This window comes from Chenopodium quinoa, unplaced genomic scaffold (assembly GCF_001683475.1).
Source record: "Chenopodium quinoa cultivar QQ74 unplaced genomic scaffold, ASM168347v1, whole genome shotgun sequence".
Classification (NCBI taxonomy): domain Eukaryota; kingdom Viridiplantae; phylum Streptophyta; class Magnoliopsida; order Caryophyllales; family Amaranthaceae; genus Chenopodium; species Chenopodium quinoa.
The window spans coordinates 382,354-454,442 of record NW_018742823.1 but is presented as its reverse complement, the minus strand read 5'-3'; the positions used below and the strand labels follow the sequence as shown (position 1 = coordinate 454,442).

The window sequence follows — 72,089 nt, the reverse complement described above, 5'->3', positions numbered from 1 at the left end:
AAAAAGAATAGAGAGAGAATAAGTTTCTAGCTTTTAGAGAGAGAATAGAGATTAGATGGTGATTGTGAATGAATAAAAACGGGGAGATACGACCCCTATTTATAAGAAAATAGTCCGGAATTGATAGAAACATTTTAGAATTTGTATCGGATTAAAAATGATTCCCGTCACTTAACAGAGCATGTCTCCATATGACAGAGCTTGTCTCCATGCGACAGGAATCACATATGGCAACAAGCCCTATCGTTTGGCCACAAGCCCTGTTGTTTGGCGACAAGTTTGTCGTTATGTGACAATTAAAAGATAAACGCGCTTTTGTACGAAATATTTTTCTTAATATAATTAAGCAATTATAACTCTATTTAATCAATTTAAAATTAGATTTTATCATAATAAAATACTTGTTTTATTTCAAACTAAATTCATTATTTTCCTAAAAATATTAATTATAATCCTAATCCTATTAGAACTTAAAATAACCTTCTAGACTATTCTAGAAGACTATAGTCAATCCTAATGATATTAGGAATAATAATTAATAGGCGCTGCACTAGATCATTGGGCCATAAAACCATTTCAGACTCAAATTAGTATTTGGACCATAGCTTCTTCATTATTCATCGGAATTGGGCTTATAATATATCACTGGAAATCTCTTCACGAGCCCGACCCAACTACGCTATTAATGGACACTTATCATGGACCTAGCTAAATTGGACTTGCTATTTTAATTAAATAGAGTTGTTTTTGAAAACAGAAAGAAAGATTTATTAAACATTACAAGACTTATCACACTTTCACCTCATCCGATAATCAAGTAACGTGGAAAGTATTCATCACTAGGTTTAATTTTTGGGGAGACACAATTGGGTGTCTACACAAATTCCAGAAACGAGGGGGTATTTATAGAGAAAATGAGTCGAGGGAACACACGAACCCTAAAAAGATAAAAACCCTAATTCTGGGGCATCATGACACGGCTGTGGTTGCCACGACACGGGTGCATAACAGAAGGTTGCAAAGAGAGTAGGTTTTTACATTGCCTTCCAATATAATTTTGAGATAGTTGATGCAAACTATGATACCACAGCAAAAGTATGTGATGAATGCTCTTTGATTCAAAACAAGTATTTCCTTGTAAGAGAACTTCTAGATTCTCTACCAGAACAATCTAGACAATGTGAACCATTCGGTGTTGCTGCTAATGCTAAGTATGTCACTCAAACAGATGATGCAACAAGGTTTCTTGTTAGTGAAATACCTCCTCCTTGTCCAATGAAGAGTACCAACATTGGAAATATTTATCGCCCAACAAAGTTAAGGATTGCAACACCTGAAGGCTTTGTGGATGACACTCCTGAATTAAAAACACTTTTAAAAAGCCTAAGTTAAATTAGCTCTATGTTGTCGTGGTATGTCTAGGGCTGGCAAAAGTTGACCTAACTCAAAAACACGACCTGAATTCGACCTTTAAATAGCAGGTTAAGGTTGAGATTTTCGACCAGAAATTCTTAAATTGGTCGATACAAACCCGGCCTAAAATTAAATGGGTTAGGTTAAGGTTGAAATATCCAAACCGAAAATGACCCACATACCCGAAAAAAATATAAAAATAAAAAGATAATAAAATAAAATAAAATGAAACCCTTAGTATACCAACCCAAGCCCAAATTAGTGATCATGTAAAAAGTAAAACCCTATGTTATTAAACCGTTGCATACTAATTCTTTCCTCTTAATTTTCTCTCTCTTTAACTCTAAAGGTTTAAAAGTCACTCATCTTTACATATCAACTACCTCCACCTCCAACACATCAAGATCTAAGATAATTTCAAGAACTTAATCTTTAATTCATTTATTTTTTTATTCTTTGTAATTCCCTCTTTTATATTAATCGTCTATGGAAAAAAATTTCTACCTCTCTTTCTCTTAATTTGAACATTTGTTTTAATTATTTTCAAATCTCAAGTTTGTTTTCCAATTTTATTTTGTATTTGTTAAAGCAGCTTAATTATTTTCTTTCTCCTACCTTTCAATCTGAACATATTTTTTTTTCCACTTTTTAATACTTTTGGTTTTTGTTTCATTCTTTTGCAGCAAGCAGACGACAAGTAGAGGAAATTGGTGTCTTTACCATCTGCAAATCAATGAACTTGGAAAATTTATTTTAGACCTATATGATGTAATTTATTTTGGTTGTAATATACCTTAAATATTTATGATGTACTACACTTTTGATGGAATTAATTTGATGAAAGTACCGTTGATTCCTTTAAATTTACAATCTAAATATCTAAAAAAATAAAAGATTTTTTTTTTTTGACAAAGAACATAAAAGGATGTTAATCGTATAGAAATAAAGTTTAAATAGATTCGAAAAATAAAGATACAAAAAATTCGGGTTAAATGAGTCATTTCAGGTTGACCCGAAAACTAAACAGATCAGGTCAGGTCACAATTTTCAACCCGAAAAACTAAAATGGTCAGGTTCGGATTGGGGGTTTTTGACCCAAACCTGAAATGACCCGAACACGAAAGTGACCCCACCTGATCTGATTGCCAGCCCTAGGTATGTTACTGCTAAACTTCAAAAGCTTTAGAAAAGGCGTTAGCTCTTTTTAGCTTCCCTTTTGATAATAGATTTATTGGTAATCCGACAGCTTGCCTATGGTTGTTAGTTTTAATTTACTTTGTTTTCTTGTTTTTAAAGGTTGGGGAACTTAATGTAGCATTACCTTTTGTAAAGAGAAGTCTATTTTACTTAGGAAGTTGTACGCAGAGCATGCTCTGAAATTATGTAATCAGCTCCTTAATTATATAAAGAAAAAAAAAATTATTCACTATGTTTTATACTTGTCCCCTTGATGTTTAAAGATTGTTTTCATGATCATTGAGGTCAAAGATTCATGCCCAAATGACATTATACAAGCAAGACAGGGTACCTCCTGTTCAATGTACTAAAAATGAGCAAACATGATTAATAATAAAGAATTTGAAAGAAAAACCTTCTTAAATTACATATAAAAATGTATTCATAATTCTAACTCCCTCTATTATATATCTTCTAATCAGAGTCACTATGTAAATTGAACACGAGCAAGAAATGCATTACTAGATGAAGGCCATTGGATATAGGCAGCCATACCTTATCCTATTTAACAACAACTGATTGCAGGCTTAGGATGTCCAGAAAGAACCACTTTTTCCTGTGAAAAATGATATGCTACCAAGACGATATCTTCCTTAAGGTTTGTATTGTTTGCATATGCTCATGTCACATAAAGATATTGTTATACATTACTAAAATTACTATTGTCTATTATACCACTTGATGCAGGGTTTTTTTTAATTGGATGTTGAGAACATGTCTATGAGTATAACACTGAAGTACTAAAAAAATTCAAAGGAAGGCTAATCAACTTTATGATATTAAACAACAATAACTATTCTATATTATGAGATGAATATATCTTAGCCTTTTAACCGCACTGCCTATCAACAAGTTTAAACATACTGCCTATGATATGCAATATTCGAATATAGTTCAACCAAGGCTTCTATATACCTATATAATCATATTACATGAAACATAGTTCAGATCAGTGAACCATAAATTATTAAAAAGTTTAATTATATATGAAAACCTTTTTTTTTTTTTTTTTGCATGTTTAACAGTATAACACATTTATAACCGTCCAATTTATATACTAACCTCCTGTAAGTCATATAAAAAAAAGTACTATATCGAGAATCATTGATAGAAAGTATATTGATTAAATAATATTGAAATTACACCACACACAAGTCTACATATACACAATAAATTCAGTTCACCTAAAATCATCAATAACCAAGACTAAAAACAACATATTAATTACGCAAAACATTCAAGGTTAACCACATTATGGCCTAATCTATACCCATATATAAAATAAATATCAATACACGGCCTTCAAGGATTAAAGAACCACAACAAATAAGTGAGCAAATCTTCAAATTTCTGCATAGAATCTTTAAGTACTGAAAGACCACTTCAAAACAAAGCAAACACGTACTTAAAGCTAAACAGATTCTCTTCAGCTATCAACTAATAATTGATAAACTACAAATGAAATTTTAAAATTTAGTATTGATATATCAGCTTTTAAGAACAACTCACTAAGTGTGATCACAACAATCTCCTCTTTAAATCTATGCCTTACACTAATACTGACAATAGCAAAGACCGTTTTAAAAAATCTTCAGCAACATCTATCCTTCAAGAATCTTTACCATAATATAATTGAAGCCATACTCCTTCTATAAATACACAACTTCATATCCAACCTATGCACTTAAACACTTCAAGAAAAATAGGGAAAAATATCTCTGAAAATAATCAAAACACAAGGAAATATCCTTCTCATTACCTAAGTTTAAAATATCTCCAAATTCTTATCGACACAATAATACCTTTGACTTTCAACTTATCAACCAAAAAAAATACCTACTGACCTAAAAATTCCATTAGTTATAACGCTTAACCTTACATACAATAGCATAGTTCCTACTAATATATGGAATCGATAGCATTATTTCTACTAACGCTTTCCAACAATGAAAAATTTAGTATGAATATGCTACTTTCCATATTCTTTATTTAGGTGCAATGTCAACAAACATTACTATAAAATTGTTAACATTTAGACAACTAAATGACACCATGTCTGCAAATTAGAGAAGTGGTGCTCACGTTTACATGAAACAAACGGAAAAAATTTATACACAGCATCACAATCTACCAAAGGACTTGGGGAAATATGCAATATTTTCCTCTGCCAAGGCATCATGGCCCATGGCAGATGAAATTGCTTGTGGGAATTACCACCTTTAACAACAATAAAGAGTATTTTTACTACTTATATTTTAGGACCTAAAGAAAATCATGCTCACATACTTTTGCTATCAATCATTCAATTTAAATTATGATTCATGATTTTGTACAAATCAACTTGGTTTATTGTTTTTCTTCAAATAATTTTATGCAATTTCCAATTATATAGAAAAAACACAGTTAATAAATTTGCCCCTTCTTCATTGCCAATAACTGCGACAGTGAATGGAGTAGCACGAGTAGCAGCATACTCAAAAGAAAGAGATATATGTTGAGTATATGTTCCTCCTTCTACTGGTATGACTTTTCTCATATAAATAAATCTATGTGTAATGTGGGTAAACTACTAACTTCTGTTAGTAATTACTGCCATGTTATTATTGTCGTGTAAACCTTGTAAAGGAAAAATTCCCCCTGCTAACTATTTTGCTATTATTAGTATTTTCACAACGATGTCATCCAAATGGAAATCTTTGATAACTATTTTATATTATTTTATAACTGATTAAGTATTTGGTGATAAACAAATGTGTCAACTAGTATGATTTTTTTTTCTAGAGCCATTAGTTGGTTTTTTTGTTCCTAATCAGAATGCTAAGGACCATTAGTTTGAATAAAGTATTACACAAATCAATTTTACTCAGCAAACTCTGCCTGATCAGAATATTTACAATAAACCTACATCTAAAGTATTGTTGCGTATATATATATATACACACATCATTATCCCTTTCTATAATTTGAAATTTTACATTTATACAAAAGTGTTAGTCTTACTATACTTGTGTAATGCACTTTAAAAGAGATTTCAGTAGTGCAATAATTGTTTATTGTTCTGGTGGTTAAGTATACGGAACAGAGTGCAACATCTCTGTAGATACATCAACCTATCCCATTGCAGCTTTATCTACTTGTCATTGAACAAGCTAAAATTTTTAAAAGAGCAAAGCCAAGCCACTTAAATTTGTCGTCTAAATTAGAGCAACCAACAACCGAATCACTTATAAAATTGAATAATATCACTAATATCTTATTGAAAAAATGTCTACTACACCATTATACATAGCAACTACTAATATGTACTTAATTTTCTTTCTTTTAATCTTAAAAAAAAAAAAAAAAGCAAAAATCATCTCCCTTAGATTCTAAGAAAGAAGAAACATTCATATACTGCACAATATCTAAGCAAAGACATCTCCCTTAGACTCCGAGAAAGAAGAAACATTTTCGTTGAATTTTTAAACATCGTGCAATGTCTTTAACATGCATTTCTACCCCTCTTTGATCCTCTTCTGTGCTTCTTCATAACGTCGTTCAATTTGACCATTTGGAAGATGTTTTTTAGACCCAATTTCAAAACCGAACAAACCTTGGAATAACATTAGGTGCTTGCACAATTGCATTTTTGACCCCTTCCGATATGTTTTTTTAAGCGGCCTTTTCTTTAGAAGTTTCTTCATCAATCTCTATCTTTAACACATGTGAGCACCGACCTAAATGAATTCCATGATACGGTTACGCACAGAGAAAAAATCCTCATATTCACGGATAACACATCAACTTCTTCTGGATTTCCCATCCCACTATATGAAATACTCAACTTTTTGAGAAATATACTAAAAAAAAAAGAATTAATATTTATGAATTCACTACTTAATACTAAGAAAAAAGCTTAAAATACAAACCTAGCACTTGTACAAGTATTTTTGTTGTAAAGAGTCGCTTACTTGGAGTTGATCTTCTAAATATGCCCTTCATTTATCTTTGTTTAACTAAATCTATTAAGCAGCCTTAAATATTAAATTTTTTAACTAAAGTCTTAGTAATAACAGTATCAAATACTACAACAAATTCACACTAATTTTACAAGAATATTTTTCCCAACTCATTCCAATTCTTCAATCCTTTATAGCCATATGAATAGCAAATTTACTGCTCAAACACGGGTGTTGTAGCTTAGAAACAATAACTTGTTGAAAATCATCTTATGTCCTTTCTCCTTGAGTTTTACAAATTTTCCACTTTCTTAAGGTGTACTTCTGTTCTTTTTTTTTCTTTTGCGCATGATCAATCTTTCTCTTTTACTAATGCGCCATTTTTTCCTTTTTACCCTTGCTCGTAGATTTATTGTAAGAAATTCCCACTTTCCCATGACATATTTCACTCTTTTTCAAAATTTCGGCTACAACAGGACTGAAATTTTGCTATTGCAAAATAATCATCTACGTTTCTAAGATTTCAATTTTCCAACAAAATTTCCAACCCAATTTACCGTAAAATCTTTAAAACCAAATGAGTTCTAACAATATTGTTCATTTGCATACACTTACTTCTGAAATACATGCTTAAAAAATCAATTTCCATCCAAAAACCAAAATTAATCACTTTCTCTTATTCACCACTACTTTTACAAGACTCTTTTTTTACATTCTAATTTCTTTAAGCCAACATTTTCAGCAAACAAATTAACTACTACATTCCAATTTCTTCAACCCGATATGAGGTTTACATATTTAAAAGTTTAGGTAAATATGCAAAACAATCCTCTAATTACCAAGCGCAAGAATCTCCTACGGGTTTTGAGAACAAGTATTTGTAAAAATAATTAAAATTGCAAGAAATATAATTTGTTCCAAAGAATTTTAAAATTAATTTTCACCCCTATTCTTTTTTACAAAATAGGTAAGGTTTTAAAATCAATTTTTGCCACATATTTATTGTTTAATAGCACCTAACATTGAAACATGTGGACATTCACTAATAGTCAAGTTTCTAAAAACCATTAGTTGGTAGAATAATATTGCAAATTCAGAGCATGATTGCTAAGACAATATGATTTTCTGATAAAGGAAACGTAGCTAGCCTACCATAATACTTGTATAATACCCTAAAATTTTTAAATTACTTTATTGCTCTCGAATATCTTAGAATTCCAACAATAATACTTCTATGCAAACACATTTCTCTTAGACTTTAACTATGTGAAATATTACTAATCACAATGAAGAACCTTTTTACTTAAAATTACAAATCGCAATACTAAGAGGGCACCCGGGTTGCGGGAGCACTCTTAACTAACAAACATAAATAAATAAAAATTAGTAAAAGTACATTGAAAAGATAAATTTACATTTGGTATTGTAGACACCTAAAAATGTCTCCCCAAAACCAAACCCGATTAAGAAAATCCTTTCACTGCCATTATTTGTCTGGTTGAGTATTTAATCTTGGAGTGCTTAATTCCATATTCAATCCCAATACATTTCATAAATCAACCCAATTCCTAGCCTATTTCCCCAAACCATAACGTATTTTCCTTTTTTCGTGCCTTTAAACCAAAAATAATTCATTTCGTGTCCCTTAAAATCATTCATTTTGCATCCCTTAAAATCATTATTTACGTGTCATTTTTATAAAATATCAGTTTATTTTTGTCCATAATATGGGTCCAATGATTGAACAGTTGTATGGGGATTGAAAATAGTTTTCTAATGATATAATATAAGCCTAAATCTAAGTTATAACGAATAAGTTATGACCAAAATACTAAACTGAGCCCAAGCCAAACCTAAGCCCACCATACTTACGACTCAATGAGCATGTGGAGAGTCCAAAAGATTTAATCCCATTACTAAACCAATTAGGATTAATTAGAAGCTTTTGTAATTTTCCAAAAGATATTAATTATTCTTTTGGAAAAGATAAAATTAAAGAGCTTAAAATTGAATAAAACTCCTCTTTTTGAATGTCCTAAATTTATTCGAATTGAAAAATGTTCAAAGATAGTCGGATATGATTTTCGTGACTTGTATACAAATATTATAAGGTTTTACAGCCCTTGAACTTATCTTTTCAATGGTAGCTTATAATATTAATTCCGATCTATAATGAAAAAGATATAAAAGAAATACGAAACTCTATCCAAAACTAACACCGTCCCATTATTTTGGCCATATCTTTTATTCTACAAATGCATATTTTAATCTGATTCTAATTGGGTTAGAAATTAGACTTCAAGAGCTTTTTATATATATATTATTTATCTTATTCCAATTTCTGGATCAAAAGATCTAATAAAAACAAAAATCGCAAAAACAGCTGCCTATCGCAAGAGTTTTATTCCGATGTGAATTCGGATCTTTTCTTGATTCTTTGTCCCTTATTTTTTCTTCATAAATAGAGGTCATATCACCCCCATTTTCGATCATCAACAAGCTTGATCACAGATCATTCTCTCTTCCTCTCTTATGCACAAAAAATCATTCTCTTTCGCTCTTATACACCAAAATCATTCTCTCTTTTATCTTTCCCTCTTTATCCTGAATACTAGCCTCCATATTTTTCCACAATACTTCCTTTAGGCACTCTAAGGACTCTATACAATACTCGAATTTCTATACTTAAACCAAGGCGTGAAAGAAAGAATTAACTTAGGGTTTGGACCAAATAAACTCTTCTTTTATTTAATTTAATTGTTTCAATTTAATTTATTATTTATTGAAGTTACTACAGTTTATTAATGATGCTATAATTTAAGGAAAAGCATCAAGTGAGTAATTAATCCACTTAATCACTCTTATTCTTATTCTTATTGCTAGTGTCATGATTAGATTTATTCATATTTGATTTGACTAATAATTTATTGTTGAATTGCTTCCAATATTAATGTTGGTTTTATTTTATTTTATTGATCACCATATTGCTTGTTTAAAAAGAATATGTAATTGAAAATTACACCTAATAAGATAATTTGGACGACCAATTTAGGTTCCTTTTTAATCTGGTTATTTAATTAAAGTGATCACAATATTTTAGAATTATATGTTGCATTAATATTCAACCAATTTAGCCTAACAATAGTTTGGAGCAAATTGAATCTTTGTTTGCATGCCTTTTAGATCGCAGGAATACTTTTCACTATAAGAATCAAGTAGAGCCAATACATGCGAATGTGACTCTATGACTCACTTCGTACCATCATCCCTGATCCTTCTTTCGTGGTTTCAAACCATATGGAGTTAATAATCTCATGGATTATGAATTGGGTGTAACCTTCACGGGTCAATCGTTATTGCCTTTCGTTGTCCCTTTATCGTTGTTGTCTTTTATGGTCCGTGAACGGTTTACATACTCTTAAAATCTTGTTGGTGGCTCCCTACTTTCCTTGTCCTTTATTGTTGTCCCTATTCGTATATGTTAATTCCCACTTCCAAAGAGTGCCAAGCATATTCACACATACTTAACGTAGGCGCACTTCAAACGACGCCAACAATTTGGTGACTCCACTAGGGAGGATTCTTGGTTATTTATCAAATTGAGTGAGCAGTATTTAATTGAAATGAGTGGATAAGACTTGAAATATTCTTGAATCGTATTTCTGCGATTTAATTGGCACTGTCACATATGCATATACATTTTACCTTTCCTATTTTTTCCACTATAGTACGTGTTCTACGTATGTGACCCGAACATACTTGACCCGAAATTGAACCGACCCAAACACAACCAACCTGAAATTGACCTGACCCAAACTAGACCCCATTCTTGACCCGAAACCTGAATCGACCCCCTAGAGTCGAGTCATAGATTTTCTTTTTTCTTGAGTCATTTTGGATTTTTATTCTTGTATACTACACAAGCGTTAACTTGATTGGGTCATAGTCGGAGTTTTAAAAAGAGTTACGTGTTGTGCCACCTATGGATCTATAGCCCCAAGTTTTACCTTTCATTTTGGAATTGTTTCATCCTAATCAGAGTTACAGATAAAAATTTATTACCGAAATACTACAGCATGTCTAGTTTAGGTGTCTTATTACCGAAATATTATTATTTTTTTATGTATCTTTTCATGTCAAGCTAGTATTAGCCAATTCATTTAATCCATTTCAACTCATATAACATAGGATTATATATTTTTATATTAATTATTTTTTATTTATTCCCATAAGTCATAACTCTTCTATAACTCTATAGTCAATCTTCCTATTCTTTTGTAATTATTGTTCTAATCTTGACATGTGTTCTTTGTCTTTTATTGTGATTTATTTTATTTTGTTTTATTTATGACTATGATTGTCAATGGACCATTTCCACCTAGTAAATAGCACAATCATTAATTTGGACAAAATTAATCAAGTTAGTTTGTCTTTTAGTCTTCCGTTCTATTTAGTCCTTTGGTCCTTCGTTTTTTCACACCGTCTTCATGTCTAGCCATAAGATCATATCACAAATCTTAATAAACTCACCTAATCAAACCTGTTGTGTCATTCTTCGAGTAATGCACTATATTGTTTATGATCGTATAGCAGGACCATGCATGCATCGTTTTTCGTCGTATAAGAATGAGTGGAGTATTTCCCATTGGTTTAAAAAATTCTTTCATACACTCTTCCTTTCCAATCCGAGTATTAAGTCAATGCATTATGAGAGATCATTTTGTTCCATAGTACTTGAGTTCAAGAATCACTAGGTAAGAGTTAGAAGAATAAGGGGAACGTCATTCCTTCCTTCTTTTCTTCCAATCAAAGCATCAACACTAGAAAATTTCTTATCCCCCCTTGAAGTAACAAGTAATTCATAAGAAACCATGAAGACAAAGCACAAGACAAGTTTTCCATACAAGATATCATGCTTTTTTCTTCTTTTGTTTCAACCCTTTCCCCCTAATAAGTATAGCATAGGTTCTCCTTGTCCTTAGGTCTATGTACCATGTTCCATCAATGAGAATTTCTTTCCTTTGCATTTGATCATGTCATTCGCAACAAATGAAAATAGATAATAAAAAAACAATTTCCAAACTAAAAACAAGGTACACCAATGAGTTGAGGCACCTTTGCAACCCTGTAATTCCCCTTAAACCATTTTCAAACACTAATTCCACTTCTTCATTAACCACTTTAAGCCTCGTCTAAGTTTTTGCCTCATTTATTCAACTCGCATTCACCTAACCATGGGATAGGAAGGTGTGTAATTTGTATAACATTCAAACGCAGGAAATAAAAAAAGCAGCACAGCAACATTAAAACAATGTCTAAGGGCAAGTATTCCAATGTCTTTGATATGAACACATCTCAAATTGCGTCTCTCATCGAGTGCTTGATATCGTGCCTGAGAAACATGAATGCTAAGTGAGTGATGGACCGCATGATCTGAGAGCCCACATTGATTCAAAAGAATGAAAAAACAAATTCAAAGCAAAAGAAAAAAAATGTTGAAAATAAACTTGCAAAATTAAAAATTTTCAAATTCACAATTACACATCTTGGGGAATTATCTCGGGTCTTGAGCCATTTACCCTTTCTTCTTAACCTATAAACTTAACCACGTTACCACCCTCATTAGACCTCTTTGAGGTGTACATACACTTGTTTAAATTTTGGTTAGAGCTACGTTCGGCCTAATTCCTAACGGATACGTTGGCAACCTCACAACGAGGTGCAATCACATTCATACTCACATTGATGTCCACATTCATTTCCACATATCGAGTCATTTCCCATGCCTATCCCTACCCATATAGAGCTAGACTTGGGGGCTTGAACCCATGTCACTTAGCTTACCTAGCCTAAAGAGTCACCATCTCAACTCTTCTCACATCTTTATCCATCACCATAGCCTTTGCAGCCTCACCTTTGCGCATAAACATTCATTAGAACAAATATTGTATACTTGCTTAGCTTCCTCACCTGAGTAATGTTCATTGTTTCACGCATCGCATAATTTTCTTAGCAACATTTATATATCAATGATTTTTAATCATATAAACCATATCGTGCTTAGCTCCTTGACCTAAGAAACGTTCATTATGCAATAATCACTTCGTCTAGATACGTGCTTAGCTTCCATACCTAAAAAATGTTCAAGATTATTTCTTTGCACCATATATGATGCGTAGCTCCATGACCTAAGTTTATTAATCTATTGTGTCACATGACGTAATTGTCCTTAGCCTCCTAGCCTAAGAACATTCATCATGCATACATTGTCTTCAATAAAAGCAATTTAATTCGACAAATCGAATATTCATGCGATATACCTTACTTTTCTCTATTTTCTCGACAAGGAAGTTTAAAACTTCTTCCCTTTTTCATGTCTTTTCTTTTGGGGAAATTCAAAAACTTTTTCAAAATTTTTCATCGAGGGAAGTTTGAAAATAACACTTCATTTTTTCAGGTATTTTGTTTTCTAGAAAAGTCGATACCCTCCACTCATGACAAAAATGACGGAAAATTTTTGCTTTTTTCATCGTCTGTTGCTTATGTCTGCACACATACACTCAAATCATACACATACACACACAATCACAAGTCATACACATTTCATGTCATGTCAAGTCAATCGTGATTTATACGGGTTCTTTGGAAAATTTTATTTTTCTAATCTCATCTACAACCCACGATTGGGGATAAGCGAACCATTTATATCCCACATTCGGGGACAAGCGAACCATCAACATCCCACGTTCGGGGACAATCAAACCAACTACATCCCATGTTCGGGGATAAGAAAACCATCTACAGCCCATGTTAGGGGATAAGTGAACCAATTATAGCTCACGTTCAGGGAAAAACAAACCATTTACAACCCACGTTCAGGGATAAGCAAACCATCTATAGCCCACGTTCAGGAAGAAGCGAACCATCTACCGCCCACGTTTAGGGACAAGCAAACCATCTACAGTGTTCGGGGACAAGCGAACCATCTACAGCCCACGTTTGGGGATATGCAAACCATCACCCATGTTCGGGGACAAGCAAACAATTTACGGCCCACGTTCGGGGACCATCAAACCATCATCATTTTTCAAACATTAGCAATCATCTCCCAAGAGAAGACAATTCATGGCTCAAGTTTCTTGATGCACAGAGACTTGCAATCTCATCATCAGATAAGTTTTTCCTCAAGCATGGAAAATTGTCGGTCGTTGCCACCTCTCAAGGTGAAGAAGTCAGCGATTATATCATCTATCAACATTCCTCAAGCATGGAAAATATCACAAATCCCGTGGATTTCTTCAATCATAGAAAACTACTAAACTCATTTGCCACCAATACACTAGTGTTAGATACTATCAAACATATTCGTCACCGATACACTGGTGTCAAATAAGTATTTTATACTCTTCACTCTTTTATCTGTGGAACCAACATTTTTTATAGGTATTGGTGTAAAGAGTGATTTAGGATTGTAGAACGTCTTATATCATTCTATGTCCCTATCAACTATCTTGACTATTGTTTTCGGAACTAATGTTTCCATAAACTTAGTCAAAGTGGGGGCTTTTGTAGACACCTAAAAATGTCTCCCCAATACAAAACCTGAAGATAAACAACCTTTCACCGCCATTATTGGTTGGGTTGAGTATTTAATTTTGGAGTGCTTAAATTTATATTCAATCCCAATACAATTCATAAACCAACGCAATTCCTAACCCATTTCCTAAAACCATAACTTATTTTCCTCTTTTTGTGCCTTTAAACCCAAAATAATTCATTTCGTTTCCCTTAAAATCATTCATTTCGTATCCCTTAAAATCATTCATTTCGTGTCCTTTTTATAAAAACATTTAGAATAGTTTATTTTGGTCCATAATATGTGTTTGATGATTGAATAGTAGGGTGGGGCTGGAAAAAAGCTTTCAAACGATATATTATATGTCCAAATCCGAGTTATAACGAATAGTTCCTGGCTGGTCTCGAGACTAGGTAAATATTTATAGTCCCTTGTTCAGAAATAAACATTTACGATAACAAAAATGAACATTTTCTAACTGAACATGTTTTACAATAAATTTGTATTTTTCAATAATTAAATGTTTATTTTCATGCAGTATGATGTTCATCCTTAATAAATAAATGTTCATTTATATAATATTATATGTATATTTTATTTTTCAGTGTCATAGTCCCTTTATTTTATCTAGGCAAATACAAGTTTATCTCCCAGATAAATTAATTTTTGTTAATCTGGTGGCATTAACGTAAATATATTGAAAAGCGTGGTCATTATTCAGTACTTTTGGTGAGCTGTCCAATTACTATTTACAACAAGCATTTAATTTTATGTAAGGAAATTACACATGTAACCCTCAAATATTACATGAAAAAACGCATGTACCCCTCCACTGGTACTTGAATAAACGATTATACCCCCCCAGATAAACAAGTTTTTGTTTATCTGGGAAATTAACTGGGTATAGATCATTTTATCTTATATAATAAATGTTTATTTTTATATGTTGCAATGTTCAATTACTAAATGAACATTTATTTACACAAAGGTGTACAAAATAACATGTGCACTTTTATTGCATAGATGTTAAACAATAACATTAAAGATACTATGAAATTGTATGTTTATTTTTTACAACTGAACTGTTTAGTTATAAAACATTAAATGTACAATTTATTTTTTCAGTTTTATAGTCTCTTTATTTTATTCTTATATTATAAATGTTCATTTTGATATATTGCAATATTCAATTACTAAATGTTCATTTTGATATATTGCAATATTCAATTACTAAATGTTCATTTTTTCTAATAAATGTTCATAATTTTTCAAGTAAATGTTCAATTTTTTCTAGTAAATAAACTTAAACAAGGAATATAGTCACAATCAACCGTAAAGAAGGGATAAAAAAACACACAAAATTATTCAATAAAAAAAATTATATTGAATCAAAAAAGCAATAAATAAACTTACATACATCCTATAAAGAAGGAAAAATTGCAGATGAACAATCAATTGATAGGGATAGTGTCCTTCGAACAAGTGTATTATTTCGGTAGAGGGTTCGATATTATTAGAAAGCTAATTATTCAGTGAGGCCAAGTGATCGGAATGCCTAGATGGAGGCCGCTTCCGATCAGTAATATTAATGTATAATTAATATTAAAGCTTAATCCTGACTGAACTCTTCGGGTCATGATATGTCCAATTTATATAGTGTTTTACCCCCGTCCCGTGGTCATAATTAGTAGTGTTTTTGGCTCTTTAGGGCCACTTTTATTACTAATTTGTGTTTTCTAGTGTTTTCGTAGTTTTGATTGAGTTTTATAGGAGATTGCACTTTTAGAGCATTTTCCCGGGTTTTCATGGATCAACTACGGAAGCTAGAAAGACACGACCATACTTGAAGCCCAGGATCGGTGAGAGCCGGTGATTAAGGGCTCGGTATGTGATATCGGGGCTATTGGATCAAGTAATCAAGACCCGATGAGGAAATCCGGATTGGGTCCAGGAATCGAGCCCAATCGAAATCCAAGCCTCGAAGAAGAAGCCGGGCTCGATCGGGAAAGCATACACCCGATCGGGCGAGCGCGCGCAATGCAGCCTCAAGGGAGAAGCCGTGCCCGATCAGGTGAGCGTAGGCTCAATCGGGCGCGACATACTAGCAAGGGGCATAGTAAAAAGGCGAGCCCGATCGGGCGGCCCTTCGCCCAATCGAGCGCGTGTTTTTCTAAGTAGCTGATTAGTTTTGTTTTAGTTTTTGTTTTAGGAGTGTTTAAGTACGAGTATGTACTTAATTTTTGTTTACCTTCTCTTTTCGATTTTCTCTCTCTACTTAGGATATTTTCTTTTGGTAACAATTTCTTCTCTTCTAATTTCAGTTATTTTATTTAATTCTTTGATTATGTCTTGCTTTATTTATTTAATTAGTTTAGATATGTTGATGCTTGAGTAGTTTTATTTCTAGGGTTTATGGGGATCTAATAAATAATATGAAGGGGTAAATTTGTGATTGTTGATTATCAATGCTTGGTTAATTTCCTATTGATTGATTCAATGTGCAATTAGGTTTGGCTAGATTTAATTGTATGAGTTTTGCAATATTAATTCGAGATTCGACAGATGATAATTGATGTTTAGGCTTAGTAATAATAGGCGGACTAATTTATAAATGGTTAAGTCGAGATTCGACAGATGAGATTTAATACCGGTAAATTAACTCTGTGATTATAATACGTAGTGAAAGCCCTTGATAATCTAATTGATCAATGCTTGACGATTGTTTATTATGATTTTCCCTGGATTATTGTTTATTAGTGAACCTATGCCCTAGGTCTTTTAATATTTAATTTCTCCTTACTTTATTTCCTCCGATCTTATTCTTCGTATTATAGTCGTTAATTACAACAATATTGGTTACCTTGATAATTAAGATTATAATAATTAATTAGGAGTAGAAAGACTTGTTTCCCTGTGGATTCGACCCTACTTCCCTATCTGCATTAGTTAGAGGACTTAAGTAATACTTTTAATTAGGGGATACGATTTTACCCTGTCAGGTCACACCAAAGAAAATAACGATCCGACACGAAGAATTAATTCGGAAGGAATTAATGGGTCGATCAAGTAATTACTATTTAGACGTTGGAATTAAAGCTTGGAGCGTCAAAACCGAGCGTCGCCAGTCAAGTTGAATTAATAAAAGACGATACGGTAATATTACTAATTAATCAACAATTTACCAAAATACCCCTAGCATCAGAATGCCCCGAGCAAACCGGGTGCTAGGGGCATTTGGTATAACCAAGGTGGCTAGCATGCGCACCAAGTCGAGCCAAGGTCGGCTGGTGCATACTAGCGCACCATTGCTAGCACTATTGCTGGCACATGGCTAGTAAGCATAGCTAGTATGCGCAAGCAGCAGTAGCATGAAGCTAGCAGTTCTAACTAGCTAGCAACGTGCTTCCGTGCTAGCACAGCTACCAGCAAATGCGTGCTGGTGCGCAGGGCCAGCGTGTGAGAGTTGCGGCATGGCGCGCCACGCCCAGCATCAAGCAAGCTTTTTGGGCTGGCGCGCAAGCGTGGCTGTTGTTAGGCCAAGGCAGCACGCCCAGCCGCAAGTACCAAGCGCAACAAGGCAGCTTGCGTGCCACGGCTTGGGATGCTACTTGGTGCAGTTATATAATAGAAGCTTTTTGGCATCTAATTTTTAAAACCTTGGTAAATAGAAACAAAAATAATTTTTTCATTGCCTAATTAAAAGCGACATTTTATGCTATACTTTTTAACAACAAATGGCTACGTGTTTTTGATTTATTGTTGTTTAAAACAATTTGTTTTACTAGTTGTTACTAGATGGAATCATATTTTTGTTTTGTGGCCATATATCAACAAACTATGAAAATTGATATTTTATTTGTATTGATTTAGAAACAAAAAAAAAGACAATGAATTTGTAAATTGTTGCCATTAGAAACAAGTCGTCTAAACTATTGTTGTTAGATGATAACATATTTTTTATTTGTTGCCGTTGGAGATACTCTTCTTATTTTTTGTTTCTATAATGACATCAAATTCTAGTTTATTGCCATTAGAAACAAGTTGTGTTGCAGTTTGTTATCAATCGATATGTGGGAAACTTTTATATTTGTTGCCATTAGAGATGCTCTTCTTATGATTTTTTACTATAAAAACATCAAATAGAGACGGATTTCAATTCCGTCTCTAAGTTAGAGACGGATTTCAATTCCGTCTCTAAGTTAGAGACGGATATTTTATTTCTCCCTAATTTAGAGACAAATTTTTCAATTCTTTCTCTAATCTTATGTTTACTTATTATCAATTTTGTGCATAGAAGTAAACAAATAGTATTTTGTATAGTTGGTAAGAGTTTCACTATGTGACTTTTAGGTGACAAATTTGACTCCTACCAACTACGATTCTTGAGACTGGAAATTCAAAGAGCCTTACATGCAAAGCCTTGTGAGTTGACCCAAGTGAGGTTTCCAATTGGTAAACAGATCGGGTTGAACCGAATAGCTAATAAAGATCAGGTTTATGTCTTGTAGTGTTGATAACAACCAATATTAATGATTTGTTGCTATTTTATATTAGGAACCAACATGAATAATTTGTTGCTATTTTTATAAATCAACATGAATAATTTGTTGCTATTTTTAAGAACCAACATTAATAATTTGTTACTACTTTTAGTAACAGCCAATGGTAATGTGTTGCCAAAATTGGCAACAAATGCACCAAGAAAAACAATCATCATGGAAATTATATTAAAATGCATGCAATATTGCAACAAAATTATTTTGCAACTAGTAAACAAAATCCCATGGCTTAGCAACAACAAATTTTGGTTTCCAACTCGTTGCTAACTAAAGTTAGCAACATAATCTTTGTGAATAACAACAAATTTTAGTTGTTGCTATATTGACTTAATTTTGTAGTAGTTGATTGGGGCAAGTGGTGCAAAGGGCCGGTTTAGAATAATAATTTTACCAACTCTCCCACATTGATGGGAGAGAAGATTTCACTCATGAGTTTCCCTATAAATACCCAACTTGGGGTATGGGAAAACTCACTTGAGTAAGAGTTAGAAAAGGCATCTCCATTGAGAAAAGCTTTAAACTCATAATTACTCGAGTAGTTTTGTCGGACTTGGATAACCTCCAAGTAATAGACCTAGTCAAGGTCGTGTTGCGGGTGGATACCGTAGGAGGTTTTCGCCCATTGCGAGACATAAGCTTTCTCAAGTAAGAGCTCGATGAACGAGCAAAGAACGCTTCAAAGGTATTTTCGTCTTTCCTTAATTCTTGTTAATTATGTCTTTTGATTATGTTAATTGTGAGTGTGATCTTGGCTCGGGTTTTATTTTCCGCGATGAGTCGGACTCAACAAAACCCAACAGCGGTATTAAAGACTTGCTCATTTATTTTTATAATCATAATTTTCAAGATGTTTTCATGGCTTTATTTTTCTGGTTTTATGTTGCTAATTAGATTAGTAGCTTGGTTTTATTTATTTTAATCCCGTTTTAAAGCTGTTTTTCGCCCTAAACCCATATTTTCGTCCGTAATAGTTAATTTTTTGTGGAAAAGGCATTCTAGAAATATTTTCACTCTTTTAGGACTATGTTTTAGGCCAAAATCTGACCAGAAATATTAAAAGACCTAGGACTATGTCTTTCTAACCTTGAATCTTAATGGCATATTTATGGTGATTATGTATATGGTTCTTTCCTTCATGTTTCTACATTTTTGAACTTCTATAATCATGGTTACTTGGTAGTAATTAGTGCTTGAAAGATTGGTTAAAATTTTTATATAATTGCAAATACATTGCATTTAGTGTGAAAATTTATTCTTTGAGGCTTCTAAGTACTAAAGATCTAGTCTTTAATTGTTTTAAGTGGTTGGAACTTTGAGTTGCTAATATCCTTGAATTTTGGTTGAACTTTTGATTTAATCATGTGTTAAGTTGATTTGAATCATAAAATTTGAATCTAGTGATAGAAATTTCATTTATCTTCATATTGGAAGATATAATTTTTCAAGGATTAACAAGTTAAAGTTGGAATCTTTATTTGAATATTTGCGTTCATAATTCCAACTCACCTTTATTTTGTCAAAATCTCATTATTAATTTAAATTAATTAAATTAATAGTCAGTAATTGCCCTTGTTTATTTTATTGCACCAAGTTGAACAAATTTTATTAAAGAATGGTACTTGGGAATAATTTCGGTTTTGTGCATTTTGATGATTTTTTTTTATTTAAGTTGGACTTGTAATAATTTTTCATTTTTTCTCATTAAATTAATTCTAAAAATCGATTTGGAATTAATAATTGAGTCACGCAAAATTTTGAGTTAAAACCCGAGAGTGTGGCACGCAAACCAAGGACCAACACCCTCGGCAAGTCGGGCTACCTAGCAACTCACATGAATTTTGGTTGAACTTTTGATTGAATCATGTGTTAAGTTGATTTGAATCATAAAATTTGAATCTAGTGATAGAAATTTCATTTATCTTCATATTGGAAGATATAATTTTTCAAGGATTCACAAGTTAAAGTTGGAATCTTTATTTGAATATTTGCGTTCATAATTCCAACTCACCTTTATTTTGTCAAAATCTCATTATTAATTTAAATTAATTAAATTAATAGTCAGTAATTGCCCTTGTTTATTTTATTGCACCAAGTTGAACAAATTTTATTAAAGAATGGTACTTGGGAATAATTTCGGTTTTGTGCATTTTGACGATTTTTTTATTTAAGTTGGACTTGTAATAATTTTTCATTTTTTCTCATTAAATTAATTCTAAAAATCAATTTGGAATTAATAATTGAGTCACACAAAATTTCGAGTTAAAACCCGAGAGTGTGGCACGCAAACCAAGGACCAACACTCTCGGCAAGTCGGGCTGCCTAGCAACTCACATGTGGCTGCCAAGAGGGTTGGTGTGCTTGGTGAGCGCCACACACTCCTAGTGTGGCTATTGTCTGCTAGCAACATGGCACACCCAGCTAGCCAGCAAGCCGTAGCCAGTGCACCGCAGAAGCAACAAGTTGCTAGCTGTGAGTGCAGCTTGTGCGTGGCCTTGGCTGAGCGTGCATGCGTGTTGCAGAGAGTGTATGGGATGTGTGTGTGTGTGTGCATTTTGGTGCGTTGCGAAGGGGCAAGCAGCCTTGTGCGTGTTGCCTTGCACCTTGCAACCCGCAGCAAACGCTACTAGGCTCGGCCTAGCTAGTGTTATGTGGGGTGGTGCGGGAGCACGCACCAAGCCGCATTCCCCTAGGGGTGCTAGGCCCCCTTGGCTAGCAATGGTGCGCCTTATCTTGTCTAGGTGTGCGAGCCACTTGCGTACAGTTGGCTACGTGTTTTCTTATTTTGCCGTTTTTTATTATTCTAATTAACTTAATTATTTTGGTTTTAATTATTTTAATTAAATTTTGAGGCTAGGCCTCGGTTTTGAGCGGCATTGGCAAAAATATTTTACCGACTTAATTAATTGGATTAATTAAGATGGATGCGGAATTTAGTGGAAGTTTCATTTTTAATAGCGCTAAATTACATAATGGGTTAAACAACTTTGACTAGTTTTAATTAGGCGTGTTAATTGGATTAATGACCTAAATTAGATACTAGTTTACGCGTGTTTGTGCATTGTTACTTGTTTTTAGTTGTAAAATGCATGGGCCATTAACAAATAGTGAATGGATGAATGGAATGTTTATTCTCCTACGGGTTTTATAAAAATGACAACTAGTGGGGCCCTATTAGTATAGAAAATATAGACTGCGTTCCGTGACGTATTTTTGTAAATCTAAGTACTGTTTGCAAACCGTTGAGTATTTTTGTACCTTAATATTTAAAATAGTTCTAATCGTAGATACTAGTGTTTGCATAATTTTTGTTGTGGCTTGAAGACGGAGGTTCTTGGAGGACGAAGCCATGAAGTTGCAAAAGACGTCCCATGAAGACTTGAAGACTCAAAGGGTCATGCTAGTTCCCAAATGCATCATTGTTTATATTTTCGATATATATATGTATTCATGATTATATATATGTGAATTATATGTTAGATGCATGTTTAGGATTTCAAATGTTGCGATGATTAATTAAGTTCACTTAAATCAACCAACACAGAAACCCTAAGTCCATAAAATATTGAGTAAAACTTCCATTCCAAAACAACATTTATCGACCTATTGAGAGTAGTGATGGGCTACGCCAAAGTGAGGCATCACTATTACTCCCTATGATACGTAAGGCATACCGGGTATGCAAGTTGGTTTTGGTTATACTCAACGATATGAGTGATGGAGTCCTAACATGTCGTGGCAAAGTGGATAAGATGTTGAGAGAGAATTAGATGCAACGATTTATCCTACCAAGAGTGGCTTGGAGCCATTAGCAAAGAGTTGTGTACCTTAGAATATTGAGTGTTAAGACAAGCTAAAGCATGCTTAACTACTCATTGTTTCTTTGGATCTTGGAATCAAATTATTCTCACCAAATGGGGACAATTTAATGTGTGAATAAGACGTTTAAATAAATTTGATTAAAAATGCATGATTTCAATCTTATTTAAGTATTATGAATGGTTTTTCATTTTAAATTCTTTCAATTGTAGTGATGTAGGGAATATTTCAAGCATCCCACACTTGAGCCCCACTGTGATCATACACTTAAGTATGGTGGCGTCCAAAGGGAAGGAAGCTAAAGCAAAAGAGTCGCAAACAAGTTTTAGGAACTTGTAAACCGTTCACAGGGTGAAAGTTATACCCCTTCACGATCCATGAGAATGCTAACTCCATAGTGGTCTGGAACCATGACCGGATATTCGGGGATGAAGCTACAAATCCAACCTAAAAGAGATTGAACTTGCCCTAAAAACAGGCCTCTACTTTATGGGAAATTCTCTATGGTAACCCCCAATTTGTGTAACACTGAAATGGTGACCTCCTTTTTTCATAAAATGACCCTACTTATAAAATTAATCATAGTTATAACATTAATCATCATATTAGATATAATATGATTAACTATGGTTAAGTTTTTCCCTCCAAAGGGACTTACCACCTGTTATAAAACATCGAATCCTCTCTCCTTCCCTATTCTCCCTCTTTAAACCCTTATTTCCCTATTCTAGAGATTTGCCACACACCACCCAGACATCTTTGTTCACTAAGACTTACAGTGAGGATGGACTTACCATCTTGGATCTCATATCCATCATCACTAGGGTATTCCTTACATGCCCAAGATTCTTGTGTCATTTCTTGCAGCCTCTTCAAAATGTTAGGACATATGTCATTGTCATTCCAATTTGCTGCCTTTTGTTTCCTATTGCACACTCTCACCATTATTGCTCTCCTTATACCTAAAATAAGACAATTGCAGTATAAATAAGTCACAACTGAAGCATTTGCAAGTGTATATGTGATGAATGTTTACAAAGTTACCTTCTAACAAAGTCAGTACAGGTCTTGCTCTATCAATTCCTAGAGTTGCATTAAACTTTCAACAAAATTACTTTTGTTAACATCACACTTGATTTCCTCATTAAACTTATGTTTAGTCCAGGTGGACTGTTCCCCAGCCTTTGAAAGCCATATCAATGCAGCAGGGTTGCCTTTTTGTTGTTGCTCCATGGCTTTTCTGAAAGTGAAATCAGAATATGCATCACAAGCTTTCCAAAACGAACTGAACATTAGTGGCCCAGGAAAGACCTTTTTCTAATTTTTTACCAAATGCATACAACAATACCTCCTTCCAACTTTGGGACACAACTCTTTCAGAGCTGCTTCTATACCCTATGAAATAGTTTAAAGCAAAGTATTAGGTTCAAAGCAAAGCGAAAACATAAAAAAAAACATTAAGTGAAGGGAATTATACCTTCTATCTATCAGAAATAATGCACCATTGATCACCTCTTCCACTATCCTTCAACAGATTCTTTAAGTGCCACACAAAAAATTTCCAGTTGTCTGTATCCTCTGTAGACACAATTGCCCATGCAAAAGGGAATAACTCATTATTTGCATTAAGTGCAACTGCTGATAAAAAACTCCCCCATAATTTCCTTTCAAGTGTGCCCTATCCACACATATAAAGCTCATACAACCATTAACAAGTCCACCAATGCAGCCTTTGAATGAGATAAATATGCTGATAAATTGCAGTGGCCTGTCAACATGATCAATTGGAGTCCATGCACAGAAAGTAGTTAAATCCTGGGTTTGTTGCTCTGACCATCTCACAGTAAGCTGGTAGATGATTGTATGAGGTGTCATGACCTCCATGTATCTCTCTTAGAGTGATAGGTCCTATTTTGCACATGTTTTAGGTGGGTATCTAAGCTCATTTGATTACAAAATTAGAGATCTTTAGTGCAAATTTGCATTATTTGCTTAAGTTATGCTCTACTACTCTTCGTTTGTGTGTTTTGATGAATTTCAGGTGATTTATATGCAAATGGAGTATGGTTGGCTAATATTGAGTATAATAATCATGGAGTATGAAAACATATTGCTTAAGAATATCAAAACATGTGTTCAAGACGAACTTGAGTGAAAATGAAGCAAAACGTTGATGAAATACTTGACAAATATGACACCTGTTCACTTTTATGCTCATAACTTTTGATATACAAATTATAATGGAGTGATTCAAATTGCATTGGAAAGTAGACTTGAAGACCTTTCCAACGATATATTACACGCCTCAAACGGGCTCCGGATATGAAGTTATGACTTATTTAAGATGAGTTAAATACAAACTATTTGCTGCAGCCTCTACGTGCCCGATCGGGCATGGTCCGCCCGGTTGGACCGGGCACATAGGAGTTAGATGATTTTTGGTATTTTCGAAGGTAGCAAGCAATTTATGAAGACCGCCCCACGCGCCCGATCGGGCAAGGTCCGCCCGGTTGGACCGGGCATGTGGTGGAAGAAGTGCTACGAAGGAAAGCAACTCCGTACTCTCACCGCCCGATCAGGAGGTGCTTGCCCGGTTGGACCGGGCACAGTTATGCGACACTCTGTATTATTATTTTCTTATTTTTAGGTCATTAAGGGTATAAATACCCCTTGTAATCTTCATTAGAAAGAAGTTTTTTTTTTCCTTTAGTCCTCTTTCTCTCTCTAGAGTTCTAGTTTATTACTTTGAAGCAATTTTAATTCTTTCCATTAGATTTGAGCATTGTTCTTCAACAATTTAATTCCTTTCAATTGAAGAATCCTTGGTATTCACTTCTACTTCATTCTCTTTCAATTATAATTGCTTTTCAATTATGTTTTCCATATTTATGATTGTTATTGTTTCTTTCAATATGTGTGAGTAGATTTTCTATTCCAAGATCTAGGGTAGCCCAATTATGATTGATGCATGAATTAAAACTTTAAATTCTCTAATGACTTTTACAATTGCTATGCTAATTTGATTGTGATTATGTCAATACTAGGTTAGACGTAATCTTAGTATTGTGATTATTCCATTGTTTCTATCACAACGAGAGTTGGATTTAAACGGATTTGAGTAGATCAATTTAGGGTTTGATTTTCAACATGAGAATAGTTGGGTTGATGATTGGGAAGTGAGAGTAATGTGTTTAATGTCTCTAATATGCATGATACCATGAGAATAGGCTTGATTGTATGTTAGGGAAGCCATTGATACTCGAGAGAGGTCCTTGGTATTGATTAAGGTTTACTTTTCCCCGTTCAATTGGAATTGTATGTTAGGGGTAGAAATATAATCGCATCATTCGTAATTGTGGTGATACTTGATCTTGGATGTTTTAATTATTTAATTTCTTCATATTCTTTAGTTTATTTTCGAATTTTCCATACATTAGTTCTTTAGTTAATCGATCATTGTTGAATTCTGCTTAGTAATTACTTGAGTCTAAATAGTTATTGGTGAACCATAGTCTCTTGGGATTCGACCCTTACTTGCCAGTCTACATAGTAGTGGTTAGTTAGGTTATTTTTGCTAGGTGTGCGACACGCCTATCATAGAGCCATGCTTCTCATCCTATGTAATGAACATGCTGACATTTGCACACCATACCTTTGCCACAACAACTGATTAAGTGACTTTGCTGGAATATCATTATGTTCTCTGATATCCTCCATTAATACCCTAGCTGCCCATTTGGTTGTAACCATTGGATTCCTTACCTCCAACCCAGAACAAGTGTGCTCCATACTTTTTATGCTCTTAATAGCCCAAGATACCCCATCTGGAAGCATGCAACCTCCACTCACAAATATTAGAAGAACACCTCATAGTCCACCTAAAGTTACTTCCTTTATCCAGAACCACAAAAAATCCACTTTGGATACAATAGTCTACACCACATCCCTTAAATGTTTCTTGTCTATAAAAATCTGCCAAGGTTTGATGACTATTTTCCCAAATTCTTCATCATTGTAAATCTCCCCATTGTTATAAAGCCTAGCAAAATAGTCCTCAGCCTCTTTTTCATTTTCCCAAATCGGGCCTTCCCATGGATCAAACTCATCATTTATAGCACCATCATCTTCTACTTCCATTTCATCAAAGTCATCATCATCTCCATCATCAATGCTATCATCATCATCAAAACCATCATTGCCACCCAAATCAGCATTCTCCTCAACATCATCTTCACTGTCTACATTCAAGGTATAACCTTCTCCCAAACTAACAGTGTTCTGGATTGAAAGATTAGTCTGTGAATCAGAGCTGGACCAATCACAAGACCCTTTCTCTTTGCTGTGGTCCTAGGAACTCTTCTACCTATGGATGCAGCTGTGTAAAAAGACCTTGAAGACCCCCCTTATCTTCGAAATTCCCACCTCTGATCATATGCACTTCTGACATAGGTGGGACCATGACACTTTGGTTATCAACTCTTATTGTTTTGGTTAGCTCACCATGGGTTTGAGCCCTCTTTTTAGGGCTTCTTCTCAGTATTTGTACAGGTTGCAGTACTAGTTGCTCAACTACCATAGGTGCCTTTCCCTTTTGATTTTTTCTTGCTGAACTTTCTACCTTAAACTCTTCAATTTGCTTGTTGTACATAGCCACCAAATCTGGATCCTGCAAATCCAAATATCGCTCACCTCTTCCCCTCCCTTTTCCTCTCCCTCTTCCCCTACCTCTCCCCCTACCACTCCCTCTACCTGCCCCCTCATCAATCTTTTCCCTACCATCACTCTCTTCCCTATCCCTGAGAATATCAGCAAATGTGATTTCATTATGTGGACTATATGGGTCATCATCCTCATTCACTAGGTTATTAACTTGAATGTGGGTTTCTCTTCTTCTAGATGTGAGTTTCTTAGCCATAATTGTTTATTCAACAACTACAGGTTTCTTGAAACTTCCCTCCTGCCCTATCAAACTTCTTCTAGGTGGCACAACACTACTGTCAGCAACTATGTGGCCCATATCTCCCACATTCTGGTTCCCCTCACTAGCTAGTTTAGAGTCTCTCAAAGTTCTAGCAGTCTTTATTAACTGACTAGGTTCTACTGCATCACCAACCCATATGTAAATAAACTCTTTTCCTGGTAAGTTACTGAACATTTTCATCAAATCCCTATCATTATTCAATACCACATGCTTCATTTTGTAAACATATTGAAAACTAGGATGTTTAGGTTGGGGTTTACTACTTTCTGTAGCCTTATCCCAATACTCAATTACTAAGTCAATTAAGTTCACTTTGTCAATGTCCTCAACAACCAAATCAACATCATCCCCCCTATATTGAAACCTTAAAACCACAGCATCACTCATTCTGTGTTTTTCCCCAAAAAAAAAAAAAAAAAAACAAAATCAATTTTAGAAGCATTTCAAATTATCAGCAACATCAACAACCACAATCATAGTCAAACCAAGAAACATCGCAATACCCAGAGTACATAAATAGCAAAATTCAGGCTGAAATAACAGGGTACATAATACGCATAAATAAAAAAAAGAGAGAAATCAAGATTAAAGCTAAATAACCATACCTGATCGTATTAAAGTTTCAAAGTTGCATAAAAATTGAGTCTTTCGCCAAGCCCTCACACCCACAGCACCTATTTCGCAAGCAATTTCACCACTAACAACTACCCACAATTTTTCCTTTTCCCTTTCGGAGTTCTCACATTCAATTTCTCATAATTTAATGGCCTTCAACCGTCGAATTTTAATGGGATGAATTAAACACTTCTGGGGTTTTTTGTGTCTCGATGTTTTGATGGGACTGCTTATGGTTATCGAGGGCAGAAGATGAAAGGAATTAAAGAGGGGATGGAGGGAATTGTATGTTGTTGGTTGAAATAAAAAAAAGGGTACTTCTGTCTTTTAGTCTGTTTGTTAACCATAGTTAATCATATTAACTCTAATATGATGATTAATGTTATAACTAGGATTAATTTTATAAGTAGGGTTATTTTATGAAACAAAAAACAAGGAGGTCACCATTTCAGTGTTACACAAATTGGGGGTTACCATTGAGAATTTCCCCTACTTTATTCTTCTCATATTCATGTGCGCTTTTTCACTAACATACAATCAATATATTAATCCTAAACCTGCTTAATCTATTTTGGCTGAATATTAATGCACAAACAAATCCATTATAGGCGATCACTTGAATTATAATCACATTAGCCTATAAAAGATTATTAATTATCTTATTAAGCGTGATTTCAAATACAAATTCCCTTTAATCCTGCAAGAGAGGACGTGCTCAAGCAACAACAGTAATAATATAAAGCAACATAATAATAATGAATCATAATACAACAATCATCATCATCAAAATAATAATCTCAAAGTATGATAATAGCAAGACCCTAAGCATGATACTAACAAGATAGAAGAAAATAGGAAGCAACCTAAACATGATACTAGAAAGCAATAAATAACATCCTAATATGATACTAGGATTTAAAATACGGAAATTTCACCAAATGCCCCTGAGTTATTTTTTTATTCACCAAATACCCATCAAAACTTTCAAATTCACCAAATACTCCTGAGTTTAAGAAAAATGTCACCAAATGCCCTTAATGACTAATGGCGGTTAACACCGTTAGTCATTAAAGACTAATATGCCATGCGGCAGCCTCTAATTAGTTGTTGTAATATTAGTTAATTAATTATTAAAAAAAATTTAAAATTTAAAAAAAAAACATTACAAAAATTAATTTTTTTTTTTAAAAAAAAACCTCACCACCCCCAACGGCCCACCACCAGCCACCACCCCTCCCCCTGCGCCGGTGGTCCATTTTCGCTGGCGAGGGCAACCCCCCACCCTCCGACACCCCCTCCCCTACCCCATTCCCTTCTCCCTGCGTTTTCCCCTCACCTTAAACCCTTCCCCTACCTCGAAAAACCCCCCATCCTTCACGGCCGGCGCCTAAACACCCTCCCCGGCGCCAGTAAACCACTTTCGCCCCACCCCCCGCCATCCCCACCCCCTTTCCCCCCTAAACCACCACCCTAAAAACTAGAAACCCCCCAAATCGAAAAAACCCCAAATCAAAATCTAGGGTTTCGATTTGGGGGGTTTTCGGTTTTTTTAGGTGGTGGTTTAGGGGGGAAAGGGGGTGGGGATGGCAAGGGTGGGGAAAAATTGGTTTGTCGGCGCCGCGGAGGGGGTTTGGGCACCGGCCGTGAAGGAGGGGGGGTTTTCGAGGTGGGGGAAGGGTTTAAGGGGAGGGGAAACGGAGGAGAAGGGGCTGGGGGTAGGGAGAGGGTGGGGGGTTGGCCTCACCGGCGATTATGGACCCTCGGCGCAGTGGGGAGGGTGGGATCTGGAGGTGGTGGCTGGTGGTGGGGTTTTTTTTTAAAAAAAATTAATTTTTTTTATTTTTTTTCAATTTTTAAAGTATTTTTTAATAATTAATTAACTAATATTATAACAACAAATTAGAGGCTTCCACTTGGCATATTAGTCATTAATGACTAACGGTGTTAACCGTTGTTAGTCATTAAGGGCATTTGGTGACATTTTTCTTAAACTCGGGAGTATTTGGTGAATTTAAAATTTTTTATGGATATTTGGTGAATAAAAAAATAACTCGGGGCATTTGGTGAAATTTTCGTTTAAAATAATCTAAACATGATTTCTATAGAAATATAGCAATAAAAATAACTTACTTTGTTGCCTTGTATCTCTTTCTAATAACAAAATACACATGTTAGTAACTTCAAGGAAAATATTAAATCAAACAATTAATTTAAATAATTGAAATAGAGATTTGGGACCAAACCCTCAGAAATTATCAACCTTTCACATCTAGGTCAAAGGCAACTTTGAACTTGGCTAGGTGTGTCTATAACTCGTGAATGCTTTATTTTTATTTGATAAGAGAAGACTTAGAAAGAGGCAGAAAGAATAAGCTTCTAGCTTGAGAAAGAGAAGAGAAAGATGATTGTTGATGATCAAGCTTATTGATACTTGAAAAGTCCGGGGTGATAGGCCCTCTAGTTATAAGGAAAAAAGAGGGTCGAAGGAATAGAAGAGAATCCGAATTCGAATCGAAATAAAACTCGACTGTCAGCAGTTTTTACAAATTTTGTTTTTATCATAACTTTTGATCCAAAAGTCTAAATAAGGCATATAATATGTCGTTGGAAAGCTCTTTATGTTGACTTTCCAATATAATTAAAATCATATTAAAATCTTTAATATTTTGTAGAATAAAAGATATGGCCGAAATAGTGGGACGGTGTCAATTTTGAATAGACTTTCGTATTTGTTTCATATATTTTTCGTTATATATTGGAATTAATATTATAATATATCATTTGAAAGAAAATATCAATATTAATCCAACCATATAAGATTCGGATAAAAATAATTAGGCACGAAAATAATATCTTATCATCTTTGAACATCTTTCATTTCGAATAAAATTAGGACTTAAAAAAGGAAAGTTTTATCCAATTTCAATCTCTTTAATCTTATCTTTTTTAAAAAGGATAATTAAAATATTTTAAAAACTTATAGAATCTTATAATAAATCCTTATTAGTTTAGGGTTGGGATTTAACCTTTGAACCCCCCACATGATCATTGAGTCGTACGTAAAATCCAATTTGGGCCTAGTTTAGTATTTTAGCCATAACTTCCTTATTATTCGTCGGAATTGGGCTTATAATATATCATTGGAAAGCTCTTTTCAAACGCAATCCAACCACATTATTGGACCAAATCAAATTGGACTGAACATTTTCAATAAATAGAAAAGTATTTTTATTAAAACAGCCGCATCACAAGACTTTTCACACTTTCACTTCGTTCGATAATCAATGACGTGAAAGGTATTCATCACTGGGTTTTGTTTTTGGGGAGACACAATTATTTTTCTACAAGAACGATGTCTGCAAATAACTCAAACAACCAATTCTCGTTACGCTGAATTCTCAACAAGGAGAAGTTGAGTCGGCTAAATTTTCTTGATTGACAAAGGAACTTGCGTATAGTTCTCATGTAAGAGCAAAAGGAATATATCCTTGATGAGGAAATGCCCGAAACTTCGAATGAGGAGGTTACTCAGGCTGCCCTAAACCAATGGCACATTGCCAATCGGGATGTCAAATGCATTAATGTGGCCACAATGTCTCCCGAGCTTCAAAAGAATTTCTTTGAGAAGGAGACAGCTTTTGAGATCATTTCTGAGCTGCAGAACATGTTCCAAGAGCAGGCCTGAACTAACAAGTTTGAAACTCATAGGCATATGCTTGAGAGAAAGCTCAAGAAAGGAGAGTCTGTCAGCCCACATGTACTCAATATGATAAGATTATTTGAAACCATGGGAAGGCTTGACGCGGGGTATTCAATCGAGATGGCAATTGACATCATTCTCCACTCGCTGCACAAAGGCTATGATCAGTTCAAGATGAACTATAAACATGCATAGCATGGAGAAAACCCTCACCGAGCTTCATGGTATGTTGAAGGAAGTCGAGCAAACGCTCAAGGATGAGGGGAAGCATGATATGCTCATGATAAAAAAGGGAAAGCCTTTTAAATTCTCAGGCAAGAAGAAGAAAGGCTTTAAGAGGAAGGGTAAGAAGAAGACCTTTCCGCCAAAGCGTAAGGCTACCAAGGATAACAAGGAGAAGAAGGTAGAATCTTCTAAATCTAATTCTGAATGCTTCCATTGCAAGAAGAAGAAACATTGGAAGAGATATTGCCTCAAATTCAAGGAAGATAAGAAGAACGGAACCGTTACTTCTAGATCAGGTATATTCGTTATAGACTTAAAGTTCGCTAGCTCAACATCATGGGTATTAGATACCAAATGTGGCTCACACCTTTGTTCCAATCCTCAGGGACTAAAGAACATTAACAAGCTAGGGAAGGGAGAGGTTGAAATCCGGGTTGGCAATGCAGCCAGAATTGCAGTCGTATCCGTAGGAACTCTGATTTTGTCTTTGCCTTTGGGGATAGTTTTGGAACTTTAAAACTATTTTTATGTTCCCAACATTACCAAAAACATTATTTCAATTTCGGCGTTGGACGCCAAAGGTTTTAAGTTTCGGGTAAAGGACAATGAATGTTCGTTTTTATCTCGATAATGTTTTATATGGTATTGCACATTATGAATATGGTCTTTATATGCTTTCTTTAGACAAACAAGTTTATAATGTGAATAATACCACCAAGAAATCTACGACTATGGAGTCAAATCAAACGTACTTGTGGCATTTTCGTCTTGGCCACATTAACATTAAATTCATCAAGAAACTTGTACATGAAGGTGTTCTTGACTCATTCGATTTGCAATCGTTTGAGAATTGCAAAGGATGTTTATTAGGCAAGATGATTAAGCAGCCATTCTCCAAGTTTGGAGAAAGGGCAGGTGACTTGTTGGGCCTGATACACACCGATGTAAGTGGACAAATGAGCTCCACCACAAGAAACGGACACTGATATTTTATCACCTTCACAGATGACTATAGTAGATATGGCTATGTCTACCTTATGTCGCATAAATATGAATCGTTTAAAAAGTTTAAAGAATTTCAGAGTGAAGTTGAAAATCAGCTTGGCAAGAAAATAAAAGCCCTTCGATCGGATTGAGGTAGTGAATACTTAAGCCAAGAATTTGATGATCATCTGAAAGATAAAGGTATACATTTTGAATTAACACCTCCAGGAGCTCCTTAGTGGAATGGAGTATCCAAAAGGAGAAATCAAACCATGTTGGACATGGTACGATCAACAATGGGTCTTAGTGATCTTCCTATCTCTTTCTGGGGACACGCACTTCTAACTACACCACTAACACTGAACCGTGCTCCATCAAAAGCTGTAGAAAAGACTCCATACAAGCTATGGACAAAGAAACCTTGTAGGTCGTCTATTCTAAAGATATGGGGATGAAAAAAATATGTCAAGAAATTGATTTCTAAAAAACTTCATCCTAAATCTAACAAGGTTTACTTTGTGGGCTACCCAAAAGAAACCAAAGGGTATTACTTCTACAATAAATTCGAGAACAAAGTGTTTGTTGGTCGAGATGGTGCCTCTTTTGAGAAGGAGAACCTTTCCAAAATGACAGATGGGAGGAAAATCAAACTCGATGAAGTTCGAGAGGACGAGCAACAAAATCAGATTGACGGTCAAAGTGCTCAAACAACATCTGTTGACGATGGTAAAAATGTGCAAAGTCAAATCGACAATGCAAATGCTCAGTCTGTTACCTTGCATAGGTCGTAGGTGTCGAGGTCTCAACCTGATAGGTATCTTGGTATTGTATCAACCTGATAGGTATCTTGGTGATGGATGGAGAAAAAACGGCAACCTACAAGCAAGCGATGGCGAGTACCGACTCTGCTAAATGGAAAGAGGCCATGAGATCCAAAATGGATTCCATGTTTGAAAATCAAGTATGGGACTTAGTTGACTTACCCGAGGGTTACACATCTATTGGATGTAAGTGAATTTTCAAATTGAAAACTGACAAAGATAGAAATGTATTCATTTACAAAGCTAGATTGGTAGCAAAAGGTTACAGGCAAATTCATGGTATTGATTACGATGAAACCTTTTCTCCGGTCCCAATGCTTAAATTCGTTCAGATCCTCCTAGTGATTGCTGCATATTACAACTATGAAATATGGCAAATGGACGTGAAAACCTCCTTCCTCAATTGGATTTTGGAATAAACTATGTACATGACATAGCCTGAAGGTTTTGTCAACTAAAACAATACTGGAAAAGTTTGTAAGCTTAAAAAGTCTATCTATGGGCTAAAGCAAGCTAGCAGAAGTTGGAATCTACGATTCGATGAAGCCATCAGTAATTTTGGTTTTATCAAGAATCCATATGAATCTTGTGTTTACAAGAAGGTCAGTGGGAGTGACATCGCCTTCCTAGTATTATATGTCGATGACATATTGCTCATTGTAAACAACATTCCGATGTTAGAGTCTATAAAGGCCTGGCTTGGAAATTATTTTTCGATGAAAGACTTGGGAGAGGCTTAGTACTATTGGGTATAAAGATCTATAGGGATAGATCAAAAAGGATGATTGGATTGAGCCAGATTACTTATATTGATAAGGTACTAGCACGATTCAACATGTAGGAGGCCAAGAGAGGTCACCTACCCATCTCACGTGGCATAACCCTGAGTAAGAAGCAGCGTCCTAAGACACCTGATGAGCGAGAAAGGATGAATCAAATACCATATGCTTTGCTAATTAAGACGATCATGTATGCCATGATATGTACTTCGAAAGATGTATTGTAAGCCTTAAGTGCTACGAGCTGATACCAATCAAACCCAGGAGAGGCGCATTGGACTACGGCTAAGAATATCTTTAAGTACCTAAAAAGGAACAAGGATAAATTCCTAATATATGGTGGCTCAGAAGAATTAGTTGTTGAAGGTTATACCAACGCAAGCTTCTATACAGACAGAGACGATTTCAAATTACAATCTGGATAAGTGTTCTATCTGAATGGGTGAGCGATTAGTTTGAATAGTGCCAATCAGAGCACAACAGCAGGTTCTACAACTAAAGCCAAATACTTGGTAGCTGCTAAAGTGGCTAAGGAGGTTGTTTAGATTACTAAGTTCGTTGGTGAACATGATGTTGTACCCTCTATCAAGGGTCCCATAGCCCTCAATTATGACAACAATGGAGTTATTGCTTAGGAAGAGAGCCAAGGGAACATCAGAAGGTCAAACTTGTTTACGAAGATTTCACATGATAAGAGAATGGTAATCAGAGGGTGAAATCATAATTTGCAAAGTTGGAACAGACGACAATGTAGTCGATCCACTTACTAAACATTTGCCTCAAGTGAAGCACAACAAGCACGTTGAGGCAATGGGAATCAGGCACGTTGGAGATTGGCTTTGATTTCCCTATTTAGTTTTTTAATTAATTTAGTACATTTTAATGTAAGACACTAAGATGAACCATTCAAGCTTTAGAGTAATTTAAATTTCATGCAATTTTATCACTACATTTTCTATCTAATTGTGGTTTAAGATTAATTAATGATTCCATTTGATTATGAGAATATTCAAAATAAGGTATCAAGATCATACTTGGATAAAGAAACACCTATTAAGTGAATATTGAATATTATAATCGAAAATTATCCCTAATCGAGGTCATTAAATCATGGACGATTAATGACTGCTTGAGATTAGTGTTTCGTTTGATTTATAGCATTGTTTCCTTGTGCTACAAGGACATGATTGTCATGAATCATTTACACAGGTATTGGTTTAGATACATACTAGATCAACCTATGAGAGTACTTTAAGATATATAAACATCGTCATAAGTGTTTCGGGGTTTTCTGATGTCCTGCGGGAGAGTTACAATTCCGAGACTGGAACCGGACGCCTGTACCTGCAAAATAACGGAGACTCCTGAGAGCTCCGCCTCCAACGGTCAAGTTAGTACCTGATTAAGGAGTAATCAATACAGAAAGTAAAGTAATGAGATCTCTCTAGGTGAGAGTGCTTAGTGTTGGTAATCTGCGTCGTTAGCGAGATTAGCCGGTTGTTAATAAGTCTGTTCTTCTCTGCTTGATCTCTTAATTATTCGGTCCTCTTCTGTTGTTTTATTAATGAGGATTAATCGAGTATTTATAGCCTTGGGAAGCGTGCAACTCTCTAGGTTTAAGGTAAACCTAGGGCTGATCGGGCCTCTAGACTGAATTGGGCCTTGATGGCCGGTTGTCCCACTTGGCATGGGTGGACACGTGGCGTGTCTTAAGTGGTCCATGGAGGACGTATCTGTGATTGACACGTGGCAAGCTCCTGTTGGTCTTTGCGAAGGACACGTGGCGGAACCTGGTTGGTCCACTTGTCAGATGGTGATTGGTGGATAAAAATCCCCTAATCATTTGCCCCTCACAGGTGGCACGCGACTGGTCACGTGTCGCCTGTGACAGGTGTCGCACGGTGACAGGCGACGGCCCGTTACAGGTGTCACCTTGCAGACGGCCGAGAGATTTTCCCGCCCAAATTTGAATTCGGAAGCGACCCTTCGCCTTCTCATTTCGCCTATAAAAGGAAGTGCTGACTTCGGTCATTTTCACATTTGAGAATTTTTGCGAGAACATTCGGACCCCTGAACTTGCTCTGACATTTCGGACTTTTTCTGCCTACCGCCTGTTCTGACAAGCCGACTGACCCGAACTTCCAGGACTTCATCAACCGTCACCCGTTCAGGTAACTCAGTTCTCTTACTCTTAATTTTCTTTTTATTTTTTGAAATGGCACCATGGAAGCACACGACACGCCCTAAGTTAGTGATCAGCCGGTCACCGGGGACGGCTGAATCTAGGACTAGGAGTGCCGCCTGCCCTTTTCTGGACCCATCTTTGCCCTTTATACAAAGTCCGACTGAATCTGTGTCTATGCAGAACGTGATGGCCAGAACAAAAAAGACTGCTATGATATCAAACTCAGACGGCTCCTCCCAAAGGGTGCTCCTTAGCGAAACATCTGACCAGGCGCCAGATGTAGAACGAGGCGACTGTCAAGCTGACAGTTCTGAGAGAGGGACCAAGGTGTTCCCTTCTCATCTAACCGTGGACATGTCTAATTTTCCTTCTGCTCCTTCTAAGGGAGAGGAGGCGGGCCCCTCTAGGAGAGGGGAGGAGTCGTCCTCTTCGGACTCGTCAGGGGACGAGTCCGAATCCAGCTCTTCTGACAGTAGTTCTTCTGGCTCAGAAGAAAAGCATAGCCGCCTACAAGAGGCGAGAAGTTCTCATGCAGTGGAGAAGGGGGATAATTGGGCAGAGCCGTCCGCCTCTTACAGAGAGGAAAACGCCCCTTACTACTGCAGGGTGCCCCGGGGCCGGATTGCAACCATGCGAGACAACGTGGCGAGCTTTATTGCTAACCACAAAATGGGCCCGGAGTATTTACTGTTTGTGCCGGATCCAGAAGATACTGTCGTCTGGCCGGCTGGTACCAGCTATGGTGATGGCTGCTTTGGCTGCTATGTGGCGGCCATCAAAGCTGGACTGCGCTTCCCATTACATCCGGCTGTTCAGCGGATTTTAGATGGGTATGATCTGGGGTTATGGCAGTTAGCCCCCAACTCTTGGGTAAACGTACTCGGCTATGTGGCCGGGTGCGAATTGAACGGGGTGGAGCCAAGTTTTGAGGCTTTCGCCCACATGAACTATCTCAGCCGGACCCCTAAGTCGGGAGGTACCGGCTGGTATCAACTAACAAGCCATAGGGGTTACCTCATGACGAGAGGTAAGGCAAACAAATGGAAGGATTGGCGGAACACCTTCCTTATTATCGAGAGTTCAGACACGGAGCTGAACAAACGTTTTAACAAGTGGAACAGGGATCCGCCTCTTCTCGCAGGCGGCCGAAGCATGCCGCCTGTTCCCCCAAAGGCTAAAAAAGAGATCCTGGACAAAGGACTCTTCAAAGTAGAGACTAGGGTGAACTCTACTTCAGGGGTACGAGAGCAAGTACCCCTAAATTGCGTCCCGAGCTTCAAGTGGCTCTATGACGAGTACTTCTTGGCCGCCTGTGGCCTCGGCAGTCGGTGCTCTAGAGGTAGCCGGCCTGACGAATACTTTGTTTCTTCACGCCTTGTTTACTTGGGATTTTTACTAACTTTGCTGTTTATTTCTTTCAGCCGACGCCATGAGTAAAATAACAGCATCTAAGACTGCGGCGGCCATGCTGCGGGTCTCGCTAATGAAGCAGTCGTATGCCGACTCCCCCAGCAAGGAGGCACCCTTGGTAAGCTTTGAAAACTCTTCTCCTTTTAGTTGTATTATGCATATACTAACTCTTTTTGTTTTCAGTCTGGCACTCCAAGGGCTTCTTCCTCGCAACAGCCGGACCCCAAAGCCCGGAGGACGACTGTTGCAAGCTCTCCTGGGTCTTCCAGGAAAACAGTGGCGGCTGAGAAGCAGCCGGCCACTTCTTCAAAAACCCAGGCGGGGCCGCCTAGATGTAAGGACCCTTACTTGTAAAAAACTCACCCTTGCTTCCTTCTTGATTAAGTCTAACTTGTTTTATCCTTTTACTTAATGCAGCCGGCCCCCAGGGACTTGACTTGGTTGAGGTAGCCAAGTCAATGGTTAAAGTAGTTCCTCCATCTGACAGGGAGGCGGTCAAGGGTGCCGGCACCCTTGACCTCGATGGAATTTCAGGGATTCTAGCCGAGGTATACTTAGCACCTTTTTGAGCTTTTGAGTTCCAGGACGCCTGTTAACTCTTTTGATTGGAAACTGACGCCTGTATTTCTTTGTACTTAGGCCCTGCTCCGAGTCAACAGCCTTCGCAAGCCGATTGATCGGAAAAACAAAGAGGTAAAGGCCGCAAAGGCTATGGCCGCCTCCAGCTGTGATAAGGCAATGTTTCAAATTGCCCAAAATGAAGTACTGACCATTGATCTTCTTTATTATCAGGCGCAGGCGACCGCCGCTGTTCGGGCTCAGCTAGAGGCGGCCCAAAAGAAGGTTGACGAGCTGGAGGGGACCGTCACCAAACTTAAAGCCGAGCTGAAGCCCCTTCGCCAGAAAATGCACTCTTACGAAGCCATGGAGAAATCTTTGGCTAACGTAAAAGAACGCCTGGTGAACCAGGAGAAGAGTCTTACCCAAGAGCTCTCGGACAAGGCCGAGCAAGAGAAACAAGAGCTCGTCCGGGAGATGGTGGAAGACTCCGCCCAAATCCAACGCATGACCTGGGAACGACTGTTCCCCAGTGCCGACTTTGCCTCATGGGAAAGAACGTACCGCCAGTGTTCGGAAATATATAATCAACAGATCCTGGCGGCTGCTGAAGAAGAGGCGATGGACGTTGCGTTGGAGGAGGAAGAGCCGGTTGTGGCGCTTGTGCCACTTGGGGGTAAGGCATCAAAAGATGATGCAGCTAAGGCCGAGTCCAGCAAGAAGAGTGCTGACCAGGCGGCTGCTGCTGATACTGAACTGCCCCCTTCTTAAGCTTTAAGTATATTTTTTTTTTTTTTTTTTTTTTTTTTCACGGCCTGCGTGCCGTTTGCTTTGTAATTACCCGGCCAGGGGGCCGGGGTTTTGAATATTCTGCTGGTCTTTTATGGCCGGCTCATTTTAATCAAAGTTTTTGTTTTTGTTCAAATTTGTCTAAGTATTTGAAATTTGCTCACTTGACCGACTGTTGTGTATGGCCGAACGTTAAGACAGGTATAAGTAGTAAGTATGCCGCCTATGCCCCTGGACGACTGGTTGTCTGTTTCCAGGATAGATGATCAGTCGGCCATTTAATCAATCGGTATTCGAACTCTTTATTCAATTTGACCAAGTAAATAGAATTACCTAGTAGCCAAGGAATTTAAGTAGGAAAACAAGCGGCGGGTACCGGTTGTTTCCCTTTATTGCCAATGTTGGCTTTTAACTCGTTATTTGTTAACCTAGCAAGAGTATTGGTTGAGAGCCTTTGTTTATTAAAAACAAGTGGACGACTCATACCTTTTAGGCTTCATACTAAGTTTGAGTGACTATTAAGTTAACATAGGAGTTACTTAGTCTTTGTCACAATCTTTATTGAGTAGTAGAGGTATCAGGCGGCGTAGGCCGGCTAGACCCCTTGATTCACCAATGTTTGTTGGCTATTAACTCAATAGGTTATCCAGTAGGAATAAGGGTTCAAGTGCCCTTGTTTGTTTAAAACAGGCGGACGACCCAAACTTTTTAGGTTCCATACCAAATTTGAAGGAGTGACTATGAGTTAACTTTGGAGTTACTCAGTCGCCGTCACTTTTGTTTGAGAAGTAGAGGTACCAGGCGGCGTAGGCCGGCTAGACCCCTTGATTCGCCAATGTTTGTTGGCTATTAACTCAATAGGTACCCCCTGCATTTATCCCAAGTAATACAGGCGGTCATCTGACTCAGATGTCAACTGCTACCACTGGTTTGGTTAGTGATAGAGTTATCCTTGTCTCAAAAACGGCTACGTGGTTGCCCTTTGGGACAGTCGTATAGGTGCCGTGTAATTAGTTTATAGAACAATGTTCCACCCAAAAGGGAGCTGCTCTCTGCGACGAATTTCATCCTAATGGATGCCGCCGGACGCCTGCTATAATGTTGGGACAGGTCGGATTAGTTTTTAAAAGTTTGGATCAGTTGACTAGGCGCCTGGTCTGATCATTCGGCCAGTGGCCTTGGTAAGTTCTTGGTGAACGTAGGTGCTAAGTAAAAGAAGGGTAGCCGCCTGTTAGGTACAGGATCGATCAGGCCCTAATCTTTTTAGCTAAGTATGGTGAGTAAAATACTCGATGGAGAGTAGCCGACTGTAAAGGAACAGACGGCATGCCCCTCTAAAGATAGAGTGAAAACTCAATGGAGAGTAGCCGACTGTAAAGGTACAGATGGCATGCCCCTCGTAATACAAAATTGAATAGTAAGTGCAAACTTTATTAAGTAGCTCTTTACTTTACATCATTCAGAAAAAATATCTTTTAAGGTTATCTACATTCCAAGTTCGAGGCAACGGTTGGCCGTCTGGTGTTTCCAGACGGTAGGTACCGTCCCTGACTTCTGCATAGATTCGGTAGGGTCCTTCCCAGTTGGGAGTTAGTTTGCCAGACTCATTAGCCCTACCAACTGCTTCCATTTTTCTAAGTACAAAGTCCCCTACTTTGAGTGGACGCCTGTGTACTTTTTTGTTGTATGATCTAGTCATTCTCAGGCGGTAGATCTCATGGCGCAAAACAGCATTGCCCCTCTTTTCAGGAAGTGAGTCTAATGCCAGGCGCATAGCTTCCCAGTTTGCCTCTTCGTCATATAGCATTACTCGAAGAGTCGGCTCGTAGTGTTCTATTGGAAGAACAGCTTCTGCACCATAAGTTAGGAAGAATGGAGTTTCTCCAGTCGCCCCTTTTTCAGTCGTCCTAATGGCCCAAAGAACATGTGGTAGTTCATCTGCCCATAGGCCGCCTGCTCGTTCAATTTTTTTCTTGAGACCGTCTGAGATGATTTTATTAAAGGCTTCTACCTGGCCGTTTGCTTGTGGACGGCCGACAGATGCAAAGCAATGTGCAATTCCTTGGTCTCCCAACCAGCTTTTGAGAACAGGCGTCTCAAATTGGGGACCATTATCAAAAAACCATAGACATGGGAACCCCGAACCGAGTGATGACGTTTTTCCAAATGAATGAAATTACATCTTTCGTCTTGATTCCCTTTACAGCCTCCGCCTCTACCCATTTAGTGAAGTAGTCAACGGCAACAAGTATATACCTTCTGCCGCCTGTAGCAGGCGTATATGGACCCAGAATGTCCATGCCCCACTTAGCAAACGGTAGGGGGCTGTGAATGGTAGTGAGGTCAGTAGCCGGACGGTGAATTAATTTGCCAAACCTTTGGCACTTGTCACATTTTTTCACCATCTCTATTGCATCTGCTTCCAAAGTAGGCCAAAAGTAGCCCTGCCGCCTTGCCCTTTGAGCAAGCATCCTACCACCTATATGGGAAGCACAGAAACCAGAGTGAAGATCATCTAGTATCTCTCGTCCCTTTTCAGGAGTAACACACTTTAAGAAAGGTTGAAGGTGCCCCCTCTTGTGAAGTTCTCCTTGTATCATTTCAAAACAGGAGGCTCGTTTTTTCAATGCTGCCGCCTGTTGAGGATCATCCGACAGTGTACCGTTTGTTAGATATGCCCTGATTGAATCCATCCAGGTTGAGCTTCTGTCTAGAATTCCAATAGGATTTTCCTCGATGCTTCTCTTCTCCATTACTTCCCAAAACACAGTTCGAGGAGTATCGGAGGAGGCGGATGATGCTAATTTCGAAAGTGCATCTGCCTGGTTGTTTTCTGATCTCGGCACTTGGATCAGATGGAAATCCTCAAGGGAGCCGACTGCTTGTCGGACCGCCTGTAAATACTTGATCATGGCCGGATGTGTTGCTTCGTAGTCGCCATTGTACTGACTCACTATCAGTTGTGAATCAGAACAGGCGTCTATTTTCCTTGCTCCGGCCGCCTTACACATGCGGATCCCGGCTAGTAAAGCTTCATATTCCGCCTCATTGTTTGAAGCCTGGAAACTGAAGCGTAGAGCATACTCGAACCTGTCGCCCTCTGGAGATTGACATACGACGCCTGCTCCACAACCGTTTGAAGTAGAGCTTCCGTCCACATATACCTTCCAGACTTGGTCTGGAACTTGAGAGTCTGGAGGACGAGTCATCTCTACAATAAAGTCAGCAAAGGCTTGCCCCTTCACTGCTTTTCTAGGCTCGAAAGTAACTTCGAGACTCTGCATTTCTATGGCCCATTTGATCATTCGTCCGGAGGACTCCATGGTGGTAAGGGGCCGCTTGATCGGTTGGTCGGTATACACGACGACTGCATGTGCCAGAAAGTAGGGCTTCAATTTTTTAACAGCCATGAAGAGTGCAAGACCAAATTTCTCCACTAGGGGATACCTCAACTCAGCATTTTTCAGTACGTGACTGACAAAGTAGACCGGAAGTTGACAGCCGTCCCTTTCAGCAAGGAGCACCGCGCTTAACGCATGATCAGAGACGGCCAGGTACATGTAGAGATTTTCTTTGGGCAAAGGGCTGACCAGCCTTGGCAAGGAATGCAAATGAACCTTTAATTTCTGGAAGGCGGCCTCAGCATCCGGCCCCCATTCAAACCTTGCCTTTTTCTTAATTGCCTGGAAAAAGTATAGGCATTTGTCGCCTGATCGGCTTAGAAATCTTCCCAAGGCCGCCAGACAACCAGTTAACTTCTGAACCTCTTGGACGGTACGAGGCGACTGCATGTCAATGACCGCCTGTACCTTCTCAGGGTTCGCCTCTATTCCTCTCTGGTTGATAAGGAATCCGATAAATTTCCCAGACTCAACTCCAAATACACATTTCTTGGGATTGAGCATGACATGGTGCCGCCTGAGTGTGGCGAAAGTTTCTCGGAGGTCCGTCAGATGATCTTTCTGAAGTTTGGTCTTGACAATCATATCATCAATGTATGCCTCGACGTTTCTCCCAATCTGATCAAAGAACACTGTGTTTATCATTCGTTGGAAGGTAGCCGGAGCATTCTTAAGACCAAACGGCATGACCGTGTAACAGTATAATCCCTGATCAGTGACGAAGGCCGTCTTCTCCTGATCTTTCTTCCACAAAGGAATTTGATGAAAACCAGAATAGGCGTCCATAAAACTCATCAAGGCATGGCCGGCTGTTGAGTCGACCAGGTTATCAATTTTAGGCAGAGGGTAACTGTCTTTGGGGCACGCCTTGTTCAAGTCTGTGTAGTCTACACACATTCGCCAGGTGCCATTCGGCTTTTTAACAAGTACCACATTTGCAACCCAATCTGGGAAGTAACATTGCCGAATGAACCCTGCATCAAGTAATTTTTTGACTTCGGCGGCTGCCGCCTGACCCCTTTCTTCACCATGGTTCCGTTTCTTTTGTCGTACCGGCTTCTTTTTCGGATCCACAGCGAGTTTGTGTACTGCCAGATCAGGACTAATGCCTGGCATTTCATGGACTTCAAATGCAAAGATGTCCTTGTATTCTTTCAACAGGTTGTGAAAGTCATCACCAAGGTTTCTCAGAGCAGTCGTCCCAACTTTGACTGTTCGGTCAGGATGGGAGTTGTCTAATATCAGGTCCGCATGCTCACCAGCCGGCTGAGGGCGGAACTCATCCGGCCGGTCCTCTGCCAATGATTGCTATTTTCTTGCTTTTCTTGCGGACTCAGTCTGGGGTGCCTTTCTCTTTTTGTCGCCTGTTTCTTGAACAGGCGCACTTTCCTTGACATTGTCAAGGTCTGTTTTTTCTCCACTTGACCCAGTGGCCATAACAGTGGGCTTGACATCCGAGAGATAGCACTCTCGGGCCATCCTCTGATCTCCCCTTAGGGAGCCGACTGTTCCATTGTCCCTTTCAAACTTAAGCAGCATAAGTGACGGGATTATAACAGCCTTGGAATTATTCAGGGTTGGTCGACCCAGAATCATGTTGTAGGCCGAGAGTTCCTCTACCACTAGGAACCGGACTACCATGTGTCGTCCTTCCCCTTTTTCGCCCAGGCGGATGGGTAGATCTACTCGTCCCAGTGGGTGGACGACTCCTCCTCCAAAACCTATTAAAGGATGGGAGGCCGGATGTATGCAGTCCGTCTGATATTTAAGTTTTGACAGACATTTGCTGCTGATGAGATCTGAAGAGCTCCCGGTATCTATGAGGATTCGACCAACTCTCTGGTTGGCCACTTTACATTCAATAACGAGAGGGTCGTCATGCGGCCCCCTTATTCCTCCTAGATCCTCTTCAGTGATGACAATCTCAGGAAATGTATATTTGGACAGTCGTTCTTGGTGAACGGAATTTACATCTAACCGCCTTATATTATCTTTGTTGCCCCTAATAGTGGGGCCACCTCCTAAGAAGCCGCCTGCAATGGTGTAGACGACTGCATCATCTGTATCAGAACTGTCGGCCTGCTGATTCTTTTTGGCCGGCTGCTTTTTTGAGGAAGTGTTTCCCGCAGATTTCTTGACATAAGTGTCAAGATCACCTTGATCAGCCAAGCGGTCTAGGTACCGCATGAGACTGATGCAGTCATTGGTGTGATGACCAATGTCCTCATGATAAGCACAGATTTTGTCTTGGTTCCGGTTGCTCGCAGAACCCTTCATGGGGAGCGGCTTCTCAATTGAGAGCCGTCCCTTTATTTCTTTTAGGATAAACTGGTTATCCTTGTTAAACACATACTTTGGGGAGTATGGTTTGAATTCTTTTTTCTTTTTCTGGGCCGGCTGTTTAGAGGAATCAGCCGCCCAGACCTCTTTTCTTTTTTCATCTTTGTTGGACGACTGTTTCTGTCGTCCCTCTCTGTTGTCGAACCTCTTCCCGTCCGACTGTTTTATCGTACACAGATCAGTCGCCTGTATATAGGCTTCTGCTTCAATCAAGGCCTCTTGAAGAGTCGCCACCCTTTTTCGAACTAAATCAAATTTGAAGGTAGACCCATCTTTGAGACCTCTAAAAAAGTCAGTATAAGCTACCTCATCCGGTAACCCTTGAATCTGTATTCTCATCAGGTTGAACCGCCTGATGTAGGAACGAAGCCCCTCCTTTTCACCCTGCTGAATTGTTCCCAAATCAAGGGTTGTTTTCTTCGCAGGGATATTCATAGCGAAGTTGGAGGTAAATAAGTAAGCAAGCGTCCTGAAGCTGTTTACACAACCAGTCGGCAGGTTGCCGAACCATTGCTGTGCAATTCCCTTGAGGGTCGCTGGGAAACACTTGCACCAAGTGGGATCATCCAACCCTTGAAGGTACATCAGGTTGGTGAATGCCATCAGATGGTCTTCTGGGTTAGTAGTGCCGTCATAGGCGCCTACTAGAATATTTTTTACTTTGGCCGGCTGAGCGGCTTCAGTAATTTCCTTGGAGAAGGCCGTCGGCTGTTCACCAAGTCTAAGCAGCCGTAGCTGCCAGTCCATAGGTTGGACGTTTTTTGCTGCAGGTCCACCGAATGGAGGTGGCTGCATAAAATACTGTTGTTGCGGCACAAACGGTAAGTTTGGTACCGCCTGGGCACTATGAAAGTCGGACTGACGGGAGGTGCCGCCTGACTGACTCTCATGGTACGACTGAGTTGGCCTCATCGAGGCATTTCGCAAACTGTCCTGAAAATTTGAAGTAGAAGCCGACTCTGATAATCGGTCACTCTTCTTCTGCTCTAGCAGGTGCCGAGCATCTGTGAACGTTTGCTTTGACCCGTCCGCCTGAATATGACGAACCGGTTTCCTATTTCCCGTAGGATAACGGAGTTTTGTGAAATCAAGAGCAGACGGCTCCCGCTTCTTAGATTTAGGATGGGGAGTCGCCTCTCGCCCTTGAACTGGCTTCCTCTTCAGTGAAGTGGAAGGTTTCTTGGCCGACTGCTCTTTGACTGAAGCAGGCGGTTTTTTGTTGATCAACTCTTGGATCTCTCCCTTGAAGCCCCTCATGAAGGTCATGAGTTCGTTCCTTGTGATGGGAGCAGACCCATCAGTCGGCTGTTGCCGAGCAAGCGATGCGCCTGCTGGCTCGCTTCCTGTTTGAAGGTACTCCCGTTCCCTTATTTCAGTATGACGGGTACGGCGGGCCCTTAGGGTCCCGTCTGGAGCTGTATGAGTTTCAACTTCAAATTCACTTTCGGTATCATGGTCCGACTGAACTTGAGGGTCGTCTAGGGGACGCCTCTCTTCTGGAATCGGTACAGACTTGGATGCCATCTCTGAAGTACTCTCCCCACAAACGGCGCCAAATGTTTCGGGGTTTTCTGATGTCCTGCGGGAGAGTTACAATTCCGAGACTGGAACCGGACGCCTGTACCTGCAAAATAACGGAGACTCCTGAGAGCTCCGCCTCCAACGGTCAAGTTAGTACCTGATTAAGGAGTAATCAATACAGAAAGTAAAGTAATGAGATCTCTCTAGGTGAGAGTGCTTAGTGTTGGTAATCTGCGTCGTTAGCGAGATTAGCCGGTTGTTAATAAGTCTGTTCTTCTCTGCTTGATCTCTTAATTATTCGGTCCTCTTCTGTTGTTTTATTAATGAGGATTAATCGAGTATTTATAGCCTTGGGAAGCGTGCAACTCTCTAGGTTTAAGGTAAACCTAGGGCTGATCGGGCCTCTAGACTGAATTGGGCCTTGATGGCCGGTTGTCCCACTTGGCATGGGTGGACACGTGGCGTGTCTTAAGTGGTCCATGGAGGACGTATCTGTGATTGACACGTGGCAAGCTCCTGTTGGTCTTTGCGAAGGACACGTGGCGGAACCTGGTTGGTCCACTTGTCAGATGGTGATTGGTGGATAAAAATCCCCTAATCAATAAGTATACTTCTCATTATGGCTATCAGAACCTCTTTCCTCGACCATGAGTATTGTGAGTTCTCTTGTTTAAGTACTAGTCCGTTTTTATGTTAGTCAAACATCTGTCGTACATGGAGATTTTAACGCCAACACTCGGGCGGCTAGGTCCTCTTAGTAAGAGAAGCTACATTAAAAAGACTTGGAATGTCCTTCTACTAATAATAGGGAAGATGTCTTTGTTGTTTACAAGGCCTCTCGAAGAGCGAGACTGTTAAAATGCATGGTCGTGCTTGGATGGATTTTAGAAATCATCTGTTTTTTGACAGTCGGACTCGAATATCGAGAAACACTTTTGGACATAATAAGGATGACGAATAAATCTTACCTTACACTAGTACATAATTAACCTTAAGTAACACCCTAAAAGTGTTACACAAAGTGGTAAAAGTGTTATTATAGACAATAGGTAACACTTTATTGGGTGATACATCCGCCCATGTTACCAAAGGTCTTATGTAACACTTTGGGTAACATTAGGTAACACTTTTAAAAGTGTTATTATAAACCCTTTTATGTATCACTTTAAACATTATTAGTATCATTTCTAAAGTGTTACTATTTATTTTTTATGTAACACTTACTTATCTTTAGTAACATTTTTCAATTATATAGTATCACTTTATCCGACATTATGTATCACTTTTTCGAACTAATGTAACACTTTGTTGATTATTAGGTAACATTTTTCAATCATGTTTTGACATATAGTAGCACTTTATTTGATATTATGTATCACTTTTTACAAAGTATTGTAACATTTTATAGATTAATAGGTAACATTTATTATTATTATTATTATTATTATTATTATTATTATTATTATTATTATTATTATTTATTATTATTATTATTATTATTATTATTATTATTATTATTATTATTTATTATTATTATTAATTATATTTACTATATTTTTTTAAAAAATATTAGAAAACATAAATTATATGTACAACAACTATATGAATAAGTAATCAACACATAATAGAAAACTATTTGGATTGAAATAACTTCATATTTCTCACAAAAAAATCCATAAACACCAATTTAAATGTTTGGCCAAACAATATAATAACCCAAACACAAAGAATATTAAGTTCGATCTCTAGCTTGGAAAAAGTAAGGAAAAACAAAAAACTTCCAAATTTCAAAAAAGACAACGATAACAATAAAAAAAACATTAATAATAACAGCGTATAGCAGTAGCTACACAGCTAGCTAGCAGAACGGCAAATGACATCAACAGTCTTAGCAGCAACTAGCAGTAGACAGTAGTGGAAGCTTCCAGCAATAGCAGACATGAATTGGCAGCAACCAGCAGTAGTAGACATGAGTTGGCAACCAAATGAGCAAGATTCAACAGCAAAACAACAGCAAAACAGCTGAAAACAGCAGCAAAAAAGAAATAGAGACAGCAGTAGCAGCAAAATAGCTCAAAACAGCAGCAAAACAGCTCGAAATAGCAGCAAAACAGCGCGAAACAGCAGCAAAACAACTCAAAACAGCAGCAAAACAGCTGAAAACAGCAACAGAGACAGCAATAGCAGCAAAATAGCTCGAAACAGCAGCAAAACAGCTCGAAACAGCAGCGAAACAGCTCAAAACAGCAGCAAAATAGCTGAAAACAGCAGCAAAACAGCAATAGAGACAACAGTAGCAGCAAAATAGCTCGAAACAGCAGCAGAACAGATCAAAACAGCAACAAAATAGCGGTAGCAGTAGCAAAAAAGCAGTAAAAGAAATTTCTTGTTGATCATCAATTGCTATCCCAATTCTTCATCTTCATCCGTTTGATCCTATGTGTGAAAGCATCATGTATCAAAAAACTAGAACAAAAATTAAATAATTCAATAATAAGACTTTGTGCTATTTAAAAGATTATACATTAACTTACATCATTTCGTTGTTGCTCATTAGAGTGTACAATGGGAATATGGTCTGTAAGTTCTGGATTGGATGACACATTTTCAAGTGATCGAGTCAAAGTATCCAACACTTCAGGATCAATTTGCTTGAGCGTCTTCATTAATTCTGCTACAGTTTCTTTCACAATTTGGTCTTTATAGGGCTTTAAGAACTCATCGGGAACTATTGGATTGTTGCTCTTTCCCCTTAGTGAACATATCCCTGATTGCTTTTTTTAATGGCCAAAGTTATTTGATTTATTCATTACTTCATAGTATGCAACATCTCCATCAATTTCACTTTGAATTTGTACCTCCTCCATCTTGTCATATAATGGGAATATAACAATCAAACAACTAATTTGAGACAAATAATCATATTCAAAAAAATATGCAGACAACAGGACTTACAATGTTACTTTGGGTGGACTCATAAGATGTTTTGTATTTCTTGTCTGCTTTCCTTTTACGACTTTATTTGTACATGAGTGCCAAGGATGGTGGCTTTTTTTCAACATCTAGTTGTTGCTAGAATTAAAAAAAAACACACCCAAATAAGAATTGAATGAATATTGTTTACATGATCCTAGTGAGAAAGATATAGAAGGAAAAATGGTATAAAAATATACCAATTTATGTTGTTTCCTCGCTAAAGTCATAGGACCCATGGTGTGCCTATCATTTTTATCTATACTTATTTCCCTTTTCTTTTGGCTGTCTTCCTGCATGCATGCATAACACATGGTTCATAGTTTAACACATTTCAATTTGAGAAAGAAATAAACAATTGTAATATAAATGGAAACAAACAACATAACTCTACCTGGACTGGTTCCAAATTCCAGAATTCTAGCAACTCTTTGAAATGTGCTTCTGGAATTGTATTAGGTGGATTTGCCAACCTATCACCATCATTGTCGTACGAACTAAAGTGTGTTGCCTTTACACTACATTTATATCTACGCCACAGCCTTCCCACGGATGTCAAAACACAATCTTTACCTTTTTCCGAGATTATGTATTTCTTCTGTATTAAGTAAAATATTAAACAACAAATTAGGAAGCAATAAATTACGTCAGCCACTTGACATATAATAGCACATAAACTAATCAAATCACACCATTTAAAAAAAAGGTGCATACCTTCACGTAACTCCAAATTTGTTCCTTGTCTGGAACATAATGCCAACTAATCTTGTTCAACGGTGCTAGAGAAGAATTACGAGCTAAAGTCCCTAAGAATCTTGTAAATGTATTCACAGTCTTATCATCGCGACCAATAGACTTTCCCATTTCATTAAGAACAATAGGCTTACGCTCCTCTAATGTCCATTCATGGACATCTGTACACATAGTTGGTCCTCTAGCTCGCTTACTTTTTGGAGGTGCTACATGAATATTAACTCGACAAAGTCATTAAAATCATATATTGCTCTTATCATATCTATCTTAAAATATTTAGAACGGAATGATAGTGATCATTACCTATTTGTTCACTTTCTTGCTCTTGATTCATTAGTGGTACATCTTGCATTATTCCTAGCTCCTCAGGGGTAAGAGTACTCAAATCCTCACTAAAAGCATCTTCTTCATCGTCATATTGTTCCAAAATGCGTTCATTGAACCCATATGATTCTCATAATCTTCCTGTAAGTCATGTCCAAATCTTTGTGGTTGTGAAAAACTTTGTGCTTGTGAATTCCCTAAATGCCAATCTGAACTAGCCATGTTAACAGGCTGTGAACTAGTCATGTTAATAGGTCGTAGTTGTCGTTGTAGTAATAAATCACTTTGTTTTGCTCTCCTCTCTCTTTCATGTAACTGTGTTTGCATTTGCCTATAAGCACTGAGTGAACCAGAGGAACCACTGTCTTACTCTACCCTGTCTTAGTTTGGATACCATTCCCAATCCCAACCTCTTTCTCTTGCTGATTATGGATTCCTGATTTTTTATGTGCAGTAGACTTGCCCAATTGGATTTTTCTTTGTGTTGAATCTCTCCCTTGTAATCCTTAATCTGAGTGTTGTCTCTCGGTGTCTTGAAGATGCATCTTAATTTGATTAGCCAATAGTACTGAAGAGACACATGCCGTGTCCTTAGTGTTTGTGGTTATCTTTCCTCTCAATGCCACAACCTGAAATTAAATATTCACGAGAATCATTAAACAAGTATTACATGATTTTTGAACTGTTATGACTCACAAAATTAAGTTGTCAAAAAAAAAAATTTACCACCTTCTTTGAATGAGATCTCAAGTTTACAGCATTTTTCCTTATCTCATTTTCATCCTCTTCACTTGAGTGGTTCAGTTCACCCTCTTCATCAGGTGTATACTCGTCAGTATCTTTTGTCACCTTCTTTCTTTTTTTCGTTTGTTTCGATCCCTTCATCGACTGTTTCATTTCATAAGCCATGGATGTAATCCCTAAATCCTTCATCCTGATTCTATTTTGTTCTATAGTTTTTTGTCTAAGTTTCTCATAGTCTGCCATCTAAATCTTTCTTCCTACAAAGAACACACAAGGCAGTCAGTTTAGAAGTGTGTACAATGTCTACAGCAGATATCTGTCCACACAATAGTTTAGAACAATTTTTTTACTCATAATTCATCTTATTTTGAAACTCCACCAGAACAATACAGCAGTCAGCACAAGTGACACAAACTTCAGAAATCTGCTGCTAGTCAATTATAAGTTTATAATGAAAACTTTAAAGCTGATGAAAGAGGCTTACATATTTGCATTTGGTCACTAAAACTCAGTTTTATTTACATACTAACCTGATAGTCTGATAAGTAATCCAAAAACCAACTAAAGAATGTAAACTGCCTTTCTTGATGCAGGTTAGATTAAATGGTTAATATTCACATGTATTTCCTAAGCTTAACTCTATAAGTAAAGTAGTAGAATTTATTAGTAAGTATCCAGAAAATTGAGTGACTTGTATGGAGTGTAGTAGCCTCAAGCTGCTTGGAGAGATTAATAGCCTAAAGCTATTGTTATCGTTATCATCTTAATCAATCGATCGATCATTCAAGCTTTCCCCCAATTAAACATCAAGATGACAGTTAGAATTTATACTTAGATTGTTAAACTATGCTTTCGACACACCATAAATCACCAATTTTGAGCATGTGTTTTATACTTAAATTGCTAAGCAAGAATTTATATGACCTGTCTAGTGTCCACTAATGTTAATAAGCATTACCTTGGTCTCTGAAATAATTTTGATTCTCTCACTAGAAATTGTGAGGAGATCTGCTAAGTTAAAAGAATATAAGGAGGGAAACATTGAAGCAGAAAATGTAGCTTTTGATAGATACATGCAGAATATCAGTTTACTAAAAGAGGTGTTCAATGTTAATTCCGAGAGGCCTGTTAGAATTGAGGCGTTCAGGAAGAGGATCACAAAATAGCTAAAAATTCAACCGAAACTGCACACACCACACCCAAAAAAAGGCAACACACCAGCCAGATCACAATTCCTCTACAATAAATTGTTGCACCAAGATATAAGCATATACAACACTATTTCAACACAAGTCAGATCACAATTTCATCAAAAAACTCTCATTTATAATGACAGAATTAAATATACAACACAAGTCAAGAGATCAAATTACTCCCCACGCAAGACTCATACAACAAGCAGTTGCATCAGGTTCATTAAAATGTAAGGGACTAATCACAACTCTAATCATTCGATTCTCATGCTCATAATCAATTCACATATTTAAAATTAGCTCTGAATTTCAGTTCTGAAATTCAGCACTGAATTCAGTTCTGAATTTCAGTTCTGGATTCAGTTCTGGATTTCAGTTCTGAATTCAGCTCTGAATTTCAGTTCTGAAATTCAGCACTGAATTCAGCTCTGAATTTCAGTTCTGAATTCAGCTCTGGATTTCAGTTCTGAATTCAGTTCTGGATTTCAGCACTGAATTCAGTGAATTTCAGTTTTGAATTCAGTTCTGGATTTCAGTTCTGAATTCAGCTCTGGATTTCAGTTCTGAATTCAGCTCTGGATTTCAGTTCTGAATTTAGCTCTGGATTTCACTTCTGAATTCAGCGCTGGATTTCAGTGTACTCAAAGGCACCAAAATTCCCAAGTATGATGGTGCAAGTTGGCTGCAGCAAAGTTTAATTAAGACACCAAGGTCCGTCATTACAAAATTAAGAATCATAATCAGAGCATACATACAATTCATGAAGCTCTTTGCTCAAAATGAATACACAATAGCACAGAAACATAACCTGAAAAAAGCAGTTGAGCACAGAAAAAGCACAGAAAGAGCATGCATATCACCTGAGCAGAGGAAAAGCACCTAAGCACAGAAAAAGCACCTGAGCACCAGATTGCAGTAAAACTTTGATTAGCTAATAGTCTAAGTCATATATTGATCTTGATAATACTCAGACTCAGACTGTTAGCAAGATTAATTTACCTCACACGCTAGCTTTATAAATCTTGCAAAAAGTGTGACGCAAATTAATCTTCCTATAACTAAAGTCTGATCATTTATAATCATGCAGTGCAAAGATTAAAGTTCATTTAAATTATGTATATAATAGAACGTACCTTAGTGAAGCCCACACAACTAACCTGCTGCCCTAGCACCAAGATACCACACAGCTCAAAACTGCCAAATGTAAATACTGTCACTATATTATCAAACCTCAAATAAATTTAATAATTTATATAAAGGTTAGAGTAAATTCTGTAGCACAACACTAAATTTAACAACTTATAAATTTCATAAGAAAACAAGTTCAAACAGAAAAATAGAACACTTCAATAATAGTTTGTCAAATCTAAATAATAAGTTCAAACGAAGGATAATTATTATAAAAAAAAAAATCTAAACATGTCACTTTGATGGTTCCATCCAATCCCAATCAGTTTCATCTTTATCGGAACTTTCTTCGTGATTATGATCCCTCCTTTCATGGTCAACGGGCACCTCAACTCTGTCATAAGGAGCTTCTCTGCACCAACTTTGGTGTTCATCTCCATCAGTAGCCAGAATTACATCCTCTGCGGGTTCACGAACTTCATTCATATATGTGTGTTCAGATTGCCCCTCGGCATAAAAAAAGTCTCTTGGCAAATTTCTGTGCACATAATGCCAATCTTCTTCAAGGCCGTCTTGAGTGTAGAACACTTGATGCACTTGTGATGCCAAGACAAAAGGATCATCTTTAGAACACAATTTCTTAAAGTTAACGCGAGTGAGTCCATAATCATCTACTTCCACATGGAACCAATCACACTCGAACAACACAACATTAAATGCACTCCAATAATCGACCTCAATTATTGATTTTATAGCCCCATAATATGTGACATTACCAAGAACAGGATTGTGATCCTTGCTACTTGCAAAGCTTGGAGTCAAAGCGGTTAAAGAGACTCCGCTGTTTTGAGTTTTACACCTTTCATCATGATCTCTAGTGTAGAACTTATATCCATTACAAAAATATCCGGTGTACCTCCTTGCAATAGTAGAAGGACCTTTTGATAGCCACTTAATATGATCCGGGACATTATCCACCACAACCTTTTCTCTAAACCAAACCATGAATTCATTGCTATGCTCTTGCGCCTCTTTCCACCTTCTTTTTCGTTTGTCTCTAGACTTCTTCTTCACAAACTCCCCATGTTCCCTTCATAGTATTAACCATTAGGGCTGGAAGAAGCTGACCCAACCCGACAACCCGACCCGAACCCAACCCGAAATAAATGGGTTTTGAAAGAGATTTTCAACCCGTTTATGTAATTGGGTCAACCTGAACCCGACCTGAAGTTAAATGGGTCGGGTGCAGGTTGGAAATCCCAACCCGAAACCAACCCGCCTAAACCCATTTAATTAATTGGGTTGGTTTCAGGTCGGGTCAACCCGAACCTAACCCACCTAAACCTGTTTACCAGCCCTAATTTTAGTTATTTTCACCCTAACTTTTAAATATGGGCTAAGCCCAAATATCTAACCACAAAAATGAAAAACCCTAAGCTTTGTTCTTTATTCGCGCCGCTTCCCCAATTCCCCTCTTTCACTCATTCTCTCTCCTCTCTCTCTCTTTCATCTCTCTTCTCTCTTGTTTTCATATTTTTTCCATGAAAATTGTTTATTAAAGCTTGTGAATCTTCATCTCAACATTGTCAAAGGTAATTTGCTTGCTAATTAATTCTCTTTACTTAATTGTTCTGTTTTTTTATGCATTTTATCTTAGTTCTTCAATTTCATCTCAACATTAGTTTGTTTTTATGTGTTTACTTGTTTGCGATTTAATTTCTTCGATTTACTTTTTTTTGATTTAAGCTCGTTTGTTATGAGTGCGTTTTGTGCATGCGGTTTTTTCACCATCTGATTATGAGTGAGATTACTTGTTTTTACAACTGTTTTTTTATGAGTTTATGAGTGAGATAAGTGATTTTGTGCTAAGTCTGCATTTGGCATTTAGTATTTTGATAAAGTTAGCCTAATTATTTATCTAATTAACTAATTTATTCTTAATTAATAGATGGTTGATACTTGATTGTCCTCTTCCTCCTTTACCCGTTGAACTTGCTGGTTATGAAGAATCAGATGATGAAGTTACTAATTGGAAAATATTGAATTTCTGTTATATGTATTTTGGAACTCTTGGAACTTTTTAGTGTTATATAATTGTACTATAAACTATGCAGCAAGTGGCTTTGAATTTGCATTTTACATTTTTTTATGTTGTTTAATATTTCAGGTTAATTTTTGAAAATTAATTGTATTTTTATTTTTAAAAATTACAAGATTAGTTAAAAAGATTACAGGTTAAAAAAAAATAACAAGGTTAATCAATATTTTTTAAAATAAAAAAACAGGTTAAGACGGGTCGGGTTCAGGTCAACCCGCTTAAAACCAGGTCGGGTTCGGGTTGAATTTTCTGAAGTAAACAGGTCGGGTTCAGGTTGGGGGGTCCTGACCTGTTTATGTAAACAGGTCAACCTGAACCCGACCCGACCTGTTTGCCAGCCCTATTAACCATATAAGTAAGGTAATAAAACAATATAAATGTAAACACAATTGATAAGATATTAAAAAAATTACTCACTTGATGTAATTCTCAACTTGGTCATCTTCACAATTAAACAACACATAACGATGTGCTAGAGCCATTTTGTCTGAATCAAGAGTGTATGCCTTCCCTTTCTCCTTCCCTTTCTTTTTCCTCCCAAGAGGATAACCTGCCTTAGGGAATAAAGATGATTCTTCATCAATTTCATCAGTTTTCTCTTGACTTTTGTTAAACCACTTAGATCGTTTCTTTACACTAGAATTCAAATACCTAGAGCAAAATATCAAGCACTCTTCAGCCAAATAACCTTCTTCTATAGAAGCCTCGGGGCGACATCGGTTTTTAACATATGATTTTAACTTTTCGAGGTACCTTTCTATAGGGTACATCCACCAATCACACACCGGTCCACCACGCTTGATTTCATCAACCAAATGAATCGGTAAGTGGATCATTATGTCAATAAAAGAAGGTGGAAATATTCTTTATAGTTCAAAAAGAGTCTCAATAATTCCTGCTTGAAAGCGATCCAAATCTTTCGGATTGATGACTCTCTTGCATATTTCCCTAAAAAAGCCACTCAATCTCATAAGAGGTAAAGCAACATGCTTTGGTAAAGTTTTCCTAATTGTTGACGGAAGCAAGTGTTGCATTATTATATGAGCATCATGACTCTTGTACCCTGATATTTTCTCCTCCTTGACTTGTACACACCTTGCAATATTTGATGCACAACCTTGGGGCAGCTTTGCCTTCTTCAAAACACTACAAAATATGCTTTTCTCTTCCTTCGTCATTGAGAATGAAGCATTGGGCAACAAAACATATCGGTCGTCATCTGCATCCAAAGGATGTAGTTCTCCCCTTATACCCATTTCTTGCAGATCTAAACGAGCCTTATGATGATCTTTTGACTTTCCAGGTATGTCTAACAAAGTTGCGAGCACATTATCACAAACGTTTTTTTCAATGTGCATGACATCCAAATGATGACGACACCCACAATATTTCCAATAAGGCAAAGTGTGGAAGACAGAGGACTTTCTCCAAGGACAATCTACATATTTCTTCTTTGGTTGTAACTTTCCAAACTTGTTTTCCCAGTTTTCCAACAAGCTTGAAATTTGATCCCTTGTTAAAGGATCTGGAGCTGTCCTCTCTTCCTTTTCCCCCATTAAAAGACACCATATCATGCCGCCAAGGATGATTTTCATCTAACCATCGACGATGAGCCCAATAACAGGATTTGTTACTATTACTCAAGTGATGATGATCAATCTCGTAGTGACAATAAGGGCATGCAAACTTCCCTTTGGTGCTCCAACCCGATAACATAGCATAACCTGGAAAGTCGCTGGTCGTTGATTGTAAAGATGCATGCATCTTAAATGTTTGACGTTTCTCCGCATCATAGGTGTCCAACCCATACTCCCACAAATCTTTGAGTTCTTGAACCAATGGTTGAAAATAGACATCAATGTCATTTCCAGGAGAGGTGGGCCCGGGAATAAGGAGAGATAGCATTAAGAATTCTGGCTTCATGCACAACCATGGTGGTAAGTTATAATTTATTAGAACAACAAGCCATGTACTATGTTGTGTGCTCAGAGTTCGAAATGGATTGAATCCGTCACTTACGAGGCCTAAACGAACATTACGTGCCTCATTAGCAAAATCTGGGTACTTTTGGTTAAACTCTTTCCATGCCTCACCATCTGCAAGATGCCTAAATAACTCATCCTTATTTCTTTCTTCATCGTGCCACCTCATTAGCTTTGCTGTTTTTGAACACATGTACAACCTTTGAAGCCTTGGTTTAAGAGGGAAATGCCAAAGAACTTTTTAGGGACTTGATGCACTTTCTTAGATGGTTGATTGCTAATATCTTCTTGGGATTCAGTCTGTGTTTCTTTCCACCTTGGAGCATGACAAACATAGCAAGATGTGGCAACTTCATGCTCCTTCCAATATAGCATACAATCATTACGACATGCATCAATCTTGTCATAATGAAGACCCAGATCTTTTATCAATTTATTTGCCTCATTAAAAGAGTTAGGCAAATTGGATGCATCTGGTAACACTTCTCGAAAAAGCTCTAAAAACTCTGAAATTGCTATATTAGTTAACCCATGAGTACACTTCAAAAGGTAAAAACGAATAAGAAATGATAGCTTTGAAAATTTTTTGCACCCAGGATATAACTCTTGTTTTCCATCTTCAACTAACTTATAAAACTTCTTAGCCTCATCATTGGGCTCATCTCCAACACCTTCATACCTTTCTGCCACATCTCTATGAACATCATATATCAGACGTTCAATATCTTCATGCATGTCTTCAACATCCTTTTTAGTATTTGATGTTGTTGACATGCCCTTTTCATAGCAATGCCATCCTTCGGTGCCAGGCTCGATCCCGTTTGCAATCAAATGATTGAACACTGTCTCTTTACGATGCCAAAAGCGGTGATAGCACGCCTTACACGGGCAAGTAATTTGATCTCCAATTGCTCGTGTAGAGAACGCTTTATCTAAATAATCCTCTACACCTTTCTCATACTCATGACTAGATTGTAAGAAGTTGGTCCAACTACTCATTTCGTCTCCTTTATCAAAATTTAAACATAGTGAATTTAAAGATTTAAAATATATATTGGCATATAATTTTAACATTTCTAAAAGGAATGAGAATATCCATGGAAATAAACGCCCATAAATTCAACCTTGTATATATGATAACAATAAAAATCAAACAAGTAGGTCCAAATGTATGCTTAGATTAGAAGACTACTATACTTCAGAGAAGAAACAGCTTAATTAAGGAAACGTTATCCCTGTCTTTAGGTTACTATTATCTAAAAAGTGCAAATAGCTTTTTTTTTTTTATTACACAAGGCAGAGGTATACACTTCTGCTCATAGTTCTAGGTAGGCTTATACAATCTGTTAGATCTTCACCAAAGTTTCAGGGATGAATGGGTTTGGACTATGGAGTGAGAATGGAAGATGAAAAGTAGAGAAGATGGGTAGAGGAGAAAGAGGTAAAGGGCAAGTTCCACATTGGGGAGGGGTAATAAAACAGAGGGGAATGGGAACTCCAAGAATTTAATAGCGATATTCAATGGTAAAAACCACCCACCTAACAGCGACAAAGGGAAAGAGCATTTTAAACCACCTTCCCCTTTATTGATATCCACAAAACACAGGACCAGGAGAATATGCCAACTTTCTAAAGTATTGTTCTGCTTGAGGAGTAGTTATTTCTATCCTCATGGTGATAATTCTCTTTGAAATAGAAAAATAAAACACTTTAATAATAGTTCGCCAAATCCAAATAATGAGTTTCTCACCCATTATCACATTACCACATACTATGATTGCAATATCCTCTAGTTCAATGCTTGCTCTTCTTCTTGCAATTATCAATCTGCTTAATTTTACAATGAAACCTCTACTTTTATCTCTAGTTTTCTTTATAAGATATGATTTCATTTTTTATTTTAATTGTTGGGTGCCTAGATTTCTTTTCATTCTGGTATATGGTGGTGGCAATTATGTTTATGGATCATATACTATGTTAATTTACTGATCAATTCAAAACATGCGATGTTTTTCCAGTTTAATTTCATCATGTCTCAACTTCTTTTTACTCCAGGTAGCACGCTTACATATATACCAAGTATATGAACCAAATTTTGAGATGTTTTCTCTGTTTTTAGAACATACTGTATCAAGTTATCAGACATAATACTCTGCCTTTTAGATTAGTTTTTACACTTTCTTTATTCATTTCAATGTTGACAATAACAATATAATCTAGCTAATCAATAATCACCTTGGTGAAACAGGAAGATGTAGGGGTGATGGCTAATCTTATACTCAACAGTACAATAGCCATTAGACTAAAAAAATATAACAGTGTTCATTTGGATCATTCGGTTTTTACTCTATACATAAATCAGCTAACAACAATTCTAAAACTTCTCACACAATGCAAACAAGGTTTAGAAATAGAAACTACAATGTCCTCTACGACATGCATGAACTAAAAAAAAAATCAATAGCACACAATTAAAATTCAGAATCACAAACCAAACTTGAAATACCCAAATAAAAAAATTCAATTAAAAAATAGAACCATATCAAACACAAAGCCAATAACCATTCACAATTCAATTGAAAAATAAACGCTTTCATTCATACATTATTGAAAATTAAAGGAAAAATTGAAAAGAATAATCCCACCTTTCGCTCATCTGCTCAAAATAATCTCACCTTTTCGAATTCCAGAAATAATCCCACCTTGTAACCCCATCTTCCCAAAATGATCTTTTTACCGATTTATGAAATTAGTAACCTGTTTTAGAAGGTGACTTGACACGTGTCACCTTTTAATTGGTCTTAAATTTTAAATAATTTAAAATAAAAACAAAAATAATTAAACAAAAATAATTAAACAAAATAAAAAAAATAAAATCAGAAACCCATCACCCACCCTTCTTCCCTGGCCACCACATCCCCACCAGCCACCAGCCACCAGAACCCGGCAACCCCAATCTCCTCTCCACCGGAAAACCCACTAGACGATTCCCACCGCCAAGCCGCCCCTACTTCCATTTCCAATCTTCGTTTCAGCAGCCCCGCAACAACCGCACCACCCTCCAACTCCAACCACACGACACCAGCAACACAACCACACACTTCGATGCCCCGCAATCACAACCGCACACAGCCCCGCAATCACAACCGCACCACCCTCCAACTCCAACCACCTTGCTCGCCACCACATGACACCAGCAACACAACAACACAATTCAGCCCACCAATTTAGCTTCACCAACAACATCAACTCGCCAACAACAACAACAACAACAACAACAATTAACTGCTGCCCCAAACTACAGCCACCTATCCCAAACTGACCACCAATTCAGATGCCGCTGCATCATTTTGAGGTGGTATTATTTTGAGGTGGTGTTTGAGGTGGAATTCGGGTGGTGTTTGCGGTGGTTCGAAGAGGCTAGGGTTCGAATGATTGAGGTGGTTAGGCTGGGTTAAGATGGTTTTCGGAGAAAGAGAAGGGGGAAGGAAGGGTTCGCCGGTATTAGTGGGGCAGGGGTGCCGACGGCTAGGGTTAAGCTGTCGCCGATGGGGGGACATGTGGTGCCAATGGTGGGTGTGGGGCTGCGTTAGGGTATTAGGGGATTTTTTCTTTTTCTTTTTTTTTTTAATTTTATTTTGCCTTTGTTTTATTTATTTGAAAAAAAATAAAAATTACTTGTTGAAACGGTTGTGGGTAAAAAGGATTATTTTGAGAAAATGGGGTTAAAAGGTGGGATTATTCTTTTCAATTTTTTCAAAATTAAAGGTTAAATAACCAAGAAATTAGAAAACCATCCATCACAAATCATTAAGTACCTGAAATTAGAAGCACGAATACAATGAAACCCAATATCACGATGAAATTGCTCGAGATGACTTGATTTCAGATGAAATTGCGCGAGACGAACTGATTATCTAACGAAACTTCAGATGAAATTACGCGAGATTATGATGAAATTATGGAGATGGAATTATAGATTTTTGCTTAAACCTAATTGATTATCTATCGTTGCTAGGGCGCTGTTGATGAACTGGGAATGAAGATGAAATTTTTTTTTTGAGAGATTGCAATATTCTTCTTCTTGTTTTTTTTATTAATCTGGCGGTTTTGGCCCAAATTTTCTATTAAGTTTGGCAGCTAATTGGCTATTTTAATGAATTGGTATAAGTTTTGGGATTAACACTTGTATTTTTTTTATTTAAATGTTTTATTTATTTTGTTTTTCCAAAAAATAAGGTAACATTTATATTTGTGTTACCATAAAATGCTACCTATTTTAAAAGTGATACTTTAAAATTTTACCTATGCTAAAAGTGCTACATTAAGTGATACAATTTAATAAAGTGTTACCAAAGTGTTACTTATAAATCTAATATTTTGCATTTTAAGAAGTGTTACCAATCATGTGTTACATAAACTCAATTATGCAGTAGTATTATAGTTCATTAAGAGACACTAAATGACATAGAAAAAGGCTATACACTAAAAGCGCACTTGTCCGGAAGGACAAGTGGGAGATTGATAGGAATGGTGTCCTTCGAACAAGTGTATTATTCCGGTAGAGGGTTCGGAATTATTAGAAAGCTAATTATTCAGTGAGGTCAAGTGATTGGAATGCCTAGGTGGAGGCCAATTCCGATCAATAATATTAATGTATAATTAACATACAGCTTAATCTTGACTTAACTCTTCGGGTCACACCCAAGCAACTAACGATTCGACATGACGAATTAATTTGGAAGGAATTAATGAGTCGCTCGAGTAATTAATATTTAGACGTCGGAATTAAAGCTTGGAGCGTTAAAACCGAGCGTTGTAAGTCGAGTCGAATTAATAAAAGATGATACGGTAAAATTACTTATTAATCAACAATTTACCAAAATACCCCTAGCATCGGAATGCCCCGAGCAAACTGGGTGCTAGGGGCATTTGGTATAGCCATGGTGCCTAGCATGCGCACCAGCCAAGCCAAGGCTGGCTGGTGCATGCTAGCGCACCATTTCTAACAGTGTTGCTAACACATGGCTAGCAAGCATAACTAGCATGCGCAAGCAACAGTAGCATCAAGCTAGCAGGGCTAGCTAGTTAGCAGCGCGCTAGCGTGCTGGCACTGGTAGCACCGTATGCGTGCTAGCACGCAGGGCAAGCGTGGGAGAGTTGCGGCATGGCGCGCCACACCTAGCTGCAAGCGGCAAGACATGCCTGTTGGGTTGGCGCGCAAGCACGGCTGATGCTAGGCCAAGGTAGTAGGCCCAACCGCAAGCACCAAGTGCCAGTAAGGCAAATTAGTGCCACGACTTGGGCTACCACTTGGCGCAAGTTAATTGGGGCAAGTGGTGCAAAGAGCCGGTTTTTCCTTAAGCCTTGAGATCAAGTTTGGTCCCCTCTTCCTTGTGGTCCTTACCTAACCCTCTTCTAAATGTGCCACTTACTGATTAATTAGTTGTTGGCTATTTTCTTTTATTTTTGATTTAAAAATACAAAGAGAATAATAATTTTACCAACTCTCCCACATTTATGGGAGAGGAGATTTCACTCATGAGTTTCCCAATATATAGCTAACTTGGGGTATGGGAAAACTCACTTGAGTAAGAGTTAGAAAAGGCATCTCCATTGAGAAAACCTTTAAACTCATAATTACTCGAGTAGTTTTGGTCGGACTTGGCTAATCTCCTAGTAATGGTAGGGAATATTTCAAGCATTATCCCCAGCTTGAACCCCACTATGATCATACACTTAAGCATGGTGGCATCCAAAGGGAAAGAAGATAGAGCGAAAGAGTCGCCAACAAGTTTTAGGAACTTGTAAATCGTTCACGAGGTGAAGGTTACACCCCTTAACGATCCAGGAGATCGTCAACTCCAATAGGTTTGGAACCATGACTGGTAGTTCAGGGATGAAGGTACAAATCCAACCTAAAAGAGATTGAACTTGCCCTAATAATAGGCCTCTACTTTATTCTGATCGTATTCATGTGCGCTTTCGGACTAACATGCAATCAATAGGTTAACCCTAAACCTGTTTATCTATGTTGGTTGAACATTGATGTACAAATAAATCTATTATTGGCGATCACTTGAATTATAATCAAATTAACCCTAACAAGATTATTAATTATCTTATTAAGCGTGATTACAAGTACAAATTCCCTTTAAACATGCATAAAAGGCGTGATCAAGCAATAACAATAAATATCAAGCAACATAATAATAATCATAACAATTATAAAAATAATCATGTTAAAGCATAATAATAGCAAGATTCTAGGCATGATACTAACAAGATTAATAACAAACCCTAGCATGTCACTAAAAATATAAAAATCAAAGGTTTAACCCTAACATGATACTAACAAGCTATTAGGAAAGAATATAGGAAGCATCATAATAATCACAATTGTCATATTTGATATTAGAAATCATAGTTGCTACCTTAAACATGATACTAGGAAGATCAAAACGCCCTAACATGATACTAGGAAACATAATAATAACCTAGACATGATATCTATATCATAATATCAATGTAAACAATTAAAGCACTTAGTTGGATGCCTAGTACCTCTTTCTAATAACAAAATACACGCGTTAGTAACTTCAACGAAAATAATAAAATCAACAATTAAATTAAATAATTGAAGGAGAAATTTGGGACCAAACCCTTAGAAATGAAATCCTTTCACGCCTAGGGCGAAAGCAACTTCGAACAATGCTAGGTGTTTCTAGATCTTGTGAATGCGGAATTTGTATGCAAAAAGCTAGTTTAGAAAAGAGAGAGAGAGAAATCAAGAGAATCTTGAAGAGAGAATTAGAAAACTATAGAGAAGAAGAAAATTTATAGTTATTGATGATTGAAAACGGAGGTTTTAGGAGGCTATTTATAGATAAAATCAGTTGAACGAATAGAAAAACGAATCAGAGTTTCAAAGAGAATAAAACACGATTGGCGCCAGACGCTGGACATTAGCGCCAGGCGCTGAAGGCTAGCGCCAGGCGCTAATGCTTGTCATCAGGTGCTAATAATCAGTTTCACGCGTTTTCTTAATTTTGATAAAATTTAGCCGTATAGAAGGGCAAAATCGTATTCTTTTATTCTGATTAAAACTCTAAAAAGTTAACTAAAGTCAATTTATCAATGCTAATTAAATTAGGAATGAAAAGAACCTTTTAGAAGAATCTTGAAGACTAAAATCAATTCTAATTGCATTAAGAATGATAAATCTATATTAGGCCCTCCTCTAGATCATTAGGCCGCATATAAATATCATACCGGGCTCAGTTTAGTAATTTGGCCATAACTTCCTCATTATTCATCGGAATTAGGCTCATAATATATCGTTGGAAAGCTCTTTTCAAGCCCCATCCAACTACACTATTACTGGACCCTTGCTATAAACCAAACCAAACTGGATTGGCTGTTTTCTTAAAATAGGTTTTTAAAAACAGAGAAAAAGAAAAGAATTAAAAACTATCCTCAACACTAGACTTTCCACACTTTCACTTCAATCGATTATGATTCGATGTGAAAGGTACTCATCACAGGGTTTAGTTTTGGGGAGACACATTTGGGTTTCTAAAGAAGCCTCCACTTTAACTGAGTTTGGAGAAACGCAAGTTTTGAAAACAAAAGTCAAAGTAGCGATAGGGACGGAGAATGATTCAGAACGTTCTGCGATCCTAGATCATTCTTGTAATGTTGATACCTGCAAAACTAGCGTTAGTTAAACAGATATGAGAGTTAAAAAAACGCGTATCTTGCACCGTCGAGCACACGTCTCTAGAAGTAACCGATTTGTTGCAGTTGCATTGCCGTATTTGTTGTGATAACTCTCTACAATCTATGGAACACCATCTTGCTTTTTTTTTGTTCACTCGTCTCTGAACAATTGAGCTTTTTTAGATATGTTCACATGCCTTTGAACAAAGAGCTTCTGAATGATGTGTCCACACGTCTCTGAACAATAGAGCTTCTTTTTGAGGATTGTCCACTCGTCTCTGAACAATAGAGCTTTAATAGGATGCCCACGCGTCTCTAAGCAGGAGAGCTTGATATACATGTCCACGCATCTCTGAACAAAAGAGCTTGAAAGAAATTTCCATGGGTCTCTAAATAAAAGAGCTTGAAAAAAATGTCCACGCGTCTCTGAACAAAAAACTTTGATACTTGAATGTTTGTTGCGATAGTATTCCGAAGACCAGCGCTTGTCGATCTTTAAAGATCGCTTGAACTTTTCTTCCACTATGCCAGTACATCGGCGCTTTTGCTGCTTGTGAACCATTATGTCGGTGCCTCTGCTGTTTATGGACCAGTATGTCGGTGTCTTGCGATGAGCCAATGTTTAAGTGCTTTAAGCTAAGTGAGACGATCTTTTATCAGGTCGATCACTTATTGCGATTGTAATCAAGCCGACTACTAACCATGTCAATTTTCTTATAGGGGCTAAATAGCGTACCAAGGAACCCGAAATTGTTGTATGAGGTTTGTTTCGGGGTTTTCTGATGTCCTGCGGGAGAGTTACAATTCCGAGACTGGAACCGGACGCCTGTACCTGCAAAATAACGGAGACTCCTGTGAGCTCCGCCTCCAACGGTCAAGTTAGTACCTGATTAAGGAGTAATTAATGCGGAAATTAAAGTAATAAGGTCTCTCTAGGTGAGAGTGTTTAATGTAGGTAATCTGCTTTGTTAGCGAGATCAGCCGGTTATTACTGTGTGTAATTAATGTGTTTGTTCCGTAATGTTTTTCGTAAACTTCTTGTGTCCCCCCTTAATGAGGATTAAGGGAGGTATTTATAACCTTGGGAAACGTGCCCATTCTAGGTTTAGGTAAACCTAGGGCCGATTGGGCTTCCCTCGGAAGTTGGGCCTGGGTGGCCGGGTTCTCCATTAGGCATGGAGTATGCCACATGTCGTGACATAATAGGTCCAAGGTGGACGAATAAGCGCGTGCCACGTGGCAAGCCCTGACAGTTCCAACCAGGGGACACTTGGCAGGACCTGATTGGTCCACGTGGCGCATTCCGATTGGTGGGAGCAAAATCCCCTAATCATTTGCCCCTCACAGGTGGCACGTGACTGGTCACGTGTTACCTGTGACAGGTGTCGCACAGTAACGGGCGACGGCCTGCTACAGGTGTCAGTCGGCGAAAGGACGAGAGATTTTTCCGCCCAAATTTTGAATTCTGGAAGTGACCCTTCGCCTTCTCACTTCGCCTATATAAGGGAGAGTTGCCTTGAGTCATTTTCACACTTTGAGAACTATTTGAGAACATTCGGACCCCTGAAATTGCTCTGACATTTTGGACTTTTTCTGCCTACCGCCTGTTCTAACAAGCCGACTGCACAGGATTTTCAGAACTTCATCAACCGTCACTCGTTCAGGTAACTCAGTTCTCTTACTCTTAATTTTCTTTTTATTTTCTGAAATGGCACCACGGAAGCACACGACACGACCTAGGTTAGTGATCAGCCGGTCACCGGGGACGGCTGAATCTAGGACTAAGAGTGTCGCCTGCCCTTTTCCGGACCCATCTTTGCTCTTTATACAAAGTCCGACTGTATCTGTGTCTATGCAGAGCAGGATGGCCAGAACGAAAAAGACAGCTAGGATCTCAAATTCAGACGGCTCCTCCCACAGGGTGCCGATTAGTGAAACATCTGACCAGGCGCCAGATGTTGAAGTGAGACAAGGCGGCCTGGATGCCGGCAATTCTGTGGGGGAAGTCATAGTGACCCCTTCCAATTTAACAGTTAACAAATCTGCTCCTTTTCAAAGAGAGGAGGCGGGCCCCTCCGGGAGAGGGGAGGAGTCGTCCTCTTCAGACTCGTCCGAGGACGATTCCTCGTCAAGCTCTTCTGGCCAGGCTTCTTTGGGTACAGAAGAGAAAAACAGCCGCCTGCAAGAGGCGAGACTTTCTCACGCAGTTGAGAAGGGGGACAATTGGGCGGAACCATCCGCCTCTTACCGAGAGCTAAATACCCCCTACTACTGCACGGTACCTCGGGGCCGAATCACAGCCATGCAAGAGAAAGTGGAGAGCTTTATTGCAAACCACACCATGGGCCCCGATTTTCTAGTGTTTGTGTCGGATCCAGAAGACACAGTCGTTTGGCCGGCTGGTTCCAGTTACGAAAGCTCCTGCTTTGGCTGCTATGAGGCGGCCATCAAGGCAGGGCTTCGCTTCCCATTACATCCGGCTGTTCAGCGGATTTTGGATGGGTATGAGTTGGGGTTATGGAAGTTAGCCCCAAACTCTTGGGTCAACGTACTCGGCTATGTGGCCGGGTGCGAACTGCACGGGGTGGAGCCGAGCTTCGAGGCTTTCGCCCATATGAACTATCTCAGCCGGACCCCTAAGACAGGCGGTACCGGCTGGTATCAATTGACAAGCCACAGGGGCTACCTCATGACAAGAGGTAAAGCAAACAAGTGGAAGGACTGGCGGAGCACCTTCCTCATCATTGAGAGTTCTGACATTGAGCAGAACAAGCGCTTCAATAGGTGGAACAGGAATCCGCCTCTTCTTGCAGGCGGCCGTAGCATGCCGCCTGTTCCCCCCAAGGCTAAGAAAGAGATCCTTGATAAAGGACTCTTTAAAGTAGAGTCGAGGGTCGACTCTACTTCAGGGGTACGAGAGCAAGTACCCCTGCACTGCGTCCCGAGCTTCAAGTGGCTCTATGACGAGTACTTTTTGGCCGCCTGCGGCCTCAGCAGTCGGTGCTCAAGAGGTAGTCGGCCTGTCGAATACTCTGTTGTTTCATACATTTGTTGTTTATCTTTTATTAACTTTGCTGTTTGTTTTTGCAGCTGACGCCATGAGCAAAATCACCGCCTCCAAGACTGCGGCGGCCATGTTGCGGGCCTCTATTATGCAACAAGCTTCAACCGACTCCCCCAAGAAGGGGGCACCCTTGGTGAGCTCCGAACCTTTCACCCTCTTTTTGGAGTGTTTATGCATATACTGACTTTTTTTTTCTTCTTTTTTAGACGGGTACTCCAAGAGCTTCATCTTCCCAACAGCCGGACCCCAAGGCCCGGAAGACGACTGTTGGGAGCTCTCCTGGTTCTGCCAGGAAACAGGTGGCGGCTGAGAAACAGCCGGCCACTTCTTCTAAAGCTCCAACTGGGCCGCCTAGAGGTATGAAGTTGTCCTTGTAAATTTTAGACTTGCTCCTTTTTTACTAAGTCTAATCCGTTTGTTTATGCTTGATGCAGCCGGCCCTTAGGAGCCTGACTTGGTAGAGATGGCCAAGTCTATGATCAGGGCAGTTCCTCCGGCTGAAAGGGAGGCGGTCAGGGGTGTCGGCACCCTTGACCTTGACGGGATTGCAGGGGTCCTTGCTGAGGTATACTTAGCATTTTTTTTTGAGTATTTGAATTTCTGGACGCCTGTTTTCTTTTTTGGAAACTGACGCCTGTTTTTTTGTACTTAGGCCCTACTCCGAGTTAACGGCCTTCGCAAGCCGCTTGATCGGAAAAACAAAGAGGTAAAGGCTGCAAAAGCTATGGCCGCCTCTGACTGTGATAAGGCAATGTTTCAAATTGCCCAAAATGAAGTACTGACCATTGATATTCTTTATTATCAGGCGCAGGCTACCGCCGCTGTTCGGGCTCAGTTAGAGGCGGCCCAGAAGAAGAATGACGAGCTGGAGGCGACCATCACAAATCTCCAGGCCGAGCTGAAACCTCTTCGCCTGAAAATGTACTCTTACGAAGCCATTGAGAAATCCTTGGCGAGCGTAAAGGAACGCCTGGTGACCCAGGAGAAGAGTCTTACCCAAGAGCTCTCGGAAAAGGCCGAGCAAGAGAAGAAAGAGCTGGTCCGGGAGATGATGGAAGACTCCGCTCAAATCCAGCGCATGACCTGGGGCCGCCTCTTCCCCAGTGCCGACTTTGCTTCTTGGGAAAGAACGTACCGCCAGTGCTCGGATGCATATAATCAACAGATCCTGGCGGCTGCTGAAGAAGAGGCGTTGGGGGAGGAGTCGGAGGAGGAGGAGCCGGTAGTGGCGCTTGTGCCGCTTGGGGGTAAGGCATCAAAAAAGGATGCAGATGAAGCCGAGTCCAGCAAGAAGAGTGCTGACCAGGCGGCAGTTGCTAATACTGAACTGCCCCCTTCTTAAGCTTTATGTATTCTTTCCACGGCCTGCGTGCCGTTTGCTTTGTATTTACCCGGCCAGGGGGCCGGGGCTTTGAATATTCTGCTGGTCTTTGATGACCGGCTTATTTTTAATGAATTTTTGTTTTGCTTCAAATTTGTCTAAGTATTCCATATCTAATATCCAATTGTTTACTAGACCGACTGTTTTACATGGCCAAACGTTGCAGATAGGTACGGATAGTTAGTACGCCGCCTATGCCCCTGGACGACTGGTTGTCTGTTTCCAGGATAGACGATCAGTCGGCCATTTATCCAATTGGTATTCGAACTATTTTGTCTGGATCCTTTTTAGGCAGGCGGGCCTGTCATTTGTAAATTTAACCAAGTAGGAAAGTGGTCTGACCAAGTAAATAGAGTATTACCTAGTCGCCAAGGAATTGAGTAGTAGAGATAACAAGCGGCGGGTACCGGTTGTTTCCCTTTATTGCCAATGTTGTTGGCTTTTAAGTCATAATTTGTTAACCTAGCAAGAGTAGTGGTTGAGAGCCCCTGTTTTTAAAAACAGGCGGACGACTCATACCTTTTAGGCTCCATACTAAGTTTGAGTGACTATTAAGTTAACATAAGAGTTACTTAGTCTTCGTCACAATCTAGATTGAGTAGTAGAGGTACCAGGCGGCGAACGCCGGCTGATCCCCTTGATTTGCCAATGTTTGTTGGCTATTAACTCAATAGGTTACCTAGTAGGAATAGGGGTTTGAGTGCCCCTGTTTGTTAAACAGGGGGACGACTCAAACCTTTTAGGTTCCATACCAAATTTGAGGGAGTGACTTATGAGTTAACGTTGGAGTTACTCAGTCGCCGTCACTTTTGTTTGAGAAGTAGAGGTACCAGGCGGCGAAGGCCGGCTAGACCCCTTAATTCGCCAATGTTTGTTGGCTATTAACTCAATAGGTACCCCCTATATTTATCCCAAGTAATACAGGCGGTCATCTGACTCAGATGTCAACTGCTACCACTGGTTTGGTTAGTGATAAAGTTATCCTTGTCTCAAAAACGGCTACGTGGTTGCCCTTGGGGACAGTCGTATAGGTGCCGTGTAAATAGTTTATAGAACAATGTTCCACCCAAAAGGGAGCTGCTCTCTGCGACGAATTTCATCCGGATGGATGCCGTCGGACGCCTGCTATGATGTTGGGACAGGTCGTATTAGTTTTGTAGATTTGATCAGTTGGCTTGGCGCCTGGTCTGATCATTCGGCCTGTGGCCTTGGTAAGTTCTTGGTGAACGTAGGTGCTAAGTAAAAGGAGGGTAGCCGCCTGTTAGGCACAGGGTCGGCCAGGCCCTTATCTTTTTAGCTAAGTATTGTGAGTAAAATACTCAATGGAGAGTAGCCGACTGTCAAGGTACAGACGGCATGCCCCTCTGAAGATAGAGTGAAAAACTCAATGGAGAGTAGCCGACTGTAAAGGTACAGACGGCATGCCCCTCGTAGTACAAAATTGAATAGTAAGTGCAAACTTTTATTAAGTAGCTCTTGACTATTTGCATCATTCAAAAGAAATATTTCTTAAGATTATCTACATTCCAAGTTCGAGGCAACGGTTGTCCGTCTGGTGTTTCCAGACGGTAGGTACCGTCCCTGACTTCCTCATAGATTCGGTAGGGTCCTTCCCAGTTGGGAGTTAGTTTGCCAGACTCATTAGCCCTACCAACTGCTTCCATTTTTCTAAGTACAAAGTCCCCTACTTTGAGCGGATGCCTGTGTACTTTTTTATTGTATGATCTAGTCATTCTCAGGCGATAGATCTCATGGCGCAAGACAGCATTGCCCCTCTTTTCAGGAAGTGAGTCTAATGCCAGGCGCATGGCTTCCCAGTTTGCCTCTTCGTCATATAGCATTACTCGAAGAGTCGGCTCGTAGTGTTCTATTGGAAGAACTAC

General features: G+C 38.2%; 1 protein-coding gene and 1 long non-coding RNA gene across 5 annotated transcripts; both read right to left on the bottom strand.

Annotated features, from left to right (window-relative positions):
- Window positions 1-22,987: 22,987 nt before the first annotated feature.
- Window positions 22,988-28,412, bottom strand: LOC110726027. The gene is made up of 5 exons (XR_002512289.1): window positions 28,125-28,412; window positions 24,016-24,116; window positions 23,887-23,933; window positions 23,583-23,778; window positions 22,988-23,500 (listed from the first exon to the last, which is right to left on the bottom strand). It is a non-coding gene; the product is annotated as an uncharacterized LOC110726027 (long non-coding RNA).
- Window positions 28,413-48,512: 20,100 nt separating this feature from the next.
- On the bottom strand, window positions 48,513-62,503 carry LOC110726026. 4 transcript variants are annotated; one of them, XM_021905500.1, is made up of 10 exons: window positions 61,861-62,307; window positions 53,968-54,028; window positions 51,627-51,898; window positions 50,877-51,526; window positions 50,535-50,779; window positions 50,215-50,418; window positions 50,021-50,113; window positions 49,803-49,919; window positions 49,382-49,714; window positions 48,513-49,283 (listed from the first exon to the last, which is right to left on the bottom strand). In XM_021905500.1, the coding sequence occupies exons 4-8, from the start codon at window positions 50,923-50,925 to the stop codon at window positions 49,866-49,868; spliced, it is 645 nt and encodes a 214-aa protein (XP_021761192.1). In that variant the 5' UTR covers window positions 50,926-51,526; window positions 51,627-51,898; window positions 53,968-54,028; window positions 61,861-62,307; the 3' UTR covers window positions 48,513-49,283; window positions 49,382-49,714; window positions 49,803-49,865. The 4 variants fall into 4 exon arrangements, with proteins under 4 accessions (XP_021761192.1, XP_021761191.1, XP_021761193.1 ...); XM_021905499.1 differs by lacking the exon at window positions 61,861-62,307 and adding an exon at window positions 60,688-61,843; XM_021905501.1 differs by lacking the exon at window positions 61,861-62,307 and adding an exon at window positions 60,938-61,843.
- Window positions 62,504-72,089: the final 9,586 nt, after the last annotated feature.

What these genes read in the sequence shown, in the direction of transcription:
- LOC110726026 (XM_021905498.1), bottom strand. Translation starts at nt 59,041, where the DNA reads ATGAGTAGTTGGACCAACTTCTTACAATCTAGTCATGAGTATGAGAAA.